Here is a 72,089-nt window from a genome sequence, read left to right on the forward strand (position 1 = left end):
CACGCGCCAGACAGCGTGGGCTGCAAAACAGGACTAATCAAATCAGGGTGCGCACTAATTACTGAAACGCGTGACCCCAATCCCGCTGAAGACAAGGCGGAGAGACGAGGCCTGCGCCGTGAGCGCTGGACTGCGACTCCAGCTCTCACATTCGCACTCACATTCTGTTTGTTTGCCCGTCACTGTACCCTGTCACCCACACACAAACTGGGTCTGTGACAGCAGAAGGCTTGCGGGTTTACCTCCCGGATGGGGCACTGCTGCTGCACACTTCAGCAAGGTGCTTACCCTGAATTGCAGCTGAAAAAACAGCCGGCTGTATGAACGGATAATGAGTCAGTCCTTAACTCCACAGGGCACCCTGGATAGAAGGGTCTGCCAAGGAGATGAATGATACAAGCTTACCTGTTTTGAAAGAAACTTTCACGCTTAAGACTTTGCCAATCTAAACATGCTTGAAGGACAGCGTTAACCTACCTGAATGGAACGAGTCAGAAGCTTTAATTGGGAAATTGAGAAACCTGTGTGCCCTACCATTTCGGCCGACCACACCCGTCAGCTTTATATACATTCCTTTCCTCTAGCATCACCTGTGGGCCTGGCTTGCCCATTTGTTTTTCCCCAAAGTAGTACTGCAGTGGTAACAAAAATTTCAAACATGTTGTTATGGTCTTTAAACGTTGGTCGTTAAGGCAGGCGGTGAGGAGTACACCTTGCTCAACCTGCTCACTATAGAAACTGATCGAAACAAGGATGGCGTGTGTGTGCGTGTGTCTGATTAATTACAGTCATTTTTATTGAGGAATCTCACATCATGTCACACCTGATATCTGCTCACTTACGCCACCATCTGGTTCACCTCATGGCTGCAGTGTGACTGGATATTGATGGTAGGCTTCACACAGCATTGCTGCAAAGACAGATAAAAAATACACACAGATGTAACAATGGCACACTGCCTCACCAAGATATTAAACTCCCTAACATTCAAAATGGTAATGTATAAATGTGCATAAATAAATTTGCCATGAATATGCATAAGTGGGCATTAATAATCTGTTGTTGTCATCCAGCCTGGCAGAAACAGCCTCCGCTGCTCTCCTCATCACACCACACCTGTTTTGTGGGTCCCTGCACGCATGTGTCACGCGTGTGCCATGCTCATGTCACGCACATGTAGCACGGAGCGCTGTCAAGGCGACATTATGTGCACCCTCTGCTCGTTAATTCTGCAGCAGAGTGTCAACCGGCTCCATATGCCCGGCGGTCCCGTGCTCGCCCTGTCCGGATCTTTAATTGCATAAAGAAATAAATTGCCGAGGAGCCGCGGACCTCTGAGGCTGCTGTCAGCGCGGCGATCCGAGCGGCTCCGGTCGATAGCGCTCGATAATTTTCCAAGAGGCCCTCCTCCACGCTTCTTCCCACATCCCAGGGAGACTGGCGCCGTAGCACTGCGCCGATCTCCGAGTCCCCGTATCCGACTCGCCACCAGGACCCCCAGCCCTATCTATTTTTTATTTTCACTGAACCACTCCTTTCACGCAATTATCCCCCCACCCCCACTTTGATCCACTCAAACGATAACTGACTATTAGTGATGACTACAAATCCAAAATAAAGATGGGAAAGGTAAGTGTATTCTAGGACACCATCAGACAAAAACAGATATTACAGTTTGTGCTTTGACTTGAAAACTTTTATAAACCTCAAATGTATCAAAGGAGCTGCAAAACATCGCACCCTCAGGTTTTAGCAGATAGTTACAGCTCGTCAAATTAAAATTCCAACGGAGAGACAGCGCAGGCAAAAAAAAAAAAAAAAAACATTCTCACAATTCATGGCAACGTGCATATTTGTGCTTGTTTTTGTTTTGAGTCGTGATGGACGGTCTAACAGCTCCGCAAACACCCCCCCCCCCCTCCTCAGAGCGTGCGCTTCCTTTCTGGCGACAGCGTCACCGCGCAGTCTCCAGGCGTGTCGCTAAAACGCGGCGCGCACGTGTACCAGTCGCAGACCTGTTCTGAGTATTAATGTTTCCATGGACCGAAGACTCATTCCAGCTCGCCGTGTTCTTCCCATCTGAGCAGATGAGAAATCGCGGTGTTTACACGCCCACAGCTGCTAGCGCTGGACCGTATTAACTCTCGATAATGCAAACCGCTAAATCCCAGCCTCATCAGGCAGGCAGCCACGCGCCTTCCGAAGATGCCTTCACTTCATTATAAAAAAGATGGCTCTGTTTTTTATATCTGTGCGTTTCCATGAAGATGCTGTGTGGGGAAAAAAAGAGCGAGGCAGCGCCCTGATGAACCCTCAGCACAGAGCCAAATAATCACAAGACTTTAATTATCAATTATTGCGATTATAAGTAAAATGATATATTTGCGCCGGAGTCACAGACACATAATGAAATGTGCTGAGGATTATTTACCCAGGGATATTTTCTAATTATGAATGATGGACGAGATTGTTGAAGGAAATCGTCATAATGCGACAAACAACACAGCATTTATAGGTCATAGAGATTGGTCTGACAGTGGAGAGGGCTTTGTGATCATAATATTACCCTCAGGATTGGCTGCATTAAAGCAGCAGATGTTGGATCTTATTTGCTCACATATTGTGCTACAGCTTTTGTTTTTTGTTTTTTTTTTTTTAATTTAAGTACTCAGTTTGACCTTAAAAGCATACGACAGGCAGTGAGAGTGTGCCCACTGTGGTGGTCAGTCCAGTTTGCACAGGAACAGACACTATAAACTTCTTCTGAATGATGTGGCATCTCAGTGCAGACAGAATAAAATGCTCAGCGTGTTTATGAAACCAAACCAGCAATTAAAGCAATCATCTGTATCGGTGCAGCGTAATTACCGAGCGGGACTCCAGCACACCTATAAATACAACTGACTGAACTGACTTAAACAAAGAACAGCCCCGAGCTCCAACCCGAGACTGCCGTGCAATGAAGGAGACAGGGAATTCACAGCACCTATACTTAGGAGAGGGCCGGGGAAACAAAAACAGGCAAGAAGAAAAGTACCAACCAGTCAAACCGCAGCTTAGCTTCGAGATCCACCCAGAGCCATGCAATTTGGGTTTCCTGTAACGACCAATGAGACAGGTCCAGGAAGAGAACTGGGTCACAGCTGGAAAAGCTGTGAGGGTGTTGACTGGATCTGTTTCCTGTGGCTCCGTATGACCCCAGAGAGGTTCTGTGTGCCCTGTCAGATTAGTAACCACTCTAGCTGTAATCTAGTACATTTCCCCATCGCGGTTTACCTCTGTGTAAGTACTACTCAGGCAAAATGGCACTGCTCAGGTGAAATGGCACTGCTCAGGCGAAATGGCACTGCTCAGGTGAAACAGCGGTGCCTAACAGAGACAGTGCTGTCCAGGTGAGACAGTTTTAGCCAGGTGAGGCAGTACTGGTGAGAGGGGACAGCGGTCCCAGTGGTGGGCCGGGCACAACACTACAAGCTTACAGTTTCCGTGGAAACAAGCTCACAGAGAGAAAGTGACAAGTGGAATTCCGAGCAAGGAAGCAGCAAGACATAGTGTGTTTGTGCAATTCCAAGAACTCCCTCAACCCCCTTCTGCACACTCACCTTTGCTTGATCACCCATGGCTGGAGAAGTAAGATTTTTCTTCTCTCCATCTTTCATTTCCATCCAGTCAGGGTAGGGGTTCGTATAATGAATCGGGCCTACACTAATCTCCATCTCAACCAACGCGCCTCGCATGTCCTGGAGGCTGTGACCTGCGGGGGCTGCGAGGAGGTCTCTGTCACCACGCAGAAGCGACAATTAGCACAGCGGTGGCATTACGGGCCCCGTGCTCGGCTGCCACGGTGAAGATTCTGGGGGGCCACTCACCAAGGAGACCAGCTCGATTACCTGGGCGCCTGGGGTCCCCCGTCCCAGACGCTCCCCCCAAGCGCAGATGCTCATTGTTCTCACAAAGCTCCTAAGCTCATATCTCACATCTAATTTCACGGTTTCTGTGGAGAGCGGCTTCTCTCCCCTCGCCCTTGACAACGAGTGATCCTTGAGCTCAGAGCCGGCACACAGCACCGAGACGGCGACATGCCAGCCGTGCCATCAGAGGTGCCAATCTCCGCCGCTCGGTCGAGCCACAGATAATTACCCATTATTAAAAACTGAGCCCTGCATCGGCAGCCCTACGCTCATTAGGTGGTGAGGGATAGTGTCAAACCTCCCGGCAGAAACCCAACACCAAGGCACAACCTTGTCTGCGCAACACTGAAGATGTTTAAATGGCAGTGTATTTGCTATGGCGCGTGTGTATGCATGCATGTGTGTGTGAGTGTGCATATGTGTGCGTGTTTGTGTGTGTGTGTGTGTATGGGACTTGGGGGTGAGGGTCATGCATGCTTGCTATCTTGCTTATTACATTTCTAACACTGTTGACTGAAAAGTAACTAGTATTGAAACACTTAATTGCTCACTTTTTTGCATCCTTGCTTGTTTTCTTTGAGTATCAACATGAAGAATAATAATGCAATAATGTACTGTAATGAAGACACAAGACAGATAAATGTATGGATACATAGATAGACACAGATACAGTACAGACAGACCAAGAAAGGATTACTGAGTGATTAGCAGTTAAAGAGGAAGTCCTTAAAATGTCTTCAGATTTCAAAACCAAGTAAAAGAAGCCCACAAATAACACAGCATGTTCTTTCACATCAAAATAATGATGTCTTCACTAATTAAATGGAGCATCCAGTATGCCCAATGCCAAAGTCACCTTTGATTTGTAAAATGTGCCTATGTCTTTCTCTGGCATTTGAATCAAAAATAACATTTGACTGCTCTATTTTTAACATTTCTAACATTTCAAGGAAATCAGTACTAGCTATGATTTAAAAAATCTTTCATTGCCATACTGCACTAAATGTGTGACCCAGGTCTTGATATTCTGAAAATAATATGTTCTGTGATCACAAGTAATAGATTTGGATAGATATCAACATTGCTGGCTAGCTAATTATTAGACTATAAAACATTATCTGCGGATGGAGGTTAACAACAGTGATCTCTGTATATTTTCAGCCTCTATCTTATTTTAAGTGTTTAAATCTTTAATTTTATTCAGCTTTTAAGCCTCCCGTTTTTAATCTTACATTACATAAAGGTTATTGTTATGCTACAAAAACAGATTCTAAATGGGATCACCAGCATTGTGTGGGGAAAGTGGATGTTTTTCATATATAATTTGTTCTTAGTGACATTTGGAAATGTAACATTTCATTTAAAGGAAGAATAAAAATCCCCTTGGGAATAGCTTGACATCCCTTCATTCACACATCACAAGCGGTAATGTCCTCGCCAACTTAGACAAAACTACATCCACTCAAACCAAAGTACACACCAGCATGTCACACACACTGACACACACACCTACGCACCGCCAGCTAGTCTAACAGGAATGAATAATGATGTGATTGGTGTGAGAGTGGCAATTCTCACCTCAAGCCAACACAGACTGGTAGGTTTCAAGGTCATATTTCAAAGTTAATTTGTATGACTTTATACTATGAATTGAGCAGTACAAACTATATATAGTTCTGTTGCAGTCTACAATATTCTAAAATGCTTGCAAGTTGTTAAAGTGGTTACATAATTGTGTATCTTATGAATTGAACAATGGAAAGTATAAGACTGTATTGCTCTGTTGTAGTTAAGAGGAGGCCTACAATATTCCAAAAACGCGTGCAAGCTGTTAAAATGCTTGCATAAGCGTCTAGAATTCCGTCGTAGCTGCAGAACACACCTGGGCATATCGAAAGCTTTGAGAAACACTTCTTTAGGAGTAATGGCTCTACGAACCAAAGCCTCCTGAATATTATCACTGGAGCCCTCAGTTTTTCTCGACTTCTCGTAATCACGTGGATGATCGATAGTTTTTTTTTTTCGAGCCACTTGTTAAACAGATATCCGATCACACCTCTCCAATCATCTAAATAGATTAATTAATGTCCATTAATGCAATTAAGCACAAATAACAGCAATGTTTCAGTCCAATACTGTGACGTCTTGAATTCAGTCCGACTATTTAGATTAGAACCATGGACGAGACGAACGTGTATGTGACGGTGTGCAGGGGCGTGTTCGAGGATGTCATCATGTGCTTGTAACATATGCAGTAAGCGGCATTGACGGACACAAATATTGTCACATTATTAAAATCGACCTCGAAATTTTGTAAGCATTTCTTGATGCCATCTACAACCGAGGAGCAATTTACGGCGGTAAGGTACGCTGTGTCAGCAAGAATGACTTTCATATTGTGTAATGTGTTTCTCTAGCAGAACAAATATACCGTATGTAAAACAATGGTTTCCCCATCTGTTGATCCGTGCGTGACAGTAGATACAGTCAGGTTTTTATGGAAGTCGGGGGATGTCCGCAGAACATAATTCTGTCGAAGTTGGCTGGGTGACGGAATTGCCCGGCGGTTTTTTACGTGCTTGTGTAACAGGTACGCGCTATTTAGCATTATGCACTCATTCAAGAGTAGTCAAAAGTTTCTGTTAAATTTTCATCCGCTGCAAAAACTGAAAATTAGTTGTATTAAAGTATTACCAGAAAGACAGCATGATACAGATATATTTCACAAAGTCTCACCAACTTACCGATGCTGCCAAGTCATGGCCATGGGTAGGGCCTACAGTTGCACCCTTTCACTCAAAGATACGATCCTTGTTTTGGACGTTCTTGAAGTTCCCTCCATGACTCCTTATCTTTCCTGCTCTGTGTAAGCGAAATGTTTTTTTTTTTTTTTTTTTTTTCCAAGAACGTCATTAATTTTATAAGTAGCCACTAATTTTATAAGTAGTCGTGTAACTGTGCCAATTGTTTTAACACTTATAATTGAGTACCTATAGCAAACCTCGGTGCGTTTTTTGGGTGCACCGGAAGTCGTGCCGAGGGGTCACGCTGTACTCCATGACGGGCAGGAGAAAACAACGTTTCCAGAAAATGATGGAGACGCGCTGGAGTTATTGATTGTGCACGCAGATGATAAACAAGTTGCCAATCTTCAACATTACGAAAAAGCTGGTTAGAAAGATGGTAGGGTAAATCGCGTGGGTGATTATTTATTCACGAGCGGTACATCCAAGATACCATAAGTTGATTTTGGATCCTGGAACGCACGATACATGTGTTCACAAGAGATGAAGCAATGTAACATCAGCTCACCTCTGCTCAATGTTATCACCTACCTCAGGTCAGATGTGTATAGGTAGTGCATGGTAGCCGCTCTTATTCAGAGTGACTTACATAGGTCACTGTTTTACATGTTACCCATTTATACAGTTCTATATTAACTCTTAACCTGCATTTCAGATAAATATGGGATGCACATTTATGCACATTTATTTAACTTTATATATTTCTAGAAAACTATAAACCTTTAACTGTCAATTAAATACCGTTCAGGTTCAAATAACATTCCGTTTCGCAGCTCCTTTTGACGAAGTCAGATGCTGTAATTCATTTTCTTGACATGAACATGCCATAGAGCTTCATGGTTAACTGGTGCATGTGTGAGTTAACCATTTCGATTGTATAATAGATATAACTCGTGGTTTCCTTCTTAAATAACTATGTCAACAAATGCCTTTTAAATGTCAAAATGTATCAATTTAATGAAAACAAGTTCCAGTTATTATAGGCCTCCGCCATTTACAGTTCTTGAAATCGCTGACTTCATACAGGCTTTAAATTTTTTTAATTTTCACTCTGAAACAAATGAGAAATTTGCTGTATATACTGTAACAATGGAGTGTTGAGAACTCACATTGGCACTGGAAGATTACAGTGGGAAGTTCAGTTCACAGAAATATTCTAACATTAAGTGCAATTAGGTAATGAGCAAGTTAAGAATAATCTCAGCGATTCTGGGCTTTGAACAAAAGATTCACTGTCTTTGTAGAGGTACAACCTAGCTTCTGCTGAAAAGTAATGTAATGATTTGTGGTGATTTTACATACTCTAAATAGAGATCCCCAGATTTCCATAATTCCTTGCAATAAAATATACTCTGGTCTTACAAATTTAACCTGAATACAGGGTTATATACACTGATCTAGCAACTCTGAGAGCGACGAAGTGGACCACGTTCCATTTAGTTGGCATCAGTGTTTTAGGGCGCCAGTTTCTTCGTCAAGACGCCTTAATGTTTACATGTGTGGACAATTACGTCGTTCGGAAAAAATAACTGCGTTAATAAACGTTATCCTGATGCCGGATCCTGATTACAGATGCTTTACCAGTTTCGTCTGATCAGTTTTGTCAGGGATGGCTTGAACACACATGCTACTCTGTGGCTCCGCTGCATTCTCTGGTTAGGCTCCTCAACAGGTGTTTTTTAAATAATGATGATGATTCAGTCGAAGATGAAGAATCATTACCGTTGTAGAGCAGCGCTTACAGACACGCTGAAAGTGTTTGTATAATCAACGAACATTTATTTTCAGTTCAGGATAATCTGGTCGATCAAAGGTTAACTTTAAAACCTGTTTATTAAACATAAATATTCTTAAACGCTGTGGTCACAGGATATGCCACCGTCATACATTAAATGATATACAAGTCCAACTTTTATGTATTTGTTTATTTATGGAGCCTTCGATCAGCTATTCACACATCGGTTGTCGTTATTTTTTTCATGTCTGTTTTGATTCGTTGAGATTTGCTGAGATTTGTGTGCATATAAACCGAACGTTAAACGTTATGTAAAGATCTTATACACACATAAACTGCATATTTATGTATATTCTCTCAACGTGTCTGACTGGTGCATTCTCATCTAAACACAATGCTGTGTGTATACACGCGCAGATGTTAAAGAAAAACAACTTTTTTTTTAATTTTGCAACTGATGTACAGTTGTTCGATAGAGGACGATTACGGAACAAACACGTGCAATTGCACGGAGAACCAGGCATGGAACAACATTCATGAGTTCATTAAAAGAAAATTGTCCGGGACGGCGGAATCTCAAAGATGTGAAACGCTGTGAGCCATCGCACCGCTGTGCTGTAATACTTCAGGCCGTCGGAGGGGGGAGCAGGGTCAGCCGCGCCGCTCGCCTGGCAGGGAGAGAGAGAGCGTGGGAGAAAGAACTCTGCACATCTGCTTGCGCTTTATGGCTTCCCGACAGCTCGCTGCCACGTCAACAGAGGAACGGTCTGCGAGCACTAAAAAAGCACCGGGCAGTGTTTGTGTGCGCGATCGCGCCAGAGCGAATCCGGCGCACAACAAACGCCGCAGCGGGGGGAAGCGGATAATGACCCGCCTCACCCCGATGAGGTTCAGCCGTATCAACGCTTAAAGAATGTGTTTATCCCGGGGCAGAAGACAGAAAACTTTTCAAAGGTGCTGCATATATTCTGGCAATAAATGTATATATGCTTTATTTATTTAAAAGGCTTGCTACTTGTGTCGCCATCTGGTCTTAATTGAACATATGGAACGCGAAAACTAGGTTTAAAAACTTTGTATTGGAAGTTTCATACTGTAATAGCAAAGTGCAACTTGATCACCAATTTTAATACTTATTTACATCCAGATGCTGGTCTGAAATATGTACAAAAACAATCCCTAGTTACAAAAGCCCCTCGACCAACCTCACTTAAACACACCTCACCTGATACTCTAAAGGAGAGCACAGGTAATCCAAGCAGAATCTCCATCTGCTCCAGGCCAGTTTCTCCAGATCTCCCCAGGTATGTCCAAGCTTCTCCAGCTGTTCCTGGGTCATCCGAGCTCCCTCTTTGCCCTGTGTTCCACAGCAGGGGCTCCCTGCTGATGCCCAATCGGATTCTCCCTTTCCCAGCACACACTAGTTTTGGCCCACACATACTTACAAAACTTTGATGCTGGAACATCAGGCCCTTCCCTCCAAACCATCATCCAATTCACCCTTGCCCCTGACCACCTTTATTTTGCACTCGTATTTGTAGACGTTTGTTAAATTGTCCTGGACCTAGAAGGCATAAAAAAACAGATAACCATGCATATAGAGTTAAAATCAATCATAATAGATATTTTGACCCATTGCTTTAGGATCCGTAGCCCTCGTTTTGATTTTTTCACTCATGGTGCTCAAGACAAGCTTGGCTGTTGTTGGACAGCTCTAGCAGAACAGTCGAGACAAACTCATTCCCTTGTCAACGCTGCTTAAATCAGTGTGCAGTTAGCTCCACCTCGTGGCTCACATTACAAAATACATCAAATACAGCATTATCCATTCAGTACAGTCTCTACTCTCAGGACAATATAATGTCATGACACCATACTTATATGCAATGTAAATGTTTTATTTTAATAAGGGGTCAAGGCTTTAAATGTTGGAAAATTACTGTATTTACAAGGACCACCTCATATGGGCCATTGCTGGAATCAAAATTGAAGAATGTTTCAGATGCAAGACATTGATATTGTGAACTCCAGAGAGATTACGATCTGTCAGAAATGGGTGATTAATGTTGCGTAAAGTGCTCAGTAGTGTCAGTCAAAGTGTTCCGACACCCTGCTTTTACATAACATCTTAAGGAATTACCAAATTAGCATCATTTTAGGCAATCTATTCAGGCCTGTTAATGCAGCAGACAACATCAGAGAACATTTGTTAAAGTGCTTTGGGGAAAAACAGGGAGAAGGGGTGGTAAGGGTGTGTTTTACAACAGATCTGTGAGGAAAAAATGTGGAATTACCCAGAATTCTCAGTGGAAAGGAAGTACAGCACGCAGGAACTGAAACAGATATAGAATTTATTTTCAACCATAAGTAGGAAAATACATAGATGTAAAGGAAACAAGCTGACCCTGTTATGAACAAAAAACTAGTTCAAAGATAACCAAGAAGACAGTTAAGGATAAAACAGAAATGCCTTGTTTACCATTCGGCCTCTTTACAGTTCCTAATATTGATTTAAAAACAGCTGCCTTTTATATATATTATATATATCTTTTTTTATTTTTTTGTAATTATTTATCAACGTAACATTCTTTTTAAACTTTGTGCAAGTGTTTTGCTGGTATTCCACGAATGGTAAACAAGAAGTTGGTCCAGTGCATTACATAGTGACACATATATATCGATATATGTACTCGGCCGGCTACAGATAGACAATCCTGATCATCGAACGACTATCACTACTGGCAGAGAGGAGAAAAACGGGGAAATTTACAAATGGAGAAGTGGAAGGAGGGCTGGGGAGGAGGGCGGATGGGGCGAAGGGTGGAGTCAGATGTAACCCGCGAAACCCGCATTGGGGGGCGAACGTGTTCCACACGGATGGGTCTGTCACATCGGACGCTAAAGCGACGGTTCCGGATGATGTACAAAAATAAAAAAATTTCCCCCAAATCAGAGACTATTATTGCCAAGGTTTTCCGGAGTTTTCCGTGATCTGGAATGACGGATGATTGTTCTAGTATTGCAAGCCATTTACGGAAAAAAAAGCACATGATCTTTGCTGTTCTTCTTCCTTTCACCTGGAAAGATGAAGCGCTGGCTTCCCCTACTACCCTACTGTTGTATGTGGCCCCAACTATGATCCCAAAGACACGCACAGTATGAAGAATGCGATTGGTCAGTGTGGTAGAGTGCATGGCAGCTCTGAACCGCATCAGTGATGGTCGGAGAGGGAGGAAGGGGGGGTGGGGGGAGGGGAGAGGAGACGTGGTACGATGCCCGCAAGCCAACAGAAACTACAAGTGCATGTATACAACTCACTGCTCATCACTGAAGTTCAGGGTTTACCCCTCCTACACCCACCCCCCACCCCCATCAAGCAGACCCCACATGCACCGCAGGTGGAGAACCAGAGGGGTCTGGGGGTGTCATTCAAGCTTTACTCTAAATAGCAGAGGAACACCACTTAGAAACTTAATTCACCACTGAGAAGCACAAGAACAAAGATACGGAGAGGGTGCAATAGTAGACTCACGTTACAAGACATCTTCTACCTGCAGCTGCTGTGTTCAAAACGTACACTTTTTCACACCACTGTAGCAAAGTGCTCTCTCTACTAAAGCGTCGACCAATGAGAAAGCAGGGCTGTCTGGGCCCGCACGTTTTTCACAAATCTGCTAGCCTAATGTGACGTTCCCAATAAAGCTCAACATACAGGTTGGAGGTTCCAGATTGGCAATACTGACAGCTAATCATCTCTCTATCGTGTGTGTTTTTTTAAAAAAGGACAATCTAGAGCAAAGTGTCTTGAATCCCAATGAGCAACCATACAAATCCATATTTCATCTTGCTAACATCTCTACAACAGAAATCATTTGGTTTAAGTAGTATGATAAAAAAAGAGGAAAAAAACAATGGGAGAAAGGGAAAAAAAACAACTAAGCAATCATAACACTACTGGATAATCCATGATATACACATCAACACAATTCATTTTTTAGAAAGAAAACATGAGATACACCTTTTATTCACACTTTACAAAAAAAGCTATTTTTAAACCTACTACAATACTATCAGCAATTCAAGGTCATTATAAACTGGACATATTTGCTTTTGTTCACAATAAAACGACCAAAAATGTGAGAAGGGAGAGACCAAACAAAAAAAAAAAAAAAAAAAAAAAAAAAAACAAAAGTACAGAGTACAAAGGATCAGGTCCTTGACAAGGACAACAGAATAAACCTTTCCCTGTTTTTTTCTCTTCCTTTGTTTAAAAAAAAGAGGATTAAAATTCAAACTTTTGCACACAACTGCAAAAGTGCTAGTTTTAAAAGGTGATAAGATCCAAATTTCTGAAGGGTAGCTGCACTACTGGTCTATCTTAAGTGCTTCTCAAGCCAATTCTTCAATAAAAAAAAAAAAAAAAAAGGAAACAAGAAAATGAAAATCATTAATGCAGAGTTTGGAGCGCGTGGGGAATGTGTTTATACATAAAGACGTTTTCACACAGCTCTCAGGACTGGAGAGCCACCGTGGTCCGGGAAGATGTGGATCAAAGCGCGGCCAGACCGCACTGCAAGCCTGACGCGCAGAACAGCAGCTATGAGCATCCGATAAATCTGCCCACCTTTCCCGCTAAAAAAGAGCTCCAAAAAGAAAACAAAAAACAAAACAAAAAAAAAAAAAAGTTATAACAGCTGGATTCTGATCTTTACACTTGGCTTCAGGGTAGTATATAGCGGATGGCACTATTAAACAGAGAGGTGTGAGGATGTAGCTACGGTCTAAAGCTGTACAGACACAAGGATTCGAACAACACCATTAACAGATGAGCATTGCCTGAGTTAAGGAAAGGGGGCAGGACTGTGGGACCAGCTCAATGCAGATTAAAAATCAGACCAATGAGGGAAGCAGGGCGGAGCTTCTGAGAGGCATGTCTGAAGGGCATTTATCTACTCCCTTGTGTGACAAAGGACAGAGAATAAAACAGACCTCAGCACTGTCAATGGTTAGGCAGAAACCATGCATTAAAAAAAAAAAAAAAAAAAAAAACACAAATGTTCAATTAGTTGCTCGATCTGATTACTCGAGACTGCTTCTCCTCTGAGAGGAGAAATGAAATAACGAAAAAAAAATGTACACAGCTAATACAAAAGGAAAAACTTCATAAAATCTTCACAATTGTTTTCAACAGTATTTAAAAAAAAAAAAAAAAAGAAAAGAAAAAGGAAAAAGAGGTTGTGCAGGCGTTCACCGATTGCACAGGCAGTGCGGTTTGAGAGCGAAACATGCGAGTCAGCACACTCTTCCTCAGTTTCAGGGGTTTTACTCAGTAAAAAAAAAAAAAAAAAGGAGTTCTAACAGTCGTGCTCCCAAATTATTCTCCGGCAATGAGGGGTGCCGGAGAGGGGACGCTTACGAGGGGTGCAAGAGGAGGGGTCATTCGCTCCCTTTAGGAGGCCAGAATTCCTGAGAGATACAGCCCTGGTTGCTGACCTTCAGGTGAGCGGAGCTCAGATCAGTGTTCAGAATGGCACGGGGGGGGCTCTTGCCTGCTGGAAGGCAGGGAGTCAAACGAAAACCGCCACCACACAGACGGGTAGGGTCTATTCCCCGGAACGTCCGAACACTCGGCTGCTGATGTCTTGTCAAGCCCTTACTGACAACTGATCCGAGACGCACTTGAGGGCAGCCGCCAGCAACGCGGCCAAGGCTGAAAGCGAGCTTCAGCTCGGTCTCTCTCACTCTCTCTCTAATAGCTGCACGAGAGGCATTTAACCCGCCATGGCCTGGATCCCGACAGCATTCTTCCGAAATGCTTCGGTAGGGGGTGAAGTGACAAACCATGATTTCTGCGAGTTAAGGTCCTAGCATCACACACGTGTGTATGCATGCTTGGTCTCCATGAACAGCTTCCTTACAGGACAGAAAATTCCAACAAAAGATTACTTTTGTTGCAACAGAAATTTAGAGTGCAATGTTCTCAAAAATTAAAAAGGGAGGGGGGAAAAAAATGACCAGGAGAGTGCAAAATAGTGGCGGTGAAAACCCGAAGCAACCTCTTTTTGTAGTCTTTTGTACAAGCTGGTAATTTCAATTGCTCTTTTAATAACATTAAACAGATAAAAATTTAGCCGTAGTTTACAATACAATCATTTTTTTTTCTCCAAATCTGATCATACTTTATTATAAGTACAAAAATGCCATAAATCAGGTCTTCTGTGGTTCATATACAATCATGTGAAGGCTAAATCCAAATTTCTATTTTATACAAACACTTGTGTGAAAAACCCCTGGAGTGAAGTATGGAATTTACGGCCAAGGAAAGTCACTACTGGCCTCTAAGACAGTGCTAGATCTGAGTGTGTTATACACGTGTGTCTGTGTGTGTCTGTATGTGTGTGTGCTGGTGCCTATTACAGAGTGTACACCCTTCCTCTACCCCATCTCCTCGCTGATCTAAGGGCCGAACGCCTAGCTGCTGCTGCGGCAGAGACCGGGGACCGGGCACAGGGGACAGGGTACCGGGGACCGGGGAGGAAGGCTGATGCACAGGGTTAACTCCCCTCCCCCAGCCGCAGGGGGGCCGGAGTTGTTCAGCTTCGTGTCACGCCCAGTTCAGACCGGTTTATAAGTATCAATTTAAAACCACAGACCCGAAAGCGGTGTGCTGAGAGGTTTCCCTTCTTATTCCCCCACCCGGTTCCACGTGACGGCGCGTTCTGAGAGAGGTCACGTGTCCTGGTTCTATTTAAAAACTTTACAGACGACGGAGCTAAACGGCTGTTTCGGTGGACGTGGAGCATGAAGAGGGAGTGACTTCTTCCCCCACCTAGAGTCAAAACTGAAGGACACCATAGAGGTGGAACCTGGTCTCAACAAACAATGCAATTTTTCCTTTCTGTTCAATTAAAATAATGATTTGGTTACCAGAGGCGAAAAATACGATTTTCAGTGATTAAATTCCTTCACGGCACAACAGTGGCTCTGTCTGCGTGGAGGGTGCTGCCCAGACACTCGTCCCACTCAGAACATTAAAACCTGTGCAAATCTGCACCAGCCGGAACAAGTGCATCTACTGATTGCCATCAACATTTTCCTTATATTCCACACAGTTATTCGAATTACAAAAACTACCGCAATTCTTTCCAGAGCTGATAGTTTTTTTTTTTTTGCTGAATGCACGACCGCACATTAGCGAAACAATAAAATTGCACCATCTGGCAGAAGACATGGTCATAGGGGAGGAGTCAGAGTAGCACCCCGAGAGCTGGCTTCAGCACCAATGAGTGTTTAAATAATGGTTTGGCCTGCGCTTCCCTAAGCTTCCCTGTCTATATCACAGCTCCCCAAACATCCTGCACTGCACTGAGGAGGGTACGTCTGGAATCATTTGAGGAGAAGAGGAGGGGGAAAGCCCCTATGCCTCAGCTGGTGACTCTAAAATGACAGCCTGGCCCAAAGTGACCTGCGGTCAGGGTCACCTGGGCAGACACTGTCAGTGGCAGGGGCAGGTCATGCCCTCCTCCTTTCCCCAGAGATGGTACTTGGTCCACAGCCCCCCCTTGTGTGATTCAGAGCTCACAAGGGTGGGGCACTAAGTAAACCCTGCGCCTCTTTCTGGACACGCACGTTCAACGCTTCATTACACCTGTGGACTGCTGGTCTATTAAAAAAATATAGATTAAAAAAAATGTAGAAGGGAAGGGGGGGGGGGGAGAACAAAAGCTAACATTCGTGTGGTCTGTAAAAACAATGCTGAAAGCATAACAAGTGGGGAGAGGTGGGACCAAAACATTAGATGGTAGACTTAATACAAAGTTTGATTTTCAATTAAAATGAATGAAAACGATCAGAACAAAAACATAAAAAAATCCCTGTTGGCCATACCTCACTCCTCTTATTAAATGATTTTTGATTTTTTTTTTTTTTTTTTTTTTTACACATTTTGCTTTCTTCTTCCTTAAGTTTACAGAAAGGACCTTGAGGGAGAAGAAGTGGCTCCCCTGGTGGCTCGGGGGACTACCTGCGGCCTGGCAGGTGGATTCCGTTGACTGGTGGCGGGTACGGCAGAACCAGCTCCAGTTGTGCAAACAGAGAGAAGTGATCGGAGGGGATATGAGGGTGCGGGCAACCGCTGATATTGTTCTCAATGAGCCAGTGGGGATCCAGGGGACCCAAGATCCCCAAAACATTGAGCTGAGGCTTGGAGTAGAAGATGTAGTCAATGACGCCCTGCAAAAGGAAAGAGGAGAACGGTCATGGTGGTAAAGGGAGCTTTGGGTGTTTGCCCTCATCAGAAATCACCTATAACTCTAAGATCTCACACTGTGCCCTTCGTCTCCTTGCTAACACCAAATGGCCTGACGACGGGTTGAAAGGAATGGATCAAGGAGGACTGTGGGTTGAAAACCCTGATTGAAGACTGCCTCCAGTGACATGCAGGAAGTCCTAATTTACCTTCCATGCAGACACCGAGCTGTATAAACAGATTATAGAATGTACTACATGTAGATACGTAGGCACTGAAAGGGGACATGGGATGAAGGACACAGAGTCAGAAAATGAGTGAATTAAAGAATAAATGAATTAATTTACAAATTAGGTATGTAAGGTTGAATGGATGAGGGAATAAATGAATGCATGACTGAATGAATGAATGATTAACGCTGTGCAGGGGGCGTCCAGGCGGGGGCGCTGCGTGTCACCTTGAAGTCGAAGGTGTAGTTGGTGTAAGGCATCAGGCCGTTCTCGTAGGCGCTCTTCAGCTTGAAGCCGTGCGTGATCCTGCCGTTGGACGTGCCGTTCTTGCCGTTGCAGTTGAAGTTGGTCAGGCTGTCGCTGTAGCGCAGCTCCTTGAAGTCCTTGTGCGTGCAGTCCACCCCACCTGTGCTCAGGTACTCCACCACACCTGCGCAGACACACAGCTCAGCTCACTCTGCCACACTGGCTCACTCGTGGCCCTTAGGGCGGCCCCGTTTCTGAGTAAAACCCTAAGGAAAAGCTTTGGGGGGAGGGAAAACATTTAAAAAGGGACTTTTGCTTAAAACTCCAATTACATACACGTTAAATAAGAAGTCAGGTGAACTAATGAGCCATTTCTCAGAACATGGCCCAAGGGCTGCCTTCCACTTAAATTAAACTAAAAACAACAAAAAAGCACTGCTGCCTAAAAATCCAGGAAGTATTGTCCTCAGGCAATCATGAGCATGACCTTGTGAAAGTGTGTCTCCACTGTAGTTATTATTACCGTCACCAAACTCATCCCAGCTACTTATTTCATATTCCAATGCATGCACATAGAACACGCATGTAATGAGATAATGTAATGTGCATTACAGCAGCGTTTGTTCCCATCAGTGTTACCACTGAGAGGTCAAATTCCAGACATGCCGTCTGACAGACACCCGATCACACAGCTGGCTGTCGGTTTTCTCCTCAAGCAAAGTGTCTTTACAGGAAGGGGCAGTGGGAGCTGTAGAAGCTGTCTGTAAGGCCAGAGGCTGCCATCTGTGGCGGTGCCATTGTGTTGTGAGCTAGGAGCCTCGTTACGTCCAACAGCACACATCCCTGCCTGGCGCCCGTCTCTGTCCTGGGGGGTCCTGACTCCCCCTCCACTCACCTGAGTCAGGCAAGGAGTTGAGATCGGCGCACAGCACGAGGGGGATGGCGTTGGTCTCCCCGGAAACCGAGGACAGCTTGAGGCTGCGCGTGGCCTTGTCCACAATGTTCTTCACCTCCGACAGGAACATCATGGTCTGGACCAGCTTGACGTCCGAGTATTCCGGGTCCCAGTGCATATGCGCGTTGGCCACCAGGAGGAGCTGTTTCTCCATACCGTGCAGAGACTTCCCAGCTGGAGGAAGAGAGAAGAGAGAGAGCGGGATCAGAGAATGATCAAGTCAAGAATCCCAGCTACCCCAAATCCCCACTGTGGAATCAGTGACACACCAAACAACTACTTTAGCGCTGAAATAGGATTTCAACTATTAATAAGGAAACACACCGTGTACGTCTGAGGTAAGTACACACCATTTACGTATGACCATGTGAATCACAACGTCAGTATGTATAATTTAAAGGAAAGCCCTGTAATTTCCTTGTGCAACTAACTGGACAGTTAGACAGTGTGTTTGTAAGAGACAATACTACTCTTGAGACAGTGAAAAACTGAGTGTGTGTGTGTGTGTGTGTGTGTGTGTGAGAGAGACTGCACGTCCTTTGGAAAAGAGTGTGTGTACAGATTCCAAGTAAAGCTCCATAATCATCTTGTTCCAGCAGTATAATGTATTATGCAGGACTCGCAAGCTAATACTTTCAGTTCTGCTACATGCACATGCATGTGTGTACACGTATTTGTGCGTGTAGCAGCAGCAGTGGTAAGGAGCAGGGCTCGTAACCGAAAGGTTGCTGGTTCGATTCCCTGCTGGGGCACTGCTGCTGTACCCTTGGGCAAGGTACTTAACCCACTACTGCCTTAGTAGAAATGTCAAGCTGTATAAATGGGTGGAGGAAAATTGTAAGTCGTTCTGGATAAGAGCGTCTGCTAAATGACAGTAATGTAATGTGTGTGTGTGTGTGTGTGAGTGTGTGTGAGTGTGTGTGTGTGTGAGTGTGTGTGAGTGTGTGTGTGAGTGTGAGTGTACGCAGACTCACAGGACAGCTCCATCATCTCCTTGCGTAGCTCCAGCAGAACTGCCACTCCGATGTTGTCCTTGGTCATGACCCGGTTCAGCATGGCTTCTGAGCCTTCAGAGTTGGCCATGGCCAACTGGTTAAACTCCACAGTGTGTTTCTGCACCAAACTGAACCTGCAGGGAGGGGAGGGAGGGAGAACGTGTGACTATGCCCCACCAATGGGAAGGGTTGGAGTGGCTCACTATGATTCAAGACCAGAAAATAACCCCAGCTGGTATGAGACCACACCTTTTACTGCGACACTTCTACGCCTTATGTGACAGTACCCTTTACCACAAACACTGAGGTACTGTTTACAGAGTCTTAGGAGACGAAGAGCAACCAGTATAATCTAATTATTAACTTAAGGCAAGTGGAAATGTGTAGTACTGATCACAGAAACATGACTGCAGCTGTCAGCTTTGACAGCTTATGTAAGGCGGCGCAGCGAACGCACTTCTCCGTCCTGTAGAATATTGCACAGCCGTCCACGTGCTTGCGGTCCGACTCGGACATGGTTCTGGCTCGGGACTTGGGGCTGAAGAAGCCCTCATACCCCTGCTCCTTCAGCTCCACCAGGAAGAACTTGTAGTACTGCTCCGTTTCAACTTCCTGTTGAAAACGAACACAGGACAACATGATATTAAGGCTCTGAAAGAGGACCCACAAATGATCCAACTATTTACTTGTATGCTAAAGTAGTGAAGGTACTACCCTTTCTCTCAACAATCTGCACTATCGAACAATTACTTTCACGCACACTTGATGGGAGCTTAACATGAAGTCTGAACTGACCGAAGTAATTGAAAGTGTTTTATAATTAACCCTGGGAAATTGTTAGTTTAATACACCATGCACAAGGCAAGGCAATGGACATCACACAGCAGCTGGTACACCTTTCAAAAGGGTGTTTTCACACAAACTGCCCGCTCTTCAGGACACTGCAGTAGAGAAATGCAGGTTGTCCAATAGGGTTGTTCACTGTTGCCACCACAACGGTGGCTATCCAGTGAGACTCTCCGGCTCTGGGCTTGGACGGCAGTGATTGGTGGACGGCGCAGAGCTCGCTCACCTGCAGGCTGATGATGTCCGCGTTGCAGCTGAGGATCTCCTGCATGATGGACTTCTTCCTGTACTCCCAGTTCAGGGCCCAGGAGGGGCAGTAGCCGTAGAGCTGGCGCGTGGCGTACTTGTCACAGAGCACGTTGTAGCACATGACAGAGAACAGGGCTGCGGAAAGAATGAGACACTCCGCTTTAGACGCCTGGAGGTTTCACACTTTGCCGCACCGCTTCTGACAGGACTTGACATGTGCAGATTAATTCATCATCCTGCCAATCAAACCGCATTTTGTTTAGGCTTGCATGAGTGTGTCAGTGTAAGCATGTGCCTAAGTTTGTGCTGTGAGGATGTACAGATGTGCTCTGTGTGGTGAATACAGTTATAATTCAGACATGTGCATGTGCTCCTGTGTGTTCTCTGCATGCGCCTGCATGTGCTAACTGAACGCACACCTATACGAAGCGTCCCTGTGTGCGCGTCTCGAGGGGGAAGGGTGCTCACCTGATGGGCGTGTCCGGTCGGGCTCCTGCAGTACGATCCAGGACCTGGAGGGGGGCTGCTCTGTGGGGACTTGGGGGAGGGGATAAAGAAGAGAGGGTGGGTCACGCCTCCGCACAAGCACAGCACGCCCAGGCTCTCCGTGCTCACACTGCACAGACCACTCTAAACGACACGGTTATTCTGTTTGCAGCACCACTACAAACAGCTGGTGCTCTGTAAGCTACGGAGTGAAAAAATGTTTTTCATCTTATACTTACATATTACATACTTACATACTACATAATTAGGAAAAGACAGTAAATCAAAACAAAGGGCTTGTTCCTTTACTTCAAGCTTCCAGGGCCAAACAGGTAGGAGGGCGGAGCGCTAAACTTTTTTTTAGGGAATGACAGGGGGCGGAGGAAAAGTTGTGGCAGGGGTGGGGCCTGGCAGATTCGAGCAGAGGGGAGGGGCGGACTCACTGCGTTTGATGGTGCCTGCTAGGTTGTCCAGCAGGTAGTTCAGGAGCCTGCGAGTTCCGTCAGGTTCCTGGTAGAGGTTCAAGATTTCTTGTGCAAGTGGGTTTCCTGAGGGAGAGAAAGTGAGAGAGAAAGGCCTGGCTCCATGATCTGGTCTGACTTCGACAGACAGCACTGGTGAAATGGCGTGAGCAGCAGAAGGCATACCATCACGGGGCCACACCCACCTTTCAATCCCAGTGTTTGTAACTGAAAGAGTTTTCCCAGCTCAAAAGGCAGAACCCGCAACTGGTTGTTATTTAAAAGCAGTTCCCTGTGGAAGACATGGCAAAATTAATGGGTAAATACCCTCCCTGTCAGCTGCTGCCAACCCAACGCTAACCAGATCCACTGTACCCAAGGATTGCTCTGAGTTTACACACAGTGCAGTGAAAAGCAGTGGAGAGAGCCCAGTAGGAGCTGGGGTCCAACGCCACCATCAACCTCGCAGCTCTCACCATCTCTTCTGCAACCAAATTCTAAGATTAACCTCGAAAACAAGAAGTAATGCAACGCCTCTGGAGTTAGACAACATATTTCTGTCTTAAAATGATAGCTGTCAAATACTGTAACCAATGAGAAAAGGCAAAGGCACTCGGTCCATTAAAAAGTACGGTATCAGATCTGTCATGCAGGTGGTGCTGTACTCCAAGGGTTCACGCATTCCTAGGACGTGCTCTTCCAGCAGCATTCTCCGGTTACGGAAAGCAATCCTGCTACCAGCAGACCTTTACTCTCCGTTATCTGCACATCGCTGTTCAGTCTTTTCTTGTCACCTTTCCCTCTGTTCACTGACACAGTGCTTGTAAGAAGGAAAAATACATGGACACACTGTGTGTGTGTCTGTGTGTGTGTGTACGCACAACAGGATGTTTAAACTCAATGCCATAGGCCTTGTTTGACTAGGAATATCAGTAATGAGAAATAACTGATCACTCAGCTTGAAGAGGTGAATCAGCCTTCTCTCTTTATGCTGATTATTACAGTGAACTGCCTGTGAACCCAGAAAGGCAATGTTATGTGGAAAGAGTGATGCAAGGCAACACGTCAACCCAACCACAGGCCCTCATAACGCAGACGTGACACACAGCCTATCAGTGTCATATCTCCGCGCAGGAAACCGCAAAAATATCCACTGATGAACAACTTCAGTATATCTACTAATCAAAACCTTCTCATGCTGTAAAACAGCGGCCTTAAGGCTGGGATAAGATGATTCACATCTTTCTAATGAAGACTAGAGATGACAAGTAGCTAAAAGAACAGACTGCTCACTGGGGCTAATAGCAGCCAAATCCGGCTCAACCTCAGACAAAAGATGACTGTTTCTGCAGCACATTGAGACGTGGTTTTTCCGAGGATGGCAAGGAGGACTGTGGGAGGTGTAGTCCTCACCTGAGAGAGACCATGTTGCCGAGCTCAGCCGGCAGGCTCCTGATCTTGTTGGACGACAGGTCCAGGTACACCAGGTTGTGTAGTTTGGCAATGTCGGGCGGGATGCGTGACAGGGAGTTGTCACTGAGGTGCAGAGCGGTGAGGTGAGTCAAGGACCACAAGGTATTGCTCAGACTCCTCACTTTACCTGCAGGGATGGAGGGGTGGACGGTGAAGCGTCACACACGCATACACATACAGACGCATCCAGACACCCGAGTTGCGTATTTGTGAAGATCACACACACATTAAAACCGTTAAAGAAACTCATTACTTAAACCTGCAACAAACTCAAGTTGACAAAATCAACTGCTCTGCAGAAATTATTCAATTATTAATCTGATTAATATTTGTCATCAACTGCTGACAGCTAACAGACTTCATAACCTGGACTTTCCAAATGTTTTCTTTATGCGCAAGACACTCATCAGGACTATACATCGAGTGTTCTGTATTTATGTTCTGCTTTGATTCATATTCAACATGCTTGCTTAATGAACAATCATCATCTCTCTTTCTGGCAAGAGTATACTAGTGAAGAAAGCTGTTAGATGTGGTCTAGCATATCGCTGACTGATATGCTGTCGAGTCTTTGCTGATATCCCAGATGGAGAGTCACAGCATTCAGACAGGTTAAATCATGTCATCGTCGGCGCACAGTCTCCCTCTGACTCTGACGAATGTAGACATAGTGCTTATGCAACAGTCAAGGAGGATTTAAGCATCAGTCATGAAAGATCAATCAAACTGACACCAGAAACTGATCCAAAATCTGCGCACCACTTCTAGAAACATTCACGAACACAGCGGTGAGTTTCTTTTAATGGTCGGGACACTCACACTATACAGCCAAATACACACATGCACACACACCACTAGCAAAATGCATGTTTCCAAAGTGTTTTATAAGCCACGAGAAACCTGGTTATCAAAGAGAAAGACCAATTAAAAATAAGAAATTGGAGTGAGAATTTTATTAGAAAAATTATATAGATTATAGGTTGCATGTTCTAGTCAAACAGAAGTGGGGTTCAGCTCCTCTGATAAATATTTCAGCAGAGCAAACTGACTTCCTCCTATCCTATCTGTGATCCTGTTTTTTTTTTTTTTCTCTGACAAAAGTTAAGCTCCTTACAAATGTGCCTTGGAGAATTCTGGCTCAGTCAAGGGGCAGGCTGTGTCGCTAATCACTGAGAGTGGTGCGACACTCTGAATGCCACTTGTTTCTGGGAGTCCCAGATCCAAAATAAGGCAATGACTCCACGCTGAGCCTCAGAAGTCAAAGCTTGAGACCTCAAAGACTCAGCGGCTTAATGAGTCCATTACTTGGGAAGCCTTACAACCCAATGGCAGCTGTATGCTTTAACACTAGAGCCACTGTAACCAAAAAAATGAGAACATTCAGCAGTACTGAAGTGTGTTCTAACCCCCCTCCCCATACACACACACACACACACACACACACACACACACACACACACACACACACACAATCTGGTACACTTCCAAGAAGCCCCTCCCCCTTACCGCTTATCTCGAGCTCCGCCCAGTACGACTTCTTCCCACTGGCCGCCTCCTCGCTTGACATTATTGTATACATCCGCCTAGGGTCGGGCGGGTCATATTTTTCCTTGGGCATCCCTATAATACTGCAAAACAGAAGGAGAGGACAGCATGAGGTTTACACTCGCAGACAAACACGTCACAACACCGCTAATTGCTCCCTCGCCGGGCATAAGACCCGCCTCGCTGGGAAAGCAAACTGACACGGGAGCAGCGTTCATTAAATCGGCACTTTCAAGGTTTCCCTGGTTTGTAATTATTTTGCTCATGATCTGCTGGACATCTGCCGTGCCTGGTAGAAACCACAGCTTTTCTCTGAAGCATTCCCCCAGCCCGGAGACCAGCCAGGCATAGTCTCCCAAGAGAGACGATTCATTTTGTTTCCCAAAAAAATATTTTGTCAACCAGCATCCCTCATGAAGGCCCAAAGACTGCCTTGGTGACAATCTCAATATTTAAAAAAAAAAACAAAAAAAACAAGTGAATTCTAAACCCCTGGGGTAATTCAGGCCTACAGAAACAAGTAACTGAAACCCCTCCATGCTGAGCACACACGCTGAGACCACCCCACACTAAAGCCACCACCCGCTCCCTACCTAAAAACAGCGAGTGTGGAGTACCATGGAGCCAGTGCAGAAAGCTGCAGGCAACCTGTGAGGCCGCGGCCTTAACCCTGACAGGAGCCCAGTGACCCCGCTACATCTCCATCCTCGCACCTTGCACCCTCCCTACGTAACCAGGCCATTTTCGGAAAGGTGCCAGGCAGAGGGCAAAACCACCACCTCCACCACTTCTCACGCAGATTCTGGTAAAAGGACAAGCTACAAAGGGCAGGCATCTGCCCAAGCCCCTATTTAGTGGAACACACCTACACCGGGGTGATGGTCAAGGAGAACGGGGCAATTAAATGATGGCAAAATACTATCCGTGTAGCACAGATCTTTTATTTGCATACACAGAAGGCTAAATAGCCTTAGGAAGAGAATAAAAAGCAAAGAACTGAAGGGAAAATCAGAATCAGAAGGGATGATCAGAAGCAGAGGACCCAGATGAGGGACTGCGAGGGAACATTCAAGGCATAATGCACTGATGTGCGCGGCTGCAAAGCCCTTCAGCCCTTTGTTTTACAGAGATGAGATGAGGCTGTATATACTAACGAGTGGGTGTCCCTCATGACTGCGGGGGCTTCAAGAGCACACAGGAAAAAAAACCTTTTGAGGGCAGATGAGGACAGTAGGGGGGGGTGGGGGGGGGGGAATAGTGGAAAAGATCAAAACCTGAGAACAAACACTGCTGGTTTTCATATGCGGGCCCCTCACAGCAGGTCACGGGCTCGCATCCCTCCGTGCGGTGGAGAAAGCGAAAGGTTTCCTTTGGACCGATGCATCGTCCGATTGGGCTTTCCACAGCAGAGGAGAACGTGACGTCTCCAGCGCCACCCCTGCTAACTGGAACATGAGCCCTTAATTAAAACGCCACGAGTACCAATTGGAAACACAGGCCAGCGAGCTGTGGCACAAGGGCAATGCGAAACCGCGGGGCTCCTGACAGCACAGGCAGCTCTGTAAATCACCCGATTATCTGCCAGCGCGGTTTACGTTTTCGGATACATCAATTTGTGCCGTCAGATACCAAACGTATCCAGAGTCACTTGCATGACTGACAGTTTTCAGGTGGTCTGTTTACACAGCTGGGCGTTACGGAGGTAATACTGTTCAGGGGTACAACAGCAGCGCCTTATGAGGAAATAAAACTGTTCAGGTAACTGCTGCACCACACTACTGCCTAAACAGGTATATATGGCATCTGATCTGGTGAGGTTTCCCAGTCACTGACGACAAGCTTCAATCAGCCCACAGACACACACACACACACACACAAAATAATCACATATACACATGACAATCATTTCCCCCATCCTTGCACATGCACTTCCACCAATACCTACATATGCACATACATGCAATCAAACTACGTCTGTAAATCCCACTAAAATACTGATGGCACAATTACCCAAAAGCCAACGCATTACCCCAGCCATCTGGCCTGGCCACAGAACTTACCAAGAATATCAACACAAGAGGCAATGGAGTCTGGTGTGGCCTGTCAGACAGGACAGAAAGTCTACTGGCCTGCCTGAGGCCAGAACACGAGACTCTGACCTCTGACCCTTGACCCCTAACTTCTACATAACACTGAAGGGTGATGATCGGTCATCGGGCATGATAAGCATCCAAGCCGTGCGTAGCCTACTGCAGGGTCAGAAAACAATGGCAACGCTGCAAACACACTTTAAAGTGCTAACTTACAACTCTGACCTGCAATGATATGATCCTTGAGAATCCAGCCGCACAATGTGCTTTGCATGGATTACATCTGTGCTTGATAAAAAAAAGACCTAGTGTGAATATTCATGTTGGGTGTAGCAGCAGACAGCAAAGGTAATTATAGTGCTAGCTATAATATTCAAATGCATATTAAGCTTATGCAATACAAATGAATGAACTGCCAATCAAGCCCCAAAGCAAGGAGTTGCTGGAAAAAAATAACTGCCATTTTCGTCTTGGCAAAAAATACTGAAACATCAAAAGCTCATGTCTGTCAGATAAAGTCATTCTCAACGTTTACTTTCAATGGGCCATAGCAGCTGGTTTTTCTCCTCGCAAACTGAAGGGTATGACTCTTGCAACATGCACAGTAAAATGCTAAGCAAGAAAACAAAACAAATGAGCCATGAAGCCACTGTAGGTAAATGCCATGAGGCCTGTTACTCAACAAAGTGACTGCCCAAACTGTAAGCTATCTAAAAGGGAGCAGGGAGTAGCATGGTTTTAATATCACATCTATCAAACATCACCCTATTGTTTTCCAGCGTTTTAAGGCAAAACAACAGATTTCCAACAAAGAAGAGATATAAATCTACTTTTCAATCTGCTTATGCAACCTATCCTTCTGCGGGACTCCACACTGCCTTGGTGCAAGAAAGAGTGGGTACTAAACATACCCTGTGGTAGATCTGGTACCTGTGCACTCACAACTGAAATTCCCTGAAATATTACACAAGTATTCAATGAGAAGGAAACGCATTCATACCATAAAAACACAATTTACAATGAGGATTGTGCAACAGATGGCATGGACTATGTTCTAACATGTTCTAAAGCCAAACCAGACCGCATTCAAGATTCATTTGGATTTTACTAAAAGCATCTCTTAATGCACCTTCCCCATCTGTTGAGAAACGTCCCCTTGATCTTTGCAACTTGCAAAAGCACAACTACGGTCCTCCCTAACCACACCATGTAAATGGCAGTAAAGCTGCCCGCTGACCGTCAGGGAAAAGCAGTAGCTCTATGTACCTGCAGCACTTTGTGGGCATTCCTGTGAAATAATTACCTGAACTGTAAATGGGATGGCACTGTTTATAAGTGATGCTTTATCAAAAAAGATGTGGACGGTGCAAAATAACTAAACACTGCAGACACAATAACTTCACACAAAGCATACCACTACATACGCATGCAAACATTTTTCTGTCAACTGTACCATTTCATATATGAATCATCAAGATATGAAACTGTACAACTGACAGAGAGAGACTGAATGGTTGATATGAAAGAATATATACGGTACCAGTTGAACAATTTTTATTTTTAAAAAACATTTTAGGCTATTGGAGCAATCTAAAATATAAGCTTTGATTTAACACTTTTTTGGTCACTGCATAATTCCATTTGTATTCATAGTTTTAATGTGCAATATAGTAAAATTAAAGAATAAAAGTTGTGTCCACACTTTTCATTGCTGCTGTATAAAGAGAAAAAGCTACATATTTGGCTCTCATGTGCTGCTACCATACGGTTTCCTCTCTATGATGTACACAAAATTTCACCAACATAAAAAAAAACTTTATCTGAGCCATTTAGAATAGACTACATTATAATTATTAAACGTAGACATCTTGACCTGTAAGTGTGAAAAATGAATTCATACAGCACAAATTTACTTTAAGAACTGCAATAAGTTCCAAACCACTGTGTCAAAATGTACATTTCTGACGAATTTATCAAAACTATGAAAAATGCCTGACAAAAATTCAACCCTGAAAAGGGCATGGGAACTGTCTGGCCAAAAATAAAAGAACAAAAATGGCAGCAGAAGAAGAATGCTCTGGAAAACAATAGGACGCCTCCCACCTATGGAGCTGGCACCCCTAAATATGGGTCTCACAGCTTCCGTCTCCCTGGGGGAGCTGTTGTTTTGCTCAAACGCCCGAAAATAGAAGCAATTTTAATACTGTATTACCAATTCTGATGAGAGCGCCGGCGTGTTTCACCAAGCAACGGTCCTTTTTCAGCCCCTTGGAGAGAAAGGCCTCGATACGCCCCTGATGTCCCAGGGGCAGGCTCTGCAGCGGGGCAGCCACGTCTCGGGGACGGGCTCTTTTTCTTCGGGAGCCAGCTGAAACTGATACTAAAACCGGGCTTTCCCGCCATTGTTTCAGTAAATAACTCCACTCGGAGAGAAACAAAAGACTGGAAAAAAATAAATACACCCAGCAGAGTCAAAAAAACACGCTTCGTGTGACAGAGAATGTGAGACTGCCATTACTGTAGGGGCTGACAAACATTTCTAGAACAATAACAGCAGATCCCTCATCCACGTCACGTGCATAAAGCATTATATTAAGATTTAAATACTGTAATAAACCATTCGCTCTGCTTTTGTGTCAGCTGTGACTCCCTGTAAATGTTACAGTGTGTGATAAAGGCAGACACCCCTTCCCCTGAGCGATCCGCGGACTGACACTTGCTATACTATGCAAACAAAGGGAAGGTGCTCTGGACTTCAGAACTGAAGACTTAAGATGTGAAGAATGAGTATAAAAGTAAAAAAAAATCTCTCAAAAAGATGCAAACGAAGAAAAAGTGCCAACATTTCTCATTTAATTTCATGGTAAATGCTGGACACAAGGCACTGGCTATGCAAAGTCAGTGACACTTTCAATTTCAAAGTGGACATTAACTCAGCTTAGACCACACCAAAGAGCAGCAGACATATGTTCATATTAAAACCAGACTGTATGGAGTTATACAGATTTTTCTACTTGCTAATGGGAAGTTGGCTGAATTAATGCACCTACAAAGAGGTGAAAATCATGAAAAGTCTGCTAACCTTAGATCGTTTAATAAAAATACCAGAGCACAGAAATGATCGCACAATTCCAATTGTAATCTTCATTTTTTCCGTAAGAGGTGAGGGGAGAACACTCCAAAAGCCTCCAGAGATGAGTCCCGTCCCCTCTCTATGCAGTAACTAAAGTTGAGCGTATAATCCATTTCATCACTATCGTCACGGCAGCTGTATCAGGGCAACAAAGTTTTTGCAATGTTCCTGCCAGAGAATTTACAATACTAATAAACAATGATTAAAAATGTATCTCTACCTCAAGGGACAACTCATGGTGCAACAGGCAGGCCGTATCATACGCGTTTATTAAACCTACAGCTGGTGAATATATTTTAAGCAAATATTCTAAGGTAGGTGGGGGGTGGGTGCTCCCCTACCTGAACACATCCACACTGACAGAGGGAGAGCGTAGATGGCCCAGCAGAGCAAAACTGTTTACGCCTGCACTTTTGAAGCATTTCAAAATGGTTATTCCCCCTTTTTTGTTTTAGCTGTATAGTCCAAACAAGCAATCTACGGAAAATCGAACTGTCAGCAGCCTAAAAAGGCCATTAGAGCCGGGCAGACATGCTGGCCTGTACACAGTGGCACAGTTGTGTGTATTCTGTGATGCGGAGCAAGATAAAGTAACTTGCGTCATACAAGATTCAGACCTGCTTTGATCAGAGCTCGCTGACAGACGCTCAAACAGGACTTTCATATGAACCGCAATAACACGTGCATCACAAATGAGCAGTGGATACGAGCAGACATGCCTGCGGGCTATGCCACGGACGCAGACATAATAATACTGAATAAAGGTGTGTTTACCCACACAGGCAAGCTGTCTCACACGTTCTCACGCACACGCACACGCGCACGCGCACGCGCACACACGCGCGCACACACTGACACACACACACACACACACACACACACGCACGCGCTCTCCCTCTCTCTCTCTCTCATACACACGCACACGCGCACACACACACAAACACTCACTCACACACTGACTTACACACACACACACACTCACACTCTCCCTCTCTCTCTCTCTCTCTCTCACACACACACACACACACACACACAGTGACTCCTCTTCCTGTTTGTTAATTTCCTAAATCTCCATTGTGCTATAACTGGGGTCAGGGAGGCCAGCATCTCCCACCCTCTCCCGGTCTGGGACGAGGCAGAGGAGATGAGCTGGCCGGTATTCAGCTGCGGTCATCGGCCTCCCACTCCGCCCCTGTCCCTGCTTCCCCCCGCGGAAGCTTCCCCGCGCTCAGACAACAACACACCGCTGCCACAGAGCTGGCGATGCAGGGGCAGACAACAGCTCTTGCGCAATATCTTCATGGCAACAACATCTGGCACTGGCAAGAAAATATGCCACTGGTTCCCCTATTTGCATTTTCCCCTCAACCTTCCTTCCCTCTCCCTCGCTGTACAAGTGGCAGTAATTTTCCATTCTGTTCACTTGACCTCGGCTGAATTGTGTATGGAGCAGTCCCCCCTCTAATTCCTAGAAGCAAAGGGAGGTGTTTGTTGTTTTAAGGCAAAACCTCGAATCGAAGTGTTTGTTGTTTTTTTAAGCAAAACCTAAAAGTAGCGAAATAAGCCGCAGTTGGTAGAACAAGGCAGGTTATCCCAGGTTAGCGGCTGGGGAGGGACCACACTTTCCAAGAGAATTACACAAAACAGAGTCACAGCACAGCAGAAGCATTGCTGGACAGAACTGTTTCCTTTAAACAGTAGCTACTTCGCAAAAAGCCACAACAAAACCGCAATACACACTCATCTTTGCCTTCCGAGGTCTCTCTATAGGTCAAATGCTGGCTCCTGCTCCATGCTGGGGGTCATTTCGGGCAGGAGACAGCTGCCAGACATTTGTCTGCAATGACCCCCTAATATCACACTCCATCAGACAAGGACGATGGTGCCGTCCACACAACACCACACACGGCAGCTGTGAATTCTAAAAGACAGGAACATGCGGCAGACAGCAATGTAAAAGCACAGGGCGGAGAGCATCTAAACCACGGCTTGGACAGCCAAGCAAGACACCCTCCCAAACCCAACCTGGCAGCCCAAACCTGTGCGATTGCAGTGACTGTGCTTGGACAAGGCTAGCATGAGCTCACCTAGTATCAGCAGGGTGGTCTGTGTTGCGATGCCCAGGGAAATGTTTAGATTTCACATGATCCCTTAGAGATTATATCTTGCAAAGAAGGACAGTTGAGCAGCAAGGGAATATTTTTTTCCTAACTGGCACAGAGACAGACAGAAGGTCCAACATGAATTAAATGCCTAGCAAACAACAGACAACACAAAAGGACACAAATTAGACTATCAGAGTAATTGAACTGACTACTCAATCAGTGACAAGGAGGTGGAGCCTTGTCCGTTTTTTTGGGTGCCACTGCACCACCCAACCTGTGTGACGAATAAGAACCCACAGACACTGTGGGACTGGAGATAAAGTCCCGTCCCGTGCAGTGACGCCTCTCACCTCAGAGGGGCCCTAAAGCCAAAAGATGTCACCTCACGTTGTTGCACATCAGCTGTTAAGGACCCGCCATTTCAGGCCTCCCTTTCCCCCAGTGAGTCAAAGACAGGATGTTACAGAGGCGACTGACGTCAAGGCGGACGCACTGCGAGAGCAGGGAAACAGCAGCTTACATAAAATGTCATTTAGCTTTGTTTGTTTGTTTGGTTCTTTTTTGGTCTCCCTGTCCTGCTCTCCTCCCCCAACACTCTTCAGCTTGCCTCTCCAAAGCAGGCCGATTCCTTCAGACTTAGTGGCAACTTGTGTCAGAAACACTGAGTAGGGACTGTCAATGACTCTCGATTCTAATTTTGTTCCAGAGCTGATTCCTGATTCGTCACTTGAATGAGTAAGTAACACTGGACATCAAGTAGACCGGACTCAAGTGGAGTCTGGATGGCAGATTTGATTACACAAGTGGGGCTGAACGTGGCCAGCTTGTCCCTCCGTGTGGTGGCTGGAAAGCACGGCAGCTGTTACAACAAGCCATGTTTTTCTTAAGGTCTCCCGCGTCATTCAGCACTTTCAGACAGGGATGAATTATTGAATGCCATTTTAGTCTGCCGAAAAGGAAACCACAGGTGCCCAGGCAGCCATTTCCATTCCTCCATCACTCAAGGGCATCGATATTTTGCCATCTTTTAGCGGATCATTTACCTTAGTATTTACCACATCTAACTAGGGCTGAAATAACTTTTCTGGGAAGTCGGTGTGTAATTGAAAACTAGCCCAAGGAAAAGGCTTAGCTGTACAGACCCTAACTTGCACAATGTAGAAGGCCAGTCAATAAAGGCACTGCACATATAAAGAATCCTTGTGGGTTTAGTTTTACAGAGTACAAACATAGGCTCTGCCCTTTTAACACATTCAACATCTAAGCTCAAGTTACTGTGCATTTCCTTGGGTGACAACTTTTCAAGATTTCATTTTCATGTCAAGCAGCTCTATCAAGCTGAAGCACAGAGTACACAACATATGGCAAATTTACTGTTGTTTGTTCCATGAGGGGCGAGTAAATTACATATTGCCACTATGTAATTTGTGGCGGCTCTGCCCTTAGTGACAAACCACAATTACAGGGTCTGTGCTGTGGTTCTGTGTCATCCTTTGTATGGAAGAACATAAATCAAGATTAAAAAGAAAAAAGAAAAAAAAAAAAACTGACAAATTTAAATTTCATATGTCATCTCTTCACTAGATGCATTTGAAATTTAAATAGGGCTAAGACAGGAAAAGGCAGAACCCACTGTATTTTGTTTTTTTTTTCTTCCTGCCGAAGCCGCGTCCCCGTTTGGAGATGGCCGCCTTTCCGCAGACGCCCGCTGGTCCTCTTTCAGTCGGGACTGCAGGACAGGGCCGCCGAGCAAAGCACCCAACTGACCCACCACCGAAGCCAACAATCCTCAGACCAGCACGAAGGGAGCATCGGCGGCGCACACGCCAGCAAGTTTCAGCCAAGGGTAACAAACGTTAGCTGTTCCTAAAATAGGGGGTTGGGTTTGGGGTTCAGGCAGATATCCACCTGCGCTGAACTGCGGAAAACGAAGAGAAAAACAAAAGAGGAAGTGTGTCATGGCAGCCAGCTGCATCAGGCTGGGCTTCACGGCTGAACCTGCGAGTGCACCTTGTACTTATTTAGCAGAGCACCCATGCGTTCAAAGCCATGACCAAGAGCCCAGCGTTTGCCACATATTGGCAGAGAAATGAAGGCCCCCCCCTTCTGACGCATGTGGGGCCTCTGGCACAATTCGCCGTTACCCAACAGGTAATCTGTGAGCACCTGGGAGATGAAATGGCTCAGGCTTCGGAACAATAGCGCCGATCAGAAACGGTGCTCTGCGAACAAACACATCACTTTTTCCAGCCGGAGCACAAACAGGCAACGCAGTCAACACAGCCAGCGCGGTCTGACACCTGCCGCGGAGCAGGGCACCCAAACGGACACACACACGTGCACACACCCCAGGACACCAGCGCGTGCACACAACTAAACTAGGCCAGAGCGGGAAATGATTACTGCAACACTGGAACAAGATATGCAACTAGCCCAGCTAAAGTTTGGACATCCAGCACTCCACGAAAGCAGTTCACTCACATCTGCCCATTTCACGTACAGGTGGCCACTCCACACCATGCAATTCCCTGCCTGACACTCAGTACAGGAGTCATGTGTTGGCAAAAATTACCATGGTTTTGAAGGGTGCTTTCAAATGTCTTCTTACTGGGGGGGGGGGGGGCCTTGTTCAGAGTGCAGGCTGGGCTTTGCACATAGACCTACATCTTTCATTGGATCTAGCAGAACAAAGAACTCAAAGTCTTACTTTAACAGTAATGGGCACATTCAAAAGTCAGCATGCCTCAGAGGCCTACATTAGTTTTCCCCCTGCCCATGCTTGTTTTTAAACGTATAACCCAAATGTTGCCCGTTTGCATCTGAATCATCTCCAACAACAGGCTATGCCCATATAAATTGTTATCATTATTACAATTTATGTAGAACTAACAGTAATACTTCAGTTGAAAATCGACGATCTCTGCCAAAGTTGAGTATGAAACATTTCGCGCACACTCCATGCCTTGTCGATCTGGACGTAGCCCACGCTAGATTTACTGAAGCCTGTCCGTTTAGCTCGTTATATAAACACGTTGCCTACCGTGCCACGCAAAACTTGTCCCATTAAACTTTGGCTGGGCAAGCTAACCGCTAATTACAATTACACCACATGGACCCGTTATAATACAAACGATTATTACAAACTCTCAAGTTCAAAGACGATTACAGACCTTACTAGGATCGACACAAAAAAACACGATTAAATTTGTTTATAGCAAAAGAACGAGGCCGACAGTTTGGTGTTATTGGGCCGCCTGTCTGTCAATCAGCGCTGGCTCTTTCCCTCTGCTATGATCCCGCAGATCTGTGTTCACTAGCTTAATGGCTTCATTGAGAGATAGGCCTCAAACCAAAAAGACTTCAATCAACAATCCACATTATTCCACAACGAGATACCCACACTGAATTTCTAAGTACTGCCGTTTGCTTTTCTACTTCAGGGAAACAAATCCAGGTCAAAATTTCCAGCCAGCTCGGCTACATGAATCAAACACTCTCGGCTAGCTAGCGATACCTCAACGACATCATTACAAAACACACCAACTCACAGCGTCAACAAATGCTCGTCGACTGCTCGCATGTAGCCACTCACTAGTTTAACTGTCAATTACATGTTTAACTGTTGCCTCATGGTGAGTAGCTACCTATTTAGTTAACTGAACTGACGTTAAAGCATAAAAAATTACCGTCAATCAGCAAAGTTACGACATTTTTTCCAATTAGCGAGCTAGTTAGTTCGTGTTTATCAACGCGCTGGCTAGTTAGGTTGCTCACTAGTTGGTGAAATATATCTGGCTCCAGAGAATAACAAAAGTGAAAGTTTGTTGCTAACGGGTTGGCTGTTAATGATAAAACCAACAAACTGGTGAGCTAGCTAGCTAGTTAGATAGATAGCTAGGTTAACGTTATCTAGCTAGTCTACCTGAGTGCCCCAATTAGCTAGCTAGCCAAGTTGGTGAGCTGCTAGCTAGCTAACACGTTACTCTGCGATCGCGTAAACTACAACATAGAACTAGCCAACAAAGTTAACTAGCTTGTAACCCAATTAAGTATACAAATTGCATAAACAAGTCTACTGGATACTTAACTAGCCTTGTTTCGTTAAATAAACTATAGCTAGCTACGTGGCTAATGTTCGCGCTGGCTAACGTTTCTCGTTTGACGTATTGTTCAGTCCAGTCGCTCGAAGCTAACATAGCTAACGTTATATTATTCGTCGACAAAAAACAGCAACAACACTGCCACCTGAGCAGCGCAATTGTAGCTGGCTTTGCTAACCCCTTCATTGTTACGGTTTTTCATTAGCTGACTATCATCACAAAAAGGGGAGCAATGCGTGATAATATGCACTTGTGTTTTACACACATATATGAATAAACATTTAAACTTGGTGTATTAATATATATGCCTTTATTGTTTTTACCTGCAAACGCATACCAGTTCACGAAGACGAGTGCGTGTTGATCTCTTTGTTTTCTGGTTCACTCGTTATTCACTGCTGTCTCACCGAGAGCAAACAAGCATCATGGCGGCCGGGATATTTTTTGGTCTGTGATAAGAGCGCTCGACGCCATTGGCTGGCACGGGAATGGCCAGAACCTGAGCGCTTTCTCACGCACAACGCCTCCGCAACGCTCAGTCAAAAGACGTTGTTTTTCTCTTCGCACGTAGACGTTGTCATCCTTCATTGGTCTAAAATTGTTAGCACGAGAACTTCAGCCAACCAGAGAAAGGTGCGCGTTATAAACGAAGAGGAAAGCAACGTGCTCGCACATGGTCATGGAAAACGGCGTTGCAATTGATGACAGAACATAGCGTTAGCAAGATCCTGGGGACCAAGTGTAGTTTAGCTAGCTTCCTAACTGCTCAACTCAGTGTTCAGAATGAGATCAAAACAAAAAAGAAATTACCGTGCTTTCAATCTGTATTAGGTCTGTAATCTTGGAATAAGCACGTTAATGTTTTACCCATCGAAAAGTTGAAATGTATGCGCTGTAATAACACCTTGAAAATTCTGCAGATCTTTGAATTAATGTTTATTCAAAGGGATCATGCATGTTTATTTATTGTGATTAAATAAACACTATGTATTACTTAATCATTGCAATGAATTCCAATGGGACCATGGCAAAGTCAAGACAAAATATACATTGTCATTTATGTCAATGTGATATTCCGCCTGTTAGGTGCTTGGAAAGCTTTCCGCTGACCATTGGAGATAAATGTGACATCAGTGATGACAAGTTAATTCGGTGTTAAAATGTTCTCCTTTCAAAGCAGAAATTCGCCACTCTTGGAATTGCTGAAGGTAATTAGGATAACTTTGACAGTGCTATCAATTACTTGAATAGCTATTGTAGACCTTGCAGACCTTGTGTAGTTTGAATAGCACATTTGATCATTTTTAACGTGTTAAAAATTGATATGACTGTAGCACAGATTGCCACTCATATCTCTGATGTAGCTGAGTCCTCTCTGCAAGGACTGTGTTAAGTGTCAGTTTAGTGCCACACATGGGCTCTCAGATGGGGTGTTTGTGATGAAAGCGTAGATTTCGCTTCCAGTATCAGGAGCTAAAAAGCCAAACAGCCCCTTTTTAGTGACGTGCTGGGTGACCGGGATGTGGCAGAATAGCACTGACTCATGTAACCCTCATGCTGGGTGGCTGAACTCACTCTTAGATCGTTGGGGAGTTCGTGCTTTAGATTGCCATAGCAACAATAAATCAGTGAACAATGAAATCATTTAGACCCTTAGAGCTTGGCCTCCCTGTGCCTTTACAGAATGCAACTGTTTTGGATGTATGCAAGTGTACCCTATGGGATGTCGGAGTCATTTTAAATGAGCATTCAACACCACACATGCCTCAGTGGGTGAATTTGTGCAAATACTCTTGTTAATGTTTCCTTTAGGGCCAAAACCAAAACTAAAAAGGGCTTGGATGAATGCAGGACTTTGGAAAACCCTTTTTGTAATGCTTACAAACATGAAAATGTCTCCCCTGCTCTCCTGAGTGTTAATGGTGCGTAGGTGTATAGACGGAGGTGCTCACTCTTTGTGGGGTTGATTAGGAATGCGAAGACAACAGGGCGGTGCTGTCTGATCTCAGACAACAAAAGAGCTCCCTCCTGGAGGTGATGGGAAACAGAAGCTGCGGTTCCCTTTGAGCGCCTCGTGTGCGTCTGACAGGGTTTCTCAACAGCAAACGGGTAAAATGCCCTGCACCATCCAGGCATGGCTCTGCTGAGCTCTGTCCTCTACCACAGTGAGGGGGTCTGAAATTTTCCAGAATGCACTCACTGATGGCACCATGACATGCAGCACTTGGCAAAGCCTTTCATCTAGCTCTAGCTTACTGTCATTTGCTTTCTGTTTGGGATACCAAGACACCCCCTTTGTTTTATACAGCCCATAAATGGGCTGTATTATTATAGTGCATCCTTAAATACTATATACTTCCTTATAAAAACAGATTATGTTGAAAGTGTATGGAGCTTCATTCATCTCTGAAGATACTTTGATAGACTGTATTGATATTTTCAACAAGTACCCTTATTTGTAATAACTAGACTTAATTGTCTGGAGTACTTCTGGTTAAGCGTCTTTGCTCACAGGCAAAGCAGTGGTACCACACCTGAGATTTCAATTCCAGGGTTCAAAAGAATAATCACTGCCCTGTGGTCGTGCTCGTTTTCACATACACACATGCATCTCAAGGAGCCAGTTGCCTGATTGCTATTTGTCTCGCTTCCAAAATTGGTGACCCAGTTTACAGCCAAGCCAGAGACACGACCGTGGACCCAGAGAGACTGTGGGGCACGTGCCCCCCCCCCACTGCTAAATGAGAGGGAATAACAGTTTCCTGTAAAAGCGAACACCACATTAAAATTGCAGGAACCGTGAAGAGAATTATCCCTGCAGACTTGTAAATGTGCCAGCCGAACCGCACCATGCAAAATGGGACCTGACAGACCGACTTCCCAGATGCAATCCGAGACTCTTTTCGCCCATCCGAAACGTGCTCCCGTCACCCTCCTGCTGCATATTCACACATTGACATGGGGCGCTCACTTGTAAATAAGTCTGGCGGAGCTTGAAGCGTGAGTGTGCCGGCTGAGCAACGACTCTGCGACCTCATTAGAATAACCAAGTTCTCATGCTTATGTGTGTACGTGTATGTCCAAGAGAGCTCATTTTTCATTTTGCGGGGAGACAAATTTAAAATTGCCTGTGTTGATGGGCAGCCCTTGGGAACAGGTAGATTCTAAGTGAGAGACTGTTTAACACCCCCAAACCAATCCCCAAGCTCTCTTTGTTTTTGAAGTCTGTGATATGAGTCAACTCCCTTGCTGGTATGATGGTGATGTAGACATGAGCTTCACCTGACAGGGAGATTTCTGACAGCGCTCTCCTGTGGCCATGGTTGAAAGTGCAGCTCCAGGGTATACCTTTCAGAGGCACACCTGATTGCATTTTGTCAGGAGAAACACTTATGATTTGCAATGAGTTTGGCAGAAAATTCTAGCTGCTAGCTGGAGGGAATTTTCCAGCAGTGATGCAGTATGTGTGTGAAAGATGGTAGATTTGGGATTCCTTCTTGTCTAGTTTCTGTTAAGTTGTCCACTTACAGTGTTTACATTTACATTTATTCATTTGGCAGACGCTTTTATCCGAAGCAACTTACATAAGTTACAGTTCTTTACAATGTTATCCATTTATACAGCTGGATATTTACTGAGGCAACTGTGGGCTCAGTACCTTGCCCAAGGGTACAGCAGCAGTGTCCCAGCGGGGATTGAACCGGCAACCTTTCGGTTACAAGTCCTGCTCCTTAACCACTATGCTACACTGCCGCCCAGTGTTAACATTATTTGTTGAGGTGTGTACAGAAGCATTGCAAGCATCAGGGTTGCAGTTACAGGGAAATGCATATTGACAGTAATAATTAAACTCCACCTCCAATGGGCGTGTCCACATCATGGGCGGGGGGCTTGGTATGTGAGACAGCCAATCAGGGTAAAGTTACAAGTATATAACCATCACTATAGGAGGCACAGATACCACAAAAATCACTTGAATTACACAGACACTGTCCGTATCTTGGACAGAGAGAGAGCGCAGACTCAGGGTACCAGCAGTAGATTTTGACTTGAAAGGAACTGCAATATTGACTTGTTGGCTTCAAAGGCAGATTTCAAGCTCTGTTCTCTAGCCAGTGTGTCACACTGCTGCCCGCTCTTTCTCAGTCAGTTTGTCCCCTTGCCTTTTGTATGATGTATTAAATCGTCACTGAGACACCATTTCACAGCCCAGGAGTAGGTACGTGTCGGACCCACGAGATGCAATCTCTATTTCTTTTACACACACACATATACGCTAATGGTTCACTGAAGGGGCACAAACCTGTTTTCTTCACACCTTCAATATGTTCTATCCTTTGCTATAGCTCATGGCTCAGTGACCACACATAAAGGTTCAGAATAAACTCACTTCCACACACACACACACACACACACACACACACTTACGTGTACAACCGTGATTGTCTACTGATCCCTTTTGTGCAACCTTGACAACATCTATCTCAAACAAGTGTACGGCAGAAAACGTCTTAAAATATGTAAGACCAGGAAAATGACAATATAACTGCATATCGGGGGAGCCGAGGTCTTTGTAATGCCTGGTATAGTGCCACGAACAGAATGTTCAAGGTGACTGACACCAACCAAACCACTATCTGGTCTATGTATTAAGAATTTGTGTTCAAAATGACCTGAGAAACAGTTACATGTGTCAGAATTCTGACGCCAGAACTCTTGTGGATGGGAAGTGTCTGTATTTGAGGATGTGGTTTTAAAATAAATACAAGTATTAAAAACCCCTGGTTCCAGATGCTTTTGACCCATAACCAGTACCTTGGGTGACAGGTAGTTTAATTTGCACTGAAAAGTTTAAATTGCATGTATAAATGAGTGAGCCATCTAGCCAGTAAATTTGTGAGGGACTGAGGACTTAGTACACTAAATAGCTGATGAAAAATAAAATTACATAGCTAGCAGTATAGGTATCTAGCGGTGTACTTAGCTAGCAAGTTGGCTAGTGAGACCACTGATCGAAATCCAGCTAGCTACTACTGCTTGCAATCTTCTGGTTTTAGGGTCTCCACCAACTGTACAGAGGACAGCGCAGAAATAAGCCATCCTTGCAGAGAGAAGAGAACATGCGCCAGCGCTTATAAAACAATAAATATTTATTTAAAAATCGCATAAAGCTTGAACATAAGTGCAAACATCAGTGCTGGCAAGTGCCGTGCAGGTGGTTCTGCAGGAGAGAGAACGAGTCCTGTAACTGTGGGGGGAGGGCGTGGCCCAGGTCAGCCGACACCCGAAACAGGAAGAAGTCTGCAGCTTCCTGCACTGCCTCGCTGGTGATCTGGTCGTACATTGTGCGTATCGGGGCCCGGCTGCAACCGGCGCGCTCGGTGATAGGCAGCCGCAGGTGACCTGGGGGAGGAGAGAGGACAGTCAGGCGCATGAGCGCGGCAGCGTAGCACAGTGGTTAAGGAGCAGGACTCGTAACTGAAAGGTTGCCGCTTCGCTTCCCCCATTTGTCATTACCTGCGCTTGTATCTCTGGTTGTGTATCCTCTGATCACCTGTGTGTGTACCTGTGGCTCTGTGCCCTCTGATCACCTGTGTGTGTACCTGTGGCTCTGTGTCCTCTGATCACCTGTACCTATATCTGTGGCTCTGTGCCCTCTGATCACCTGTACCTGTATCTGTGTCCGCTGATCACCTGTGCCTGTATCTGTAGCTCTGTCCTCTGATCACCTGTGCCTGTATCTGTGGCTCTGTGCCCTCTGATCACCTGTGACTGTACCTGTGGTTCTGTGTGGGGCGGCAGTGTAGCATAGTGGTTAAGGAGCAGGACTCCTAACTGGAAGGTTGCTAGTGCCACTGGGGCACTGCTGCTGTACCCTTAGGAAAGGTACTTAACCCACAATTGCCTCAGTAAAAACTCAGCTGTATAAATGAAAAAACAAACCTGTAATTGACGTAAGTCACTCTGGATAAGAGCGTACGCTAAATAATGCCAATAATGTAATGTAATAAATGCACCTACGGCTGCGTGTGTGAGGAAGGTGAACACCCGCACGTGCACACACAGTAGCATAAGTCTCCCTGCTTTGCAGAAGAAGGAAAAGGAAGATGTGAGGTTGTAGACTCCAACGAATGAAATGTCACCCTGTTAATGAAAGCTCTAGCGGCAGCGTCTGCCTTACCTTCTGTGACCTCCTCGTAGCTGAGCAGCAGCATCCACAGGAGCTGGATCAGCTCACTCCACTTCCTCCACCTCTCAGAGTCATCCTGGCACACACAGAGGAGCATCATTACTGCGTCTCGTGTGGATACAGCGCCGTGTGGAGGGTGCAGGCATGTCTGAAGTGGATGCTGGGGCGTGTTGCGGTTTTAATGGGGGCGTGCTGAGACGCCACTTTCTGGTATCTGCAGGAACAGGAATGGCTGCATGCATGGTGCCTGTGGGAACAGTGCAGCCTGGGTGTGTGGTATGTCAGGAAGTAGCGTGGGGGCGGGTGTTAAGTATCCCAGTGCGCAGTGCTCACCGTGGGGTCAGGGGACGGCGTGGAGCTCTGGAGAAAGTGCAGCAGCAGGCTCAGAGACATGGGCAGCGTGGTCCTCTCTGTGCATCTGTCCTCCAGCAGCAGCTTCAGCAGCTTGCACTGCAGCAGCCTGCTCTCCAGGGTCTGCAGCAGCAGCAACCTGGGAGCCAGGGACACGGACCAGGGGACAGGGGCCGGGGGACAGGGGACAGGGGAGAGGGGCCGGGGGACAGGGGGCGGGGACGGGGGACAGAGGGGGCGGGGGAGAGGGGCCAGGGGGCGGGGACAGGGGACAGAGGGGGCGGGGGAGAGGGGCCAGGGGACAGGGGCGGGGACGGGGGACAGAGGGGGCGGGGGAGAGGGGACAGGGGACAGTGGACGGGGGGCAGGGGAGAGGGGACAGGGGACAGGGGACGGGGGCCGGGGGGAGAGGGGACAGGGGACAGAGACACGGGTCAGGGGATAGGAGACAGGGACACAGGGGGGCAGGGGGCCAGGGGAAGCGTTACCTCATTGGCTTGCTTCATCAATGCCCGCAAACTGGACTGGCTGCACTGAGACTCCTGCAGGAGGCTAGCCATATGGTTTAAGCCTCAGTAAACCTTCAGCGGGTTATGACGAAATCACCGTAAAAATCTGATGAAATAAACTGACAAATGAACTATCCCCTCTTTCTCCCAATCGTTGCATGGGGAGTGGTGGCCTCGCCATCTCGGGAATCCCCCCCCCCCCCCCGTTGCACCCAAAATATTGACCCTGCTGGAAACCTGTCCCAACTGTAGGCTCTTACCGGTGGTGTCGGTGCTGCATGGTGCTGAGGGTCTGGAGCAGCTCGTGGGACAGTTTGTTGCAGCTGATGGTGGGGGAGCGGTCCACCTCCATGGCCATAGCGAGCATCCTCTGCAGGATCGACACTATTCTGCAGCAAGGAAACAGGAAAACGTGTCAATGTGTGGCTGGGCACACAAACATTATGTATCACTTGTTAATCAGTTAAGATTTCTGGGCTATTTAGAATAATGGTTAACTTATGCTTAACTTGGGCTCAAATGCAGGAGATGGGGGGGGAAAAAGGCTCTTAATCTCACAATAATACAGTTCTATATTTTAAGTCATACAGCTGTGGGACATGGTTGAATGAAAGGAGAGAGGAATGAAATGAGAGTTGGGAATAAAGACAGAGAGGAATGAAATGAGAGTCGGAATGAAGGTGGAGAGGAATGAAATGAGTTGGGAATAAAGGCGGAGAGGTGAGAGTAGGAGTGAAAGCAGAAAGGAATGAAACGAGAGCTGGAATGAAGCCGGAGAGGAATGAAATGAGAGTGGGAGTGAAAACAGAGAGGAATGGGGTACTTGCACAACATGGACCGGCCCAAAGAGATGGCACCCCACCAAACTAAACGGAGCAAAACTATGATTATATCTGTTGGCAAGTTTCTATCGTACCTCCACCTGAGTATGAAATGGCACATTCTGCCTACAGCTGCCAACAGGCCTGTGAGGACAGCTGTGTCTCTGAAGAGCGATAAACACCGCAGAGCTGTGGAGGTTTGTCTCACCTGAGATTTTCCTCTCTCTCTCTGGCTTCAGAAGCATCTCCCTCGGGGTCACCTGTCGAGTTCCTCACAGCCGCAACCAGCCAACTGATCACACCTCTGGAAAACAACCACTGCTCAAATGGACTTTTTGTGAGGTTAAGGTAACATGCCTTTAATAGCTAAAGTAAGAAAGACACTTGCAGGAAAGAAATGAGAAGAAAGCGTATAAATGCAAATGGAATTGTAATGCAAAGACGAAAACAAGCTACATGTTGCAGGCAACCACGGGTCTTTCAAACTGAACTGACAAGTTATGGTCAAATGTGGCATTAGTTCAACAGGTGAATTCTGGGAAGATGTATGTATTAGCCTTGTTTACAAAATTCAATTATGCAATTGTATGTCTAAAGACAGCAATAGTGCTTAAAATATTGGACATAGCCATGACCAACAGTCTGCGCACGTCTACAGCCCGTGCCTGTTGAAGGTACCAAGCGTGACACAAATGAGAGTGCAGACATGTTAAGTCATATGTGGCAGCATTACTGGCCATAACAGGCACGGCTTATAACCAAGGACAATGAAAGCATTTCGCAAAACTTCGACACTGTGAATAAGCGTGCCAGACCTTAGCCACACCAAGCAATGCTGGCAATGCTGGCGTGTTAGGAAGGAAGCCAGGAAGCCAGAACAAAGGCAGCCATTCCGGCCTGAAGGCATAATGACAGGAAAGCTGGCTGCTCACCTGACATGCACGAACTGTCTAGAGCAGGAGAGTGTTGCCGCGACGATGGAACAGTGCAGCCTCCGCAGAGAGAGCCGGAAGTCGTCCTCCAGCGTCTGCAGGCCGTACTGCAGCAGCATGCGCACGATGGTGCTCGGACGCCTCCTCTCCGGGCTCTGGGGTTCGCAGGGGAAAGGGGTGCATCAACCAATTTCATGCGCAGCAAAACCACAACTTCACTTCATACAGTAACCACCCCCAAACAACAAGGGGAGTAATTCCAGCTAGTGCTTACATCAAAGCACTGTTTGCTGCCACAGCCTGTGTCCCAGAGTACCCACATGCAGGTCTACCGACGGAACTCAGTCAGTGACAACAATGAGGTTCTTGCAACAATTTTTCAAGTGTGATAATCATACGAGAATGACTAATATGAGGTGAAATAATAATGTAGCAGTCTTGCTGCATCTGTGTTCACAAAACAAACAAAAAAAGGCAACTTGCCCATAAGCTGACAGCAGCCTTCAGATACCTGAAAACTGTGTGATAACGTGTATATGTGTAACAATTAACACACCAGTGTGACTGCGCCTCTGTTTGGATGGATCCAAGGCAATGTAAAATTGTTGGGAGTTATGGATGCCCACACCACGGTGAGTGCCACTTAGTGGCAGAGAATAAGGGCAGATACATTTCATCCCTGGCCCCCACCCCCCCCCCCCCCCTTTTCCATCTCCTTTTATCATTGCCTGCGAGTTATGGTATATTATATAATTTACTGGCATTGTGTGTGACTTATGGTATTGTATGTATTTATACCACTTCTTCCCACAGTTTCAGGGTTGTCTTAGTTTAAGATTACCATAAGTTAACTTCTGCCGATGCTTGAACGGTGTTGTGTCTGGGAGTGCTGCCAACCAGATCTGGCACTGTTGCTCACTCAAGGTGTGCGGATACACTTCTGTTCGCTTCTGCTGAGAGGCTCCCTGGCTGACAGCGTCTGCTAAATGCGTGTGATATAATGGAATGGACCTGCGAAAGGGTTCCCTCCGTACCTGCGGGTCCATGACGGAGATCAGCAGCTCCCAGTCCCACTGCACTGTGGCCTGCGTGGCCGGGTGGTGTCTGCAGCCGGGGGGTGGGGGGGGGGGGGGGGGGGGCGTGAGAGAACAGGCAGCAGCACTGATTCAGTACATTTCCCTGTTTGTTCACAGACTGAAACCGGGCGCTGTCTCTTAGCAAGGGTCTTACTACTGATAATTCCTAAGGAATTCGATGAAGCTAATACATGTTAATGCGCTAAATAGAAACTGCGCCCTCTGCTGGTGAAAGTAAAAAAATGGGCTTAGTGCAGGCTGGTGCGCACAAGTATTCACTGAATCCTTTTTGAATGGAATTTTCATTAACTTTCTAGGTTGATCCTTACTCAACTTAACTGTCAAAAACTTAAAATGGAGTTTAATTCACTTCACAGAACATTACAACAGACTAATTTTATAGTTCAGACGTGGTGTCACCTCCAGGCTTTTAAACCCTACAATCCTGCATATCCTACAGTTGTACAGTGGTACAGTAAAGTGGTCTCTGTGTTTCTGAGTCTGAGCACTCACTTCTGTATCTTCATTAGCAGGCCAAAGGCCTCCGTGACCAGGGGAAGGTCATACTCAGGGTTCAGCAGAATGTCCCTGATCAGGTGGGACGTTACACTGGCGGGGGGGTAGATCCGAGGGTGCAGGAAGTCGGACAGCAGTTGTAGCGTGCCTTCTGGGTATCTTTCTTCCATGGTGCTGTTGACTAGGCTCAGGCTTTGGCGGCCGAGTGGCTGTGCGGGCCCCACCTCTTCCTCCTCTTCACTGTCGTCATCATCATCACCATCATCACCGGCCTGCAACAATAGCTGTCAGTGCCAGCAGGATCACCGGTGCATCATTTTTATTGTGGAGGTGTGCATGAGTTCTGGGTGCGTACAGTACATAAATGTACTTTTATATGAGCATGCTTCTAGGAGAGTGTATTTGGCTTGAGTGTGAATGCAAGTATGTCTGTGTATGTGCGTAGATGTCAGTGAAGTGTGTGCCATGCGTGACTGTATGCAGGTAGAACTTGGCAGAAATTTGCTGCAATGTCCTACAGAGGTGACACAGTTACATAGAGGTCATCTATCCTCTCACAATGACTGGCTCAAGATGTCCTGATCCAGGGCTACAATATCAAGATTTCATCCCATCTTGAAAAATAGTTGAGAGGTCATACTATGAGGTAGAACTGTTGCAGAATTGCACAGTTTAAGCTCAGCATGGGAACGTGTGTGTGTGTGTGTGTGTGTGTGTGTGTGTGTGTTTTAGACAGCTCTCCTCACCATGTTTGGCAGTGGTCTGCCCATCAGCTGCCTTAGTTTCTTGTACTGAGTTTTAGACACGTAGCGTCTGTCCCGTCGACTGACATCTCTGGAGCTCAGCGCTGCCTCACAGCCCGAGAGCTCCTCCTCTTCCTCACTGTCCTCAGGCCCTGTGCTGGGGGTGGGACTCTCTGCCCCTGGGCCTGCCTCACATGTGTCACCCCCCATCTCCCTGGATCTGGGAGGAAAGGGACTGCTGGGAAGACTAGGGGGGCTGGGTGGGCTTTCTAAGGGCAGCTCTGCATCGTCCACAAGCCAATCAGGCGAGTCGCCCGCCAGGATTTCGGTGGAGGTGGGGGACACGGACCCCCCACGGGATCCGTTGGAGGGGGACGGCTGCGACAGCTGCTGACTGGGCTCTGGAGAGCGAGGACAGACTCCGGACGACAGCTGGAGCACATGATCCACATCACCTCCGCTCCACGCCTCCGTTTTGGGTGGCCCACGGGGTGCTGAGGATGTGTAGTGCAGCTTCTCCTGGAGTGGATTCTGGATTAGGTCCTGAGAGGGGCTGGAAGGGGCTGGTGACAGGCTATAAGTGGATATGTTGTCCTGCTGGGACTCGTGCATGCTGGAGTTGGAGTCGGAGAACAGCACTGGGTCTATCTCACTAGGGCAGTAATATGGACTGTAGTCACTAATGGGAGAGGTGTTGAAAGGGTAGTCTGGGAAATCATCTCCCACGGAGTTGGGCTCCAGGTTTTCCTCTTTCTCTGACTTGGGCTGCTGTATTTCTGTGGGAAAAGGTCTCAGCTTTGAATCTGTGTCTTGTAGTGAATTCTCGGCATCATTTCCTCGCTTTGATGTTGCTACATGAGATATACTCGAAGCTGACGGTTCCTTTGGAATGTTGGAAGCATTAAATGAGTCTCTTGCAGTTTCTGGGATCTGTTCATTGATGTCTAGTCTAGGAGGACTCCGGGCGACTTTTAGAATGAATGCACATGGAGATTCTGTATTCCTTTTCTGTTTGCCAAGAATTTCAGGCACAGAGGCACAGGAAGATTTCCAGGATAACTTCAAAGTGACGTTGCTCGGACAGTCCTGAGTGTTCTGCGTTTCCAGTGGTTCTCCTGAAATAAGGCTGAGAGAACGTTTATAGGATTCTGAAATATCACCAGAGGATTCCAAGGACCTTCCACAGGATTGTGACGTAGAGTGACCAGGAGAACGCTGGCAGAATTCCAGAATCAAAGCGTTTGGAGCCTCCAGGGTAGTTTGCTTTACCTCTTGTTCACCTGCAAGCCCCGGTGCTGGGCTCAGCGGGTCTGTGTCTAAGCCATCAGGAAGGCTGCTGTCACTCAAGTCCACAACCACCACCGGGGATCCAGTCCCTTTTCTTTGGCACCGCCTCTGTGATGGAGCACACCCACAGTCTGTGAGGTCAATCAAAGCCTGAAATCAACACAGGAGGGAGAACGTGAACAAATTTGCTGTCTATCAACTCACATACAAAGTCTTCAGTTTTTCTTACAGTTTCCCAATATGGGTAAGAATGTAATAATGGGGAATGACAAAAGTTTAACTTAGGGTATGTGACGTCAATCAAGCTTAATCATATTGTTGACAGATTCTTTTCAAAGCAAAGATCAGACATATTTGCTGAAATTAGGAGGTTTATTTGGTTGCCATTCTCTCTCAGGTGGTTCAGAGAACAAGCTTGGTTTTTGAGCTTGGAGCTTGGTTATGTCCCACTGTGAAAGTAATGTGAAGCTGTGGAAGTAATTTGAGTGTGGTTCTGGAAGTGATTTCATTTGACGATAAAATATTTATTTATTTGCTCACATTGTATACCATTATATTTTCTGACAATGACAAACAGTTTGTTTTGGAAAATAAATTTCTGACTAGCTAGTTATAAGGCAATACCATTTTACTGTCCGAATGACAAAAATGTTTGGCATATCATTACATCCAACAAAACTGACCAAATAAAATATCCATACTTGCTAACGTAACCGGTATATCATTCTACGGATATAGAGTGAGATATAAAGACGTCATACATTGATTGTGCTTAGCTAGCTAGCGAGAAGTCTCCTCAGACGGTCTTACCGAGCAACCCAAAAAGTTTAATACCAAATCTTTATTTTCAGTTATAGGAAACCCGTCTGTTACACCACACTTCATGAGCCACGTTATTTTACGGCTATTTTCCTTCATAAGTGTAAAATTTGGTTTTGCTTACCTCCGTACCTCAGGAGCTGTGCAGAATAACCGGTTACTATGTCAATCAACACTACATAGCAGGTGGAAGAGTTTGGCGCCACGCCCAACGACTCTCTCCACTCGCCGCATGCGATCTACCGCGCTCGCAGCTGCGAAGATCAGGCTGGTTCGCCTCAGTTTCCCCTCAGCTTCATACTACAGAACTACACGGACCCATCGCGCTGTCCGCAAACGCAGAGCTGATGTTTCTAATTCTAATCAGTTCTGTCGTAGATTCAGGTATCTGGTCTTGTAATTGTATCGTTTCCTCATCTTGCTCACTGTACTAGTAGATCCACATGCCATACAAACCAGGGAATCCTAAAAAACATTGATTAATAAAAGTCCGACAAGGCGCTTAAGCCATGGGATCAAGCAATACAGAATAATAAATAAGTGTATATAATCATAATCATAATCATAATCGAAGTCCAGGAAGTACACCGAGGGAGTTTGCACTATGCATATTTCTTTTATGATTATACCCAAGATAGGTGTTTATTGTCTGTTCATAACAGGGTGTATCAGTTCCCAAATACATGCATGCAGCAAGGTGTGCTTACTACCAAGCACCAACGTTGCACCGCCTTTTGTGCTTCGGGCAAAACGACAGACATGCGCGATTCAGTTCATTTCACTTCCTAGACTTCGACTCCCTTTGTTTTGGAAAGTGATTAGCCTGTCTGGTTTTGTTTGTTCGCTTGATTGTTTATTAGCGCGTCTGTTATACTCTCGGGGAGTCGTTAACATAAGCATTACAACGTCCGGCATTGTGAGCGGCATAAATGTCCCGTCAAAGAGCTTATTCGACCAGAGCTGTAGCTGGAAAAGAGCCAGCGGCTGGCGAGGTTGCTTCATGCAGTCCCCCGTTTGCTCACAAACGTCTGTGCAGAGCGCGTGTTCAGATCCGCCAATATTCCACTGTCAATCACCAGTCCATCACGAGCTATCATCACATAGGCATAAATTTAAGTTAAAATATGAACATGCTAGCTAAAAAAAAAGTATGTTGTCAGTAAAGTCAATCGCGGTAAAAAAAATAAAATAAAATAAATCGCTTATTGGCGCATATGTGCAAGAAGTACCACATCTTTATCTCTGCGTAGGAGTATTTCAGAATTTCGCCACGTTTGATGACGTCATGAAAGCCATACCGCAAACAAACATGAAACGGACGCAACATCAAAAATATTGAAGGAACTCACCTGAGGGAAGCTTGGCCATTCTCTGACAAATGCCTTGGATTCCTCTTTCCTGTCCTCGTAAACGCCCAAAAACTCGACATCGGACTCATCCTCACTCCCTGAGCTGACTAAAATGACATCTTCCATTGCACTGAGTGCTAGCTAGCTTTCTAACCAGAGCCACAATCAGCTGGCAAGCTAGCTAACGATCTCTATTTTACGTGAAGTTAAAAGTGATTGTGCAACCCATCCTAGCGGCTTCAAATTCCAAGATCTGCATGAATTAAGTTACATTCAATACAGCAACTCTCGGATCATCCAAGAAATCTTCAACTTGTTGAAAGCCACAACTTCTGCCTCATCTTTGAATCATGTCCGCTGTCTTGCAGGCACGTGATCTATTCCGTGGTGCCCGTCGCACATAACGCATGCAACACTCAACGATTTCGATTCTGATTGGCGGAAATACACCGACTGCGTGTGTTGGCTAATCACAGTCGAGTTCGTTGAGTGTTCTTTGATGAAAAAAGACAAAACAGAAGGAAGTAAATACATCGTTGGCGAGTCCACAACTATTCTACCTGCGTGCCTTAAAACACATAGTTGTGTATGGGTATTATATGCAAATATTGATAATTCAAAAAGTAAATAAAGCAAAATAGAATACTTAGAAGTTCTGTTTTCTACCATAATGTTATGCTAACAGTTGTACTAATAATCTGTGCAATATTGACAAATATTTGACGGTTTGAACAATTTACTGTTTAAACTGTGTTTTTGGTATAGTCATTTTGGTACGCTCAAATTGTGTTGTAAGTGTTTCTTTTTCTTCTAAGCGGTAAACCCTTTCAACACCTTTGGGTGCAGGTGCCACATCAAAACGGCATTTCTTTTCTTGGCCTAGAATCTATTCAGAATCCAGAATCTATTCAAGATGTAATTAATTATCATAATTTGAATGTAGATATCGCTTGTCATTGATTGCATTATTGATCGGGCGCTTTGCACCTGTTGTCCTTGTAATTTCATTGCCACCTCGAAGCCTCCTCATGCTAATCAAAGCTAAATGGGCTTGGGCTTCCTTAGTACTTGGATGAGTATTTTGGGAGATAGGAGTTTGCTGCTGGGCTCTGATGGGCCAGTAGGGGGCACTCTTTCCTTTTGGACAAGTAAATCCATTGTCCCAGTGCAGATTTTTTTTTTTTTTTGGGGGGGGGGGGGGGGGGGGGCAATCCTCGGTAGAAGATGCTATACTCAGATTACACGTTGAAATAAAATCCTGTCTCACTGTGGTCGTAAAATATCCCTCTTAACGGAACAACAGGCGTGTTAATTCCAGTAAGTTTGTCAAACTTCCAAAATGGCTGTCTACATCTGGCCACGTTAATTGGTTGTGCAATCCCTCGCATTCCATATTTACCTTGAATTCCATGGTCGTCACTGCAAATGAGAAATAAATTTTCAGTTGGACGAATAAACGTACTACATACATAAATAAATAACGGGGTTGTCTTTCCCATGATGCCATTGTGTCCTTTTTATTTGTAAGCCAGTGACATTTGATCGGAGCTCCGTCTTTTAAAGTAGCAGAAAGTGATCCCAGGCGATCTGCCGAATGGGGCAAAATAAGCAAACTGCAACCGGCCATGCAACCAGTTGTAAAACCAGTCCAGGTCCTGAAGCTCTACCGCTGGAGTGAATTTAACGTATCACTGAACATCATTTGTTTGTAGAGGAGTAAGGCCATTTGACGACTAAATCAATCATTTAAGAGAAGCGGGACGATGACGTCTTAATGGTATAATGCTATCAACACCAAAATGTTTTATTTGTAGTGGTTTTGCTTTAACTTCCGATGATACATTATATGCAATTTTATTCCATGTCAAAAAGTGCACAACGTTGTAAGTAATGTTTTGTCTGCAAACAGACGAACAAAGGACCCAAACAGCATTTAGGCCTATTATAATTTAAATTTAATCTTAGTTTTCTTAAGAGAATGTCTGGACTGCTTATAGCACGTGATAGCAAATATGGACGTGGTGAAGCCTGTCTCACCACAGTGTAAATGCTCTGTAAATTGTCTTAGTTGCGTTCCAAGACTAAAACACTGGAAATAGTACGTCTACTGTATGTCTGCTGTAGGTAAACGACTTAACTTTACAGTCAGTACGTTATTTGTGAAATAAAAGTTGGATCGAGGAAAGCATTGGATGCATGTCCTTTCTTTCCAAATACTTACAGAATTTGACCTATAGCGCCGGACGTAGTTTTGCCCTCCCAGTTTCATCCGCAGTTGATTTCGTACGTATATGCTTTTACTAAGTATCTGCACTGTAAATTGACTAAGTGTACGAGCTAGAAGTCTTTTGATTCTATAAAATAATGAGGAACTGACACGTTAGACACATTATAGTGACAGCAATCGGTGTAAGTTAACCTCTTCCTGGATGGGCAAGCCGAATCAACAGAGCAGATCATTCTCGACATCTCCACGTCAGTCTACTCAAACGTTGCGTCACAAAGTGGGAACTTTTCCAATTGTTTCCTGCACAAATCGAGCCTTAACGAAACTCTCCGATTCACTAGTACCGCAGTCGGAAACCATCGCAAAATTTTCTAACTGATGATATCATCTTCTACAAATGCCGATCTCATCCCCTGTGTAGTTTTCTTATGAGGATATTACAATGTGAACTGCAGTTCACTTACTCACGCGCCTTCATTACCTCACATAAACTAAACTGAAATTCGAAAGGCGTCTCATAAACCAATACGTTTTGCTATGAGCTCATCACAACCGCAAATAACTAATGAGTTTTGCTATATGATGCGTTTTGACCGCATCATAACCGTGCGAACATTTAAGTTCAATTCGTACAGGTGTCCAGTAGAGGGCAGTACATCACAATATATAGAGGAAATATTATATATATGTATTGCAAGCATAGTACTCAGTACACAGTTGTACAGCAAAGGTAGAATCGGAATATCTCAAAAAGAGGGATTTCTTTGTCAAAATGTTCTTTCCAAATCCTCTCATATTGTTGGTAGGGGTGTTTACATTGAAACTGTATGTAGCTGAATAGTATGTAATAACAGGAAAAAAAAGTATCAAATTTCATTCATTACGTTTTGTAAACTTTTTGATAGCGTGGCAGATATACATGCGTCCATATTGGATAGTGTGCATCAATCAATAAGTCAAGCAGTCATACTGAATAGTGTTGAAACTTTATAATTGCCCTGAGGCATTTGTTGATGTTCATGATGCCCAGAAAAAGGTTTTTGCGTTAAGTGTTTAGTTCTCTCATTTAAAGAATAGCTTTTGTTCCTTATTTGATAAAACTGTTGCATGTGGTCATGCGCAGATGAAAGTCTCTTCATATAATGCAGCTGTGTTGCTGTGGGAATGTGGTCCGCTTTGGCCCGCAGCAAGGCCAGGAAAATGGCTGCCTTACATGGTCAAGGTGGTCGGGGATGGAATGACATTTTCCAAACATAAAAAAGTGACTCTTTTGTTGATATTATGTTCCAGAATAAGATACGCTGAAAAATGCAGCATTTCTTGTGTGGGGGTGGTGGACGTATTTAGTTGACGGCTTAGCAACCACACATCCACCCTCAACCTGGTTTGCATAATGACGCATTACTTAGCGGATTTAAGCCTGACAGCAGGGTATGTCAGGGCAGCTGCAGAAGATGTGCACCTTAGGTTTTCCAGCGATGCAGGTCAGCAGGGACGGGAGCAGAGAGGACCAGACGGGGAGAGGAATCTGTCTGCAGTAGTTGTCGGACCAGAGGAACACATGACAGAGCCTGATCATGATGCAAAAAAAGGTAATTAAATCTTTTACGTTCATGAAAATATGCATAATTGCGCGATATGGAATTACAGTAAAAGCAAAAGCAAAAAAAAGGACAAACACCCCCTCCGCCTTGCTGACCTCAGCAGAATCAATATTTTAATTATATTTTTGGCAACCATAGCCACTGTTCACCACAAAATACTCCAAAACTAGAATGGGTGCCTTGGCAGGGCTTATTGATTGCTTATTGAGTGTCAGAACTTGGGAATGGAGTGCAGATTTACTTTCTCAACCCAACAAGAAAAAAAAAAAATCAGTTGCTGGAGTTTTTGAGCTCTCCGAGAATACAAAACATGCGCTGCTGAAAAATGAAGAGGTGCAACCATGACATGGAAGAGGGCAGGTGGTACACAGGTGACAGTAATGGAGGAACAAATAGACAAAACGATGAGAAATATGAAACAAAGATGTCATTTGTAAGTGAGTCATCATTGCCCTCCGAAAGGTGCTGCGTACTGAGTGTGGGCCATCTGTAAGCAAAACCGCCGCAGTACTCCTGTGTCACCCTCCACCCCCTGCCGCCTCTCAGGACATGATTAAAAGGGCCAATTATGAGTGACATTCAAAACGCTCAGGTCATACTGACATGCAGGCATGCTGCGTGGGCGGAAACGGGAAACAGCTGTAATTAGCAGGGTACAGATGGTCCTGTCAGGTGATGACCTCACCAGAGCAAACCATGCCAATCACATGGGAGGATTGTGACACAGTGCAGGGCCCAGTCACCATGATGGCTGCCCTACACAACAGCTGCTTTTCCCTGATAGGCAGGAGACAGCCCTCAAATCCTGTGTGGACTTGATAAAAATGGCTACTTTGTGTTTGTAGTGACTAAGGCGAAAAAAGAGATAAGGAGCAAAATACAACACCCCAAATTTCCGCTCTGAATATAACTCATCTGTAACTGTTAGAACATGAGATACAAAGAGCAAAGAAACACTTGTAATTTGTCATGATGCAGAAAAAAAAGAGCAAAACGATGATCAGTGGAAGGTTGCAAAAGGACAGCATGGTGGATGCATTTCATCAAGTATCCAAAAAAACAAAACAAAAGAGATTAAAGCATTATGATATGCCACCAAGTGTTGAAAAACAGCTCTGCGTTTTAGTAGTGTTGGTTTCACATAGTTTGATACATTTGTGTAAAGAGCCTTTAAAAATTAAATGATCAGACGTCATGCTTCTGATAGTCACACGTTATCACACTCCGCAAATATCAGGCTGTACAATGGATAATAAGTTAAATACAAAATATGTGACTTTCCTCGAACAAGAATGTTTGTCAGACAAATAATTGATACTATTCAGACAAGAGCTTCAGACGAAACCCAGTGCATTTTTGTGCAGCTGTCCAATGTAGCTGTTAAGAAGCTGTGCTTGTAAGCCAAAGGTTGAAGGACCGATTCCTATGAGGAGCACTGTCAGAGAACTCTAGAGGAAGGCACTTAACCCTCATTCACTCCACAGAGACGCAGATAGTTGTATAAATGGATAACATGCAAAACGAGATCTCTTTATAAGTATGTCTGCTGCGGGAACAAATAATGTAACCTGTGCAGAATAATGAGTGTTAAAGTCAAATACCAATGGCTTGGTGTTTTATTATTTCTCTCATTGCTGTTGTTATTATCGGCAGAGTTAATGGAAGTTGTGGCACATTAAAGCCGAGGCAGAGAGGCAGCGTGTCAGGCGTGAGGCTTTCGTCAGAGCCCCTTTACGTAACACCTTTTTGGAGAGGGGAGGATGAAAGCTGGCTGCACTCCGCAGATTACCCCGGCTTTTCAAAGGAAGCACGAGGCGAAATCGCAGCGTTTTAAATGCAGCTTCTGCGCGAGGCTGAGGGAGTGCAGCTAGGTGAGTCAGCGCGTTCGAGAAAAAAAAAAAAATTACAGTGAATTACAATATGAATAGAATTGAATTCCTTCCAAACTCTCCTCCTTGCAACTGATGCAACTCCATGTACCAAAGGATGGAGTTTTTGGAACGGCATAACTGTGAAATCATAAAAAAAAGTTCATATAGCACATTAAACCGCATATACATATACGGTATATATATCCACAGAAACTCATACAGCCTTGCATTTAATGTCCTATACTCTGCCTTTGTGACCTTTGTGTGAACAATTTGCAGAACAGAACCACATACTGACTCTGAGCAGTGACTTAAAAATCATTTCATGTATTCCAATCTCTGTTATAATGAAATGTGTTTCATGTGAGGTATACAAAGGAACTGTAATGCCATCACATTAGTGCAGGGGCATACTTTTGTGGAGGGAGGGGGGGTTCTTACAAAAACTGGCAACCTTGTTTGTCATGTAAAACTGATTCAGGATCATTGTCAGGCCAAAGGTAAGTTCATTACCACCCATGCTTAGAGCTCACAGGCTGCCACAAGTCAACTTGATTGACTACAGGTATCAGGAGGTCACTGAGTATGTGGGTAGAGAACATATGCATTGACACCCCCCCCCCCCATCACATGAAAGACCTGGGTCATTATGTCCAGAGGGCTCTGCATATCTAGTTAGATTTCACATGTCTCAGGGGGTTGCTTTGTTTCAATCCAGCAGACTAGGCAATATGAGTCACATATTGGCACACTGACACATGGCACACAAGGTGTGGAGGAGGCACACCACTCAAAAAGAATAAGCCCTAGTGTCACAGTGCTGGACAAAGAAATGTCAATCATTATGTACATTCATCTCCATCCAGTAGCCCTCGCAGTGAGAATGTTTACTGCCGGAGGTTACAAGTCACAGTGGATGGGGGTGTTTGGTGAGCAAGTGCACTGTTATGAATAAACACAATTCCCTCATTTTCCTTGTATTAGCAAATCTTCCCATAATGGTATGTCTGTGGACTAAGATGGGGCAGACTCATCTGGAAAATTAAATGAAATTGGGATTACATAACAGAGAAGTTTGTCTTCTCTTTTGCGCTAAACCTGAAGCGAACTCCCAGCTGCATTGCCCATGGGCTAATCATCCGATAGTTGGACACACACTCAGCTCATGACTTACAATAAACATAAAACAAATAACCATGGCGTAGTTTTCTCGTTTTCCCGAAATTTTAAGTAGGCCGATTAGTCAGAGTAATTGTATTGATAACCATCGCTAGCCTTAACATAAAGTCATTTTGAAGGGTGAGGTGGGCCAGAACAAGTTCTTCTTACGAAATGATCTACTGCCAGTTGTTTCTTGGAAATAACACGCACTAACAAGGCAAATCATTCCAGATGTCCAAGGCACTTATTTTGGAAAACTGGAGATTTATTTATTTATTAACATTCCGGGCAAAAACGTTAGCGCACCGCCCACGCTTTACAGCAACGGTTACCAAGATGAAGGCTGTTTGCTGAAAAGCATATGTAACATGCTGAGCTTCTTGCCAGTTCTGTCTAATTAAGTAGAAATTAAGTTTCAAAATCAAGATGCATTGGTGTTTAGCCTTCTTAGGTATTAAACTTCCTGTGGTTTTTGTCTCTTACACACATTACTAACTGATTGGCCTGTGTCAGACTATGAGACTTACCACTGGAATGAAGCAGGTGTCTGCCGGTTTCAGACGAGTGATTCTCAAACCCTTCAAATAATATGGGCAGGGCATGTGGCCCAGAATTTATCTGATGGACCAAACCCATAGCAGTTGTTCATGCTCTACCCTGTATTTATGTTTTTTTTTAACTAAAAAGTTTCTGTTCCATGCAAGGATTCCTTACCCCCGCTGCAAATAGAGACATTCCTCCTCCTCCTCCTCTGATCATTGCAGTGAGAGGACCTCAGAGGAACAGCAGCATATTCTGTCTGTCTCCATGTGATGACATCACAGGGTTGCATTCTTACTTGTTTTAGTACAGTGATGTAATATGAAGAGTGGCATTGTTTCTCCTTACGGGCATTATTCAGAGATTCAGAGGTTAACAGTTCCAGTCATCTTGCACATAAATGGATACAGACAACAGTAGATGACAATGACACAAGAGACCAGTAATGTGGAGCACCACCCCAATCAGTAATAATTCTTGAGAGACACCATGATCATCATCACTCAGGAAAGGATATTGTGTGATGACTGATGGCTATTATGGAAATCTACATGTGAGCAGTGCAGGGTGATTATTCTGAATATCTGGTGGTGCAGGGTCAGTGGCAGATATAGCTTAATCATCTTATGTTAGGGTTACATCACAGGAAGCATTGTGTCTTGTGAATATTCACTTTAGAAAATGCACTGAAGGTTATATGAAGTTCAAGTCACTTGACCACGATAAATAGTCTGTATATTATTATATATTATGAGATCAAAACTTGTATCATATTTAAAGATTTACAACATATACCCAACACAGACTGGTCTCACTAGTGCTCATTACCCAGATTCTGTGATCTTTGGGTAATATAATGAGAGTGAAATATGAATTTTTTCATGAACTTTAAAACATCTTCTTATTAAGTGGGAGGCGATGTTACAGGGTCAGCTGGACCCCACTAATTTAACCCCATTACACAGGCACATGCAGAGGAATTTATTTGCATTTTAACTTTGGCCATTAAGCCTTGTGTGAAATTTCACAAAGTTAATGTGCGATTAAATTGCTGCAGTTGAATGCAAGAACATCAGCAATTATTCAAAGCGGTGGCTCTCATGAGCTCTAATGTTTTTTTTCTGAATTTCATGTGCATTTAATATTCAGTTGATTTTATTTTTCACTTACTAGCTTTTAAAACTAATTTCTTTTTCTTCAAGGAGATATATGCTGATTGAAGTAACTATTTCACACCTCTAAGGGCTTCTAACATGAGATCAGAGGGCAAAAAGTCAACCCCTCCATTTTAGGAATTGGCGCTCAGCAAACCTGACAGCTTGTCTCTAAGTTCTTTGGCTCCTATCCTTACGAAGGGAATACAGAGAAAGCTGGGATGCATGCAATATTCTCCATGCTCTGATTGACGTGGTGGAGCTGTTGTACCTCGACAAATGCCTGACAGACACTGCAAAGCCCAGCATTTTTCCTCAGAGATCACAAATCTCTGATAAAAAAACAAGAACACAACCACGCTTTCCAGGGATGGTGACGATGAGGGCGGCAGACGGGTGGAGGGAAGGGGGATGATGGGACATGGGACGTGGGGTCACTTGTGTTATTGCAGGGGGTTAAAACAAACACAGGTGGAGTTGTCAGAGTGGAAAGCTTTATTTATTTATATCTGTCAGAGATGAGAACAGCATCATGGAGGAACGCCTGCTTGGAGACATGCTCAAAGATCCCAGTGAGGTCCACACTGCTTTGGAGAGGTATTTGGCTTTCAGCACACAGCAGAACCTGGTTGTACACTGCCAAAGCTGTGGAGGTCTTCAGCTTTTGCTTGCTGTATTGATCAGATTGGCAATTCCAGCAGAAATATATTAAAAAACTATTGATCTCATTAAAAGCTATACAGGAGCAGTGCTGATGGTGTTGCAGTTTCTAGTGAGCGCCTCAGGGTTCTGTCAATAAGGGAGCCAATATGGATTTTTTTGTGGTTCAAATGAATAAACTTTTTTCATTCAAGTGCTTACAGTTGCATTTCCTAATGCTGCGCTTGAGAAAGCTGCACAGGTAGGCAACTGTGTGTGGATGAGGCAGGGGGAGCAGATTATTAAGGTAGATATCAAGGGTGAAGGATTTCTAAATCCTATTCTAGATCATGAGTTTGGCTGCTGAAGCACCTGCTGTCTTACCCACAATGCCTTGTGCCCATACAGTGGGTTTCACAGTCAGAGGTCCTCAGGCTGTTACCATGGTTTCATACTCACATTGCCCCAACATTCATATCTGGATGCCTCTTGTTTGTGTGAGGGAGCTGTAGGATTAGGAGACTAAATCTGGAGTCAGAATTCCCCTTGAATCCTCTAACCGAACAGTACAAATGCACCGGGGGTAAGCACAGTGGCATAAAGAAACCTTGAACATCTTAAACATGCAAATGTTTTTAAATGGGCTGCTAATGCTACATGGGTCCACATATGCATGGGTTGTTTTTTTATAGGAGGATTCCAGTCAAAATCATAATCTGTCATGATTTATTATGTATATTGATAAGTATGCAGTCATTCTGCAGGGTGGGAATGCTTTGTTTTCAACACTGCTTCCCAGTGCTGGTGATGTCCTTTGTATGCTCTCAGGACAGGAAGGCAAATTTTTGCTTTCACCTCCGAGGTAGTGCTACCCTGAAGGTTGTAGACATGTATCAGTTTCAAACTATCACATGATCACAGTTCATCTACAGGACGGGTTATCCATCAGGGAACATGACGGTTTACTGAATTAAACAGGTGTGTTATTGGAAAGATAGAAATTAATACTGCAGCGGTGTTATTTATCATTTCCAAATAGAGATTTATACCCACTGAAGCACACAGACGTGTGCACGCACACACAAACACACTCAGAGTAAAAATAACTGCTTCAAACAACTACTGCTGTTAATGTTTTAAATAGAACTGCATGATGCTTAAAGTGGTTGCATACAAGTAAAACAAATCCAAAATAGCAGCAGTCTCTTTTTTTTGACAGAATAAAGATTAGGACCACGGAGCCGGACCCCCTCCCCAAGGCCACCCCCATCGCCCCCCCCCCCCCCCCCGCACATCTCTGGTAAGTCTCGAACCCGTGCTCCAGCTGAGCTTGTTCCCCATCCCCTCACACCGGGTCCTCTCCTATCGCCCGTGTGCACACCACTGCAGCAGAGCGCGGCACAAAAGACACACTCTGCGTTTTTTTCTCTCCCTCGTTTAGCGAACGGAGGCGCACAGATGACTTCTGAATGCATTCATCCCAAACCCATCTGCCCCCCACCCCCCGTTCCTCCCCACCCACCTCCAAGCTGAGCCTCTGATCCTCTGGGAGTTCTGCTGGGAAGAGGGATAAGGATGACGAATACCGGCACCCGTGTGGAGATGGTGGCTGAAGCTTTGAGCGAAACAGCACGTGGATTTACAGACATTAATCTGCACAGCTCTCGTAATCGGGGGGGGGGGTTCGGGGGACAGACCGTGTGATGCTGTGGCCCCCGGAAACCACTGAAAAATGCTTTTTGTAGCATCCGTCGATTGACACATTTAGTTCAATCAGCTAGAAATAGCAGCTCTTGATGCAGCAGAGGCCTTTTGAAAGTCCAGGACAGCGGAGGTGAGCCCTGCCCCGCCCCGTAACAAAATTAAACATTTATCAGTGCTGAGATCCCTGGAAAGGGCAGGAGTGTGGCGGCGGGGGGCTGGGGGGGGGGGGGGGGGGGGGTGTAGGTGGGGCGGTCAGCGTTTGACACTGATCTTCTGCGACCGGGCAGGCTGTGTAATTGGGTCGTTACAGCAGCGTCCTCATGCGACTGAATGATGTTTGCGTCTCAGCGGCGGCGTGGGAAGAGGCCCTTCCTGGACCCACTGGGTGCCCCCCCCCCACACATGCACGCGCTCCCGGGGGACACGGCGCCTACCCGCTGAGCAGCTTACTATGCAAATGCCTCAGGATCACAAACCTGAAGGTGCTGCAGTCCTTTGAGACTGGAGACCTGTGTGGCTAAACCACCGCGCATGTCCCATTGCCGCACTGTGTTTGGGTTCCTTCCAGGTAGCGGGAAACTCTTGCCTCAAGACTCTACAGCAGTGTGCCCAGTTATGTTACATTATTGTCTTTTAGCAGATGCTCTTATCCAAAGTGCATAGGTTATAATTTTTACATGTTACATGGATATTTACTGAGGCAATAGTGCATAAAGTAGCTTAACCAAGGGTACAGCAGCAGTACCCCAGCGGGGAATTGAACCAGCAACTTTTCAGTTACGAGCCCTGCTCCTTACTGCTGTGCTACACTGCCACAGTTCCCTGACGACTGCACTGTGTCTGAAGAGACAAAGGCCCATGTCTAATTACCGATAATTTCCTTGAAGAACGGGCATTTGAAGTGCGTGTTCTTATGCTGTTCCTTCTGTTGTTTCTTTCTGTGAAAAACGTAGCAGACAATGAATTAAAGGTTCAGAAACACCTGCAAGAAAATTGCAATCTGACACTTTCAAGCACACAAACAAGCCTTTGGAGATGAACCTGCTTAAGATTTACATGTTTTTCTAATTAAATTAAATTCCCCCTTTTAAAAATAATTTGCTATGCTCTGACTCTGTTTTGCATCTGCTCTACAGCTGAGCTGAAAGAGCAATGCTAACATTTGGAAGACTGACGTTCCTTCGCCGTCTCAGTTGGGGACAGTTGTGTTTTCTTTTCGCATAATTAAAAATCCACGGCGTGAGCTGATGTTAAGTCATGCGTATCGCTGTAACCGCTTTAAACCTGATGTGCCTCAGAAAGCGTCACAGTCAAGCTGTGCGCTCATTGAGATCTGTTCACAACCGCCTGTACGCAGTATCTGGAAAAGTAAACAGCTTGGGAATAATTGAATGATGCAGTTATCACACCCCCTGCCAGAATCGTAAAGCAGGGCAATAGCAAAATGGAGCTCCAGAGGTCTGTCTAATTAAGGCCATTTGGTAAATGCAGGAGCAGAATGGAGGAAAGTGTTGTGTGGAGCGCGGCCCGGTTCTGTCGCCGGTCCTCGGGTGAGGGGAGGGAAGGCTCGTTCCGGATCGGGGTGACTGCGGAACACCTGCTCTGCAAGGTGAGCCGGGCAAATGGGAGCGGCTCTCCAATTTCCACAGAGTGGGATCGCTGGGACGGGCGCGAGAGCCATACTGCTGGACGGAGCCGGTCCAGATGGCCGGGGCGGAGACTTTCGGGCACAGCGAACAAGCTGGAGTTGGATGCGCATCGCTGAAAATAGGCCGAGCTTCACCCCTCCCCCACCCTCCCACCTTGTCTCCCCCTGCGGCCGCTCACCTCCCTCACTCACCCCCCCTCACCCCACTCTTCTCCTGAAGCATGGAGGCCAGTCAGCTGGAATATTAGCGCGCGGCGTGCCGACGCCTACGCCCCCTTCACCCCGACACAGATCTCATCTCCTCAGCCTGCGCTCCACTTCCAGGGCTCGACCGGGGGGGACTGCCCAGACTGTCACCCGTCTCCGCGCTGCTATGCGGCGGTAATGACTGAGAGGGACACCGCGTGACTCAGAGGTCTGACAGCTCCTGCTGGAGCCCGGTGTGGGTGACTGAGCTGCTGGCTCCCCTCCCCCCGGCTCCCCGAGTTCTTACAGCTGAGCCGCCATTAACACCCACGGCCCACACGCGTCAGGGCCATGTTGGTGCTCCTCACCCCGGCTGGCTGCCTGAGCCTTGGCATCTCCTGTCGTGAGAGCTGGCTCCCTCTCCATGATACGAAAACAGCGCTGTTGTGTGTGCTGACAGAAAAGCAAGGTTAAAAAAAGAATATAAAAATATCCGAAGAAATCCCCCCCAAAAAGTCTTCCCGAGCCATTTTCTTAATTAGGTAAAAACTTTCATATGACAGCATGGGTCAGCTCATCACATCAGAACCCACAACTGTGCTGTGAGTCCAGCCACGCACAGAACATTCTGTTTATATATTCTCTTTCCATCCTCTTTACTTCCCCATTTGGGAGAGTCAGTTGTTTGGAGAGTCATGGCCAGCAGTGTGATGTACTGATAAGTGTACTGATAAGGAGATGGCTGAGTAACCGAAAGGCTGTCGGTTCAATTCCTTCAATACCCTTGGACAAGGTGCATAACCCACAATTGCTTCAGTAAATATTCAGCTATATAAACGGATAAAATCGTAACCTATATAAGTCAGTCTGGATAAATGTTTCTGCTAAACGACAATAATGTCATGTAACAGGAGGTTCCGTTAATGTCTGTTGCTACACTCCCTATGGATGTTTTGCTTTAGACGGCATCCCTTCAGGAATAGTCATAACGAGCCAGGAAGTCAGAACACATGTACCTTTAACAAAGGCAGAGACACAACTTTCAATGTGCAGCACACTGTGCTGAATGTCTAACCAGCATACAGATTATCTGTGGTCATAGCAAGACCTCAGTGTCATTCCAGTGAAAGATCCCGGGGTGGAACTCATTCTACACGTCTCTACAACAATCTCACTCTTCACAAGGTTAAAACCAGGGGTGGGCAAGCCTCCTAACAAAAATGGCAATAAAGAATAACATTGATTTTGGCAGAATAATTTTGGACCATTCTGACATATGGAAATGATTTGTATTTGAAATGTGTGCTACATTGGTATTGTTGCCAAAGCGTTATCTGTAAAGGAGCTGTTGCCATTTATAACATTCTTAACAAGAAATCAAACACCTTTTTTATGGTGGAGCTACACATTGTATATAAATAGTCACATATAAATAGTACATACACAAACTAGATGACTATCATGTTAATGTTTAGGCTTATTTCCAAAGATTGTACAGACAGCCACACACAACAGACAGAGAAATACTGATTATACTGATCATTAATCATTACACCTATCATTGGGATTATGATCACCATTCTGGTTATGGATATGATCTGTTATGATTATTAATATCCCTGTTGCTGTTATGGTATTTTCATTGTTATTGTACCGGCAAAGTTGAAATACTTGCTGTAGGCTGATACTAGCTGTAGGAGCTTGCAGATAAGGCTTTGAAGTTGACTCTCTGTCAGGCTGCTATGAGGTTATGAGTCTATCATCAATTTTTTTCCCCCCGGGATTGTGCGATTATCAGCAGAAGGAGAGATCTGATGGCCAGCCAGCTTGTAATGGTTCTGACAGAGGATTCAGGGGAAACTCACATCCTTCCATCCACAACTGCCTGCTGAAGAGGGCAACTTAAGGTAATAAAATCTGTTGTAAGTGACCCTCTCTACATAAACTGTTACTGGAACTGTACACATCCTGTCATCCTGTCCCTGTACTGTCGCTATACTTGCTGTATGCACTTTTGTAAGTCGCTTTGGATAAAAGCGTCTGCTAAATAAATAAATGTTAATAAATGTAAAATAAAAACACTGATTGATTGAAATGTTGATTTCCTGTAGGCATGCATTTTCTGTAGACATGTACACATTGGTATTACAGCTTTGGAGTGGTATTTGTGGGAAAGCAGAAACAGCCTATCTAAAGAAGTGAAGGGCAATATTGACATGTAGAAATCTGGGATATTTGATTAAATGGGTTGTGTAAGACTGTTAAACATTAAAGTGTTACTTGAGAACAATGGAACACAGTACATGTCTCTTCCAGTGTGTGGCTCAGGGCTGCACACACACACACACACACACACACTAAGATAAATTCTTTAATCAGTGCCAACGGTGTTTGCATAAATTCTCCCAGACTTTATTTCTTTTTTTGGATTGGATTTTTGAGAAATTAATTTTCAGCTGACAGAGGAAGAGAAGCAAATTTATCATGCGGCGAAATAATGCTGAGGAAACAACACGGTGATCACTCTTTATGTGACCTGTGTTCCTAAATGACTCGGTGGATTGAGGAGAGAGTCAGAACTAAGCCAACGTACACAACGAACACCGGGATAATTATAGGAGATGTCTACTGCAATAATGAACAGCTCACTCAAAAGCGTTGCACTCTGATGCTAAAATAACAGGGGCTGAAGCCAACGTCAAATACAAGAGAGATGTTTTAATGAACACTTCACTCCGCTGTGAGATTCAGACAGGGGTCTGAAATCCTCAGATGTCTTTCATGTTGCCTGGAGTATCACACAGTGTTGCCAGTGTTACCTACTTTAGCAGAAAGCTTTAAACAAAAATAAAGAAACTAGTTCAGCAAATCCGTGGATATCAACTGAAAAAAAGAGGCCTTGACAAAATATGCTTATATCTCTTTATATTTTATCATGCAGCTCTGCCATAATAAGCATGAATGTTTTGGCAAAAGAGTGACAGATCGCCACCCTTTACATTACATTACATTACATTACATTCATTTAGCGCATGCTCTTATCCAAAGTGACTTCCGGCACAAAAGAAGAGAAGTGTATCTATTCAAGCTGAATGAGCAACAGTGTCAGACCAAACTAACAACACTCCCAGACCAGTCAGTGTGACCCCTATTCAACTATTCAAGCCCTACCACAAGTTAACGTGTGCTAACCTGACTAGACAAGGGAAGTCAAGCATACCACTGTACATCAGTCACGAGATCACAGATTCCCAAACACTTCCTTGTACTACATGTGAAAAATGAACAGCAAGAAAAACAAATAATAAAAGTAGCATGTGTTAGGGGATGGGGGTTGAATGACACAAATTTGAATGGGGGATGTGCTGGAGGGACACTCGCCCAAAGTAATGTCTCAATCACGATTCTGAAAAGAGAATCTTCCTAAAGAGTCCTCGTCACAGCACTTCAGATGATACCTTCAGCAAAACCAGCCCATCTTAACATCAAAACCCTGTCAATCAATCTAGACTGGAAGTGGGACAGTGGTTTGAAAGTATACCAGTAATGGCCCCTGAGCAACAAATAGAGGAAATACAGCAAATCCTATACTCATAACTTCCTGGAAACACTTTTCCATTTTCTATTATTCAAAAGTTTGTCAATTTAAGTAGTCTTACATCTGCAGCCTATTCCTTTCACTGATACATACCTAATGTTGTAGCTTCACGGTGCATTTGTGCGCACCACATTCTACAGTTTGAATCACAGTAGCTACCTAATCAGTAATTGGTATTGCAACTAAGAGTTTGGACATTGTTTTAAAATAAAAAAAAATGTTGCCTGTCCCCCATAACTAAATTAATTTTGTGAAAAGAGCACAAAGGTGCCCCTCTCACAAATGCAATTAAGTAAAGAGGCGTCGGCTCGTAACGCGAGAGCCTTAGATAATTTGGCACTGTACTCATGTTAATCAGGGAAACTGCCTCCAGCATCTGGCATGTAGGTGCCCTCAGATCAGGAAGACATGATTCTTTCATGATTCTGTGTCTCACACATTCATGCTGACACTTCCACTTTGCTGTAGCTTGTACTCCTGGTGAGAAAGTTGGAAACCCTGGGTTTATGTTTCTGTGTTTTCATTTTCAACCTATTAAATACATATTTAAATGTGAACAACATGTTACTGAACAGATTTGTGGTGTAAAATCTTTTTAAGAATAGGGATTGAAGACTGAGCCCACCTGCTCACAGGGACAAAAATCGGCAGAATGTCAGAAATGTTCAAAAATCAGGACCCAGGCAGAAAAGCATTAATCCTTTTTGATTAAAACTCCCACCCTTCCCAGCAGTGCAGCCTGCCCTAAAATTCTTTCTATTAACCTTTTACATTTTTTAATAAACTCTGCTGTATTCAGACATGGTTTTAGTGGCTAAAAGGGTTATTTTTCCTCTTTTTATTAAAGTTTGAAAAGGACAAAGAAAAAGACAGAGGGGGAAATAGAATGGACAGCCTGTTTATGTACCTTGTAATCAATGCCACGTTATTTCATTCCAACAAGAGAACAAACAATTTGACATTGCTGACGTTTTCATCTGACATTATCCTGGATCAACGATTTAAAACGATTGAGCTCGATTATCCTAATTTTGAGTTTCATAATTCACACCCATTGGTTGTTTCTGCATACTGTGTGAGGTTGAGAGGTTGCCAGACTTGAATGACATGTTTCTTCAAACATCTGTCAAATAAATCTTGAGACAGCAAATATCTTATTTGAAGTAGTGATTAATAACAGACAGACTTACAAAACACAAACAGAACGATCTAAGGCTTTAAGGGCTGAAAATGCGATGTTCTATGTTAGTGACTTCAGTAAATAATCACTTACATTTCCTGTGTCTAATATTCCAGTTTATCATATTTACTTTATACCGTGCAACTAACAAGGGGGCTGACATTGGAAACAGCTTGTCTTCATTACACTAATAAACATGGTTAATTCTCTCTTTGTGGAAAATGTTTGCAAACATATTTGATTATGGCTGTGAGTTTCAACCACCTGTTAAAAATGTAATCGTAACTTTGCTTGCCAGAAACCTTGCACTATACTGTTGATACTTTTTAACTTTAATACAAAAATAATTCAAGAGCCAACTCACCCTCAAAGTTGTTTTTGCACCACTTTTTTAGGGTAAGCACATAAACTGTCAGTTAGTGATGTTCAGCTGGCAGTACATGTTAGTATGAGTTTGCTAGAGGGATTAACTTCCAATGAGTGGTGTGGTATGTCTGCTATAAAACCACATTAGTGAAAGAGAGGTGCTAAAATCAATAACTCCAGTTTTAAAGTAGAACTGGCATATTAACTCAACTTCAGGAGTTTCACTGCTGGCCACAGATTTAAATATTTATATTTATATTTATATTATTTATAAATAGAATATTAAAATTCTTCACACACACATGTCTGAGTAAACACACACACAAAGCTCTGAGACTGAGGGCTAAAAAAGTCATCTGGAGTTTAAGACAACGAAACCCAAGGAAAACTGTTGTTCGGCTGAACAGTGCAATCTTACACAAATCAGTCTCATATTTAGTTACATCCATTGTTTATTTCATTTGCCCAACTCCTTGGGATTCACTTTTGATTACTTTTGAGTAATTATTCAGGAAACGATGGATAGGCTTTCACAGAGGAGCTAGAGGTGCCAGTGAAACTCAGAGGCTGGAGTGAGGTGTAGTTGCTCCGCGGTTCTGCGGCCGGACTGCAATGATGCGTGGGCCTGCGTGTCGTTCCGGGCTGCTGTCTGACGAGTCTGAAGCTCCTGCCGTAACACAGCCTGGGAGAGCGCTGCTCGGGTTCGACTGAGTTTTGGGCTCATTAATTATTCAGCGCCTCTTCGGAGCCCTCACACACCTGTCAGATTGTCTCACAACTTGCCTTGCTTGAAGCAGAAACATGACTTTGCCCAGCTCTAAAGGCATCACAGACCTGCGCATGACTGCTGTGCTCACTCAGTAGTGCTCACATGTGCCTGATTGCAGATGGACCCTTGTCTTTGCACTGTAAAGATAATGTTCTTTTTAAAATGCTTTTTCCCCTTTATACAAAGCTGCTTGGGAACAGCCACTTGTATTTAAGGCACATCTCACTGCACTACTACCTCTACATTCACACAGGAGCGCTGCAGAGAGACGAATGTAGCCCTCTCATTCTTCACACTCAGGCAACAGCTATTTTTCACTACAGGTCACACTTTGCGCTACAGTGGAGTGGGGGCCCATTGGAGGATAGGCTCTACTCCTCTGCCACCATCTGAGCAACTTGCACGTGTCTCGCAGGAAACGGCGGCTGACCTACCCACCGCAGTCCTTGGCAAAGTCAATTTGTCCTGCTACTAAGTCACCCTTAGTGTTAAGGGGCCCGCCCCCTTTCACCTCCCAACCAATCACCACTTCACAACGCTGTCTGAAGGGCAGACAGGAGGAGGTCGGACTCCGTCAGCCTCCTGTGAATGGGCACACTGTGATGGCTCCCTTGCTATATGGAGTGGCAATAATTCATACTTATTTGTTCTTATCCTGGGTAGGGTTTTCACACCCTGTCAACAATTCATAGAAGATTGAATAACAGTGGGGGTGTGGGAATGACCAGAGATATCCTATGGGACAATGCTTAGCACTATGGCATTTCAGCTCGGCATGGAGTTTAGCTCTTGTGGACAATATTGTGTCTGGATCTTGAGTAGGATGACACTCAAATTTTTGACACTATAAGGATTAATCCATTCTATTCCACCTTATCTGTTTCTACCAACACTACACTGGGTCGTTTGTCTTTGAGTATTTCCTACAGGAGGCTGGTTCTCAGATATTATCTCTAATGTTAATCAGTGTGGCAGGTTTTGCGGGTAGTCCATTTAACACTCTCTCACTTGTGATTTGGAACTGACCATGAGTCCACAGTAAGAACAAAGCCTTCTGCGATCTCGATGAACTTTGACCTAGAGTCAATAGATGGAAGAAAATGAGATCCGACATATGATAGCCATCACAATTCTTTGAGTTTATTATTGTTGTAGATATTTATTATGATTGCAAGGGGTCAGTTAATAATTTGTTTTTCCCCATTCAGTCCCACTTGTTTTTTATTCCCCCTGTAAATTGAGTGCTGTGTCAATCTGACTGAAGTGGCTATATCGATAAAAATTGATTGATTGATTGGTTAATTACAGCCTGGATGGTTGCTGTGCAGTGTGTAAGGAAAGGAGATTTACAATCATAAAGTGCTCACTACACTAATAGGGGATAGACAGCAACTGACGATGGGGAGGAATGAACTGAGGCTAGTGCTGTAATAACTAGGGTCACTAACGAGCATTGATTGCAGGCCCAAACGTGGACATTAATCTCCGGCTGTGCTTTATGAAAACTAAACTCGTTAGTAATGCATTCTTACCTGAGTTTTGGAGCCCGGATGGGGGGGATTTAAAACTTCATAATCTGGTTTTAACTTCAGGGCCATTATACTCAATAGCAGCTTTCTGATCTTTGTGAAGTAAAGAATTCCTGCCTGAGCAATCAAACTTGGCTTCACACTAAAAGCTCATTTTCAGAATTTCAGAAATGAAACATTATGCATGTACTTGTAAACGTGTGGATGTCAGACTACTCATCCAGCCAACAGGCTGAGAATTTACGGTGATGTGTAGTTAAGTATTGTTGTTATTTACGGAATCTAACAAAGCACTAATTCTGCTGTCCATTAGGTTGCCCATGTTATGCTTATGTTAGTCCTGGGTGCTGTTTACTGCCTGCAGCCACATCAGTGTCAGTGGTGTAATAGGGTAGAGGGAGCGGTCATTTCTTGTTTACTGTAAATCTGTAAGGGTGTATATATATATGTATATATATATATATATATATATATGGGCTGTAATATGTACATTTAATTACACATGTAAAACATGGAGAACTAATAACTGTTTTCTGATGACCTGACACCTAACAAATTTTTTTCTCTGAATGGTCTCCACTACAGTGAGATTCTGCACTGTTGCCTCCATTGTTGAGTAATTGCTCATGTACACAAGCAAATGGATCCATTTTTTAGCACACTTTTCCCAATTGGTGGTCCACAGTGTTGAATCTCTGACTGAATGTGTGTTGGATCTCATAAAAATTCCTGCAGCCACAGGAAACTTCAGACATAGTAATAATCCAGCTATGAGCTGATCAACGCTTGTTTCAATACGGTCTTGAGTCACACTAAGCCTGGAGCTAAATGCAACATATTTGCATCTCATCTGTCATCTGCACAGCACACTGACTAAATCAAAGACTTCGCCATCAACAAACCAGAGGAGCGACTGAAATTAATCCCATGTTACTGTATTTGCATCTTTAACATTAATTAGTTTTATTTGCATGTTACTGTGTACTGTACTTGAATCTTCAACCTTAATTATTCGTTTATAGTGTGCGAGATGAAAAGCTGTTATCGAGGTCACAGAATTATGACTTTTCATAACTGGTAAGGAAATTGAGTAATTATATGGTGTGAGAGGTGTGAGTGTCCTAATGACACTGAAATCCATTCTTCCTGTAGAGCCCTTAGAAGCTGTCTCTGCTGGGCACATGCTCTGATTGGCAAGGTTTTTCTCTTTCAACCAACACGTTTGCCTGGTTTCTCCCCTTCCTGTATAAGAGCTACCTTAAAAAGCTACACAGCATAAGACAGAGTAAGCTTTCATATCGGATTAAACACTTTAAATAGCACCCTTCCTACTCGCCACCGATTAGAGATCAAAGAGGCTGCTTGCAGTCCCTGATCATGTACTGTGGCTCCAAATATAAATGAAGTCAAAAGCAGGCTTGTGTGACGGGCGGAAGGAGGGGGAGGCAGGGGAGTGTCCAACCCGAGCCCTCCCGAGCGTCACTCCACGGGGTGATTCGGAGCGAATGTCAGGGAGAAAGCGCAAAGCGTGTTCGTGCACACTCCGCTGATACCCTCGGCTTGATTCCAGGAATCGCCCTGCAGTGGCAGCTAGCAGAGGAATGTGTCTCCACGTGTGAAGAGCGGACACCAGAGCAGATGGTGCTTGCATCGAGAAAATCCGCGCGACAGTGAGGAGGGGTCATTTCCGTGGACCTGGTCCCACTGT

At 44.8% G+C, this 72,089-nt stretch overlaps 2 protein-coding genes across 2 annotated transcripts; both read right to left on the reverse strand.

Moving 5' to 3' along the window:
• Positions 1-16,446: 16,446 nt before the first annotated feature.
• On the reverse strand, positions 16,447-36,028 carry LOC118791283 (CCR4-NOT transcription complex subunit 6). The gene is made up of 12 exons (XM_036548589.1): positions 35,936-36,028; positions 24,146-24,267; positions 22,580-22,766; positions 21,373-21,458; positions 21,149-21,253; positions 20,688-20,756; positions 20,197-20,354; positions 19,582-19,736; positions 19,104-19,258; positions 18,070-18,303; positions 17,156-17,358; positions 16,447-16,682 (listed from the first exon to the last, which is right to left on the reverse strand). Exons 2-12 carry the CDS (start codon positions 24,255-24,257, stop codon positions 16,470-16,472), a joined length of 1,677 nt encoding a protein of 558 aa, XP_036404482.1. The 5' UTR covers positions 24,258-24,267; positions 35,936-36,028; the 3' UTR covers positions 16,447-16,469.
• Positions 36,029-40,803: 4,775 nt separating this feature from the next.
• Positions 40,804-50,541, reverse strand: simc1 (SUMO interacting motifs containing 1). The gene is made up of 10 exons (XM_036548584.1): positions 50,206-50,541; positions 46,754-48,187; positions 46,005-46,279; positions 45,450-45,519; positions 44,416-44,570; positions 43,692-43,787; positions 42,923-43,051; positions 42,136-42,292; positions 41,794-41,878; positions 40,804-41,015 (listed from the first exon to the last, which is right to left on the reverse strand). The coding sequence occupies exons 1-10, from the start codon at positions 50,329-50,331 to the stop codon at positions 40,804-40,806; spliced, it is 2,739 nt and encodes a 912-aa protein (XP_036404477.1). The 5' UTR covers positions 50,332-50,541.
• Positions 50,542-72,089: the final 21,548 nt, after the last annotated feature.

The sequence above is a fragment of the Megalops cyprinoides genome, chromosome 16 (assembly GCF_013368585.1).
Source record: "Megalops cyprinoides isolate fMegCyp1 chromosome 16, fMegCyp1.pri, whole genome shotgun sequence".
Lineage (NCBI taxonomy): Eukaryota > Metazoa > Chordata > Actinopteri > Elopiformes > Megalopidae > Megalops > Megalops cyprinoides.

Excerpts from the sequence above, each read along its gene's own strand:
- simc1 (XM_036548584.1), bottom strand. The coding sequence starts at position 50,331 with ATGGAAGATGTCATTTTAGTCAGCTCAGGGAGTGAGGATGAGTCCGAT. Across the intron at positions 48,188-50,205 it reads AATGGCCAAGCTTCCCTCAG|GCTTTGATTGACCTCACAGA; the intron begins GTGAGTTCCTTC and ends TGTTGATTTCAG. Across the intron at positions 42,293-42,922 it reads ATGCAGCACCGACACCACCG|GTTGCTGCTGCTGCAGACCC; the intron begins GTAAGAGCCTAC and ends CCTGGCTCCCAG.
- LOC118791283 (XM_036548589.1), bottom strand. The coding sequence starts at position 24,257 with ATGCCCAAGGAAAAATATGACCCGCCCGACCCTAGGCGGATGTATACA. Across the intron at positions 20,757-21,148 it reads AGCAGGCACCATCAAACGCA|TCCCCACAGAGCAGCCCCCC; the intron begins GTGAGTCCGCCC and ends CCCTCCCCCAAG. Across the intron at positions 19,259-19,581 it reads ATATTCTACAGGACGGAGAA|GTTCAGTTTGGTGCAGAAAC; the intron begins GTGCGTTCGCTG and ends CCCTCCCTGCAG.